This window comes from Chlorocebus sabaeus, chromosome 12, assembly GCF_047675955.1.
Source record: "Chlorocebus sabaeus isolate Y175 chromosome 12, mChlSab1.0.hap1, whole genome shotgun sequence".
NCBI lineage: Eukaryota > Metazoa > Chordata > Mammalia > Primates > Cercopithecidae > Chlorocebus > Chlorocebus sabaeus.
In genome coordinates this window covers 60573648-60645736 of record NC_132915.1, presented here as the reverse complement: position 1 = coordinate 60645736, position 72089 = coordinate 60573648, and the positions used below count along the sequence as shown (strand labels likewise).

General features: G+C 35.4%; 1 long non-coding RNA gene across 1 annotated transcript; it reads right to left on the bottom strand.

Annotated features, from left to right (window-relative positions):
• Window positions 1-25613: 25613 nt before the first annotated feature.
• Window positions 25614-54063, bottom strand: LOC140713077 (uncharacterized). Its single transcript, XR_012094936.1, has 4 exons — window positions 53979-54063; window positions 52553-52633; window positions 42785-42850; window positions 25614-29282 (listed from the first exon to the last, which is right to left on the bottom strand). It is a non-coding gene; the product is annotated as an uncharacterized lncRNA (long non-coding RNA).
• Window positions 54064-72089: the final 18026 nt, after the last annotated feature.

Sequence of the window (72089 nt, the reverse complement as noted above, 5' to 3'; positions counted from 1 at the left end):
GGAAGATTGATGAAACCATTTGAATTCGAGCTTTTCTTTGCCATAGCTTTGTAATTTCAAATACAAGTTTTTCACCTATATGATAATTCATATTTTCTACTTCTTGAGGCAGTTTTGGTTAGTTTCCATTATTTGTGGGTTTATTCATTTTATTTAGGCTATCTAATACACTGGCATAAAAGTGTTCACAGTATCTTACTATCACCTCTTTTTATTTTGTAAGGTCAGTAGTGGTGTCTTCTGTTTCATTCCTGCTTTTAGTAAATGATTTTTCTCTCTTATTTTCTTGATCATTTAGCAAAATTGCCTATTTTGTTGATATTTTCAGTCAACTTCTAAGTTGTTGATATTCTCTACTTCTTACCATTTTCCCCATTTATTCCACTCTTATTTTTATGTTTTCTTCATTCTATTTGCTTTATTTTAGCTTGATTTTTTTCTAGCTTCCTGTGGTAAACAAGTTGTTGATGTGAGATATTTATTTTAAATATAGGCTTTTAGAGCTATAAATTTATCTTAAACCACTACTTTAGGTTTATTCAAAAATTGTAATGATATATTTAGGTTTTCATTAATTTAAAAATATTTTCTAATTGGTTTCTTTCTTGTTTGATTAATTATTGAGGAATCTGTTGTTAAATTTTCACATATTTGTAGATTTCCCAAATTTCTTTCTTTTATTGATTTCTAATACTCGTCCATTATAACTACATAACATACTTCTGTGATTTCAAGTATTTTAACTTACTGAGGTTTGTTCTGGTTTGTTTTGTGGTCTGATACATACTCTGTTCTGGAGAATGATCTGTATATGTTCAAGGAGAATATGTACTGAGCTATTGCTGGGTGGAGTGTTCCATAGATGTCTGTTAGGTCTAGTTGGTTTTTATTGTTTTTCAAGTCTTCTATTTTCTTGTTGATCATATGCCTGGCTCTGTCCATTACTGAAAGTGAGATATTAAAGTTTCTAATATATTTAATGGTCTTGAGTTGAAAAATAAAACAAAATAAATTGTTTCCAATGAGTATTGTTGAATTGTCTTTTTCTCTCTTTGCTTCTGTTAGTTTTTTCTTCATGCATTTTAGGATTTTATTGTTAGTAATATATGTTTGCAATTGTTATGTTTTCATAATATATTTACTCCTTTAGCATTATGAAATGTCCTTTGTTTTTCTCTAATAACAATTTTGACTTCAAGTGTTTACTGTACAATACTACTATAGCCACTCTATCTCTCTTTTTGGAATTGTTTTCATGTTATATATTTGTGTAACATTTTATTTCAACCTCTTTTTTAAAAATCTAAAGTGTCTTTGATAGTTTATGGTTGCACCATTGTTTAATCTATCCTGGAAATATGTTAATTTGTAGTGCTTGATTTATTTACATTTAGTGTAATTACTCATAAATTAATATTTACAGCTGTCATTTGGTATTTATTTGTCACCTGGTATCTATGTGTGTCTTATATTTTTAAATTCAATTTGTCCTTTTATTTCTGAATTATTGTTATTTTTTAATTAAGTAAATATTTTATATAATATTGTAATTCCTTTTTACTTTTTCTTATATTGCTAAGTTGTTTTCCTATTATCACACTGGGGACTAAATATAAAAGCTTAATTTAAAACAATCTAGATCAGATTAATACCAGCTTAATTATAGCATTATACCATATCATTGTATTATACAATATGTAATATGTTGTACAGCATTGTATATTATATTATATAGCTTTATTTTTTCAATTTTGCACCACTGTCATACAAATTATACCTATACACATATAAGCTCATCAACACAGTTTTAAAATTATTGCTTTAAGCAGTTTTCTTTTAAAACTGATAGAAAAGAAAGGGTTACACACAAAAATAATTTATATTATGTTACATATTTACCTATGTTACCTTCACTGGTGCTGTTTATTTGAAAACATGTGAATTACTGTTTGGGGTCCTTTCGTTTCACAATAAATGCCTCCTTTCAGTATTTATTAAAGCAAAGCTCTGCTAGTAAAGAATTTTCTTAGTTTTTGTTTACATAGAAATACATTAATATCTCGTTCCTCTTTGAAGGTTAGTTTTGCTGGATATAAAATTTGGGGTTGATATTTACTTTCAGCACTTTGGATATGTTATCCCATTGCCTTTTGAACTCCATGGTTTCTGACTGAAAATCAGCTGTTAATGTTATTGAGATTATCTTGCACGTGATGAGTTGATTTTCTGTTACATTTTTTGTGATTATTTGTTTGTGTTTGACAGTTTACTACAAAGGTGTCTAGAAATAGATTTCTTTGAACATTTAAAACTGATATATATCTTGAGCATATAAAATTGTAGAAATTGAAAAATTGCAAAAGCCAAACTCTTTTAAAAAAAAAAGTGTTTAGCCAGTGAAACTGCCTGAAACTCTATTCAAGCTGTGCCGTACGTGGGCCTTATTTCCTCTTATTTGATTCTGTCATCTCTTTTATTTCCCCCTTTGAAGCCACATTCTTCATCAATGATTTAATTTGAACTTCATACTATATTTTTCTAAGAAATAATAAGGACATTAATTTAACTGTTTAACATTGTTAATCCACTTCACTCTTTTCTGAAAACAACCAGGAGTATACCTAAATATTCTGAGAAGAATTATCTGTCAAGTTATAGATTATTTCCCTGACAAAAATTTTAAATAGCATTAGCAAGGGCTCTTGTACCATTCTCATTCATTAAGACAAAGATTCATAATCTGATCTGAGCATTATGGTCCCCAGCGCAGATGATGGGACTAAAGGAAAATGCTTACTTCACACTGTTTCAAATCACTTGCAAAGTGCAGTTAAATTCCTTTCTATTTCTTTGAAAATAAGTCATTGAAGAAACTTATTTTGCTGTAATTTGATTGATAACATATAGTGATTTTTTAAAAGTTTAAGGTAGCAGTAGCTTCATCAGAAAACTGTTTTTGCATTATATTTAATTGTTGGTCTTTCATGATAATACTAACAGAGATAGAAATGTAAAGAGTTTACACAAAATTCGAAATACTTATTTTTGGATAAATCAAGATTACTGAGTTAACAGATGTTAACTGGACATGTCAATGTAAACACTTTTTATATTAAAAAAGAGCTATAAAGGATAAAAAGAAAATTACCCATAAAGTGTTTAGTGTTAAATAGCAAGAAGTTTACAACCACACATTCAGTATGATTCCAATTTTGGAAAAAGAAAAATAATTTTATGAACACATATAGATGTGTATGTGTGTATATATAGGTGTATGTGTATTTATATGTATGTGTGTGTATTTAACCACATATATACTTGTGTAATACACACACTATACACAAATGTAACAGCAAACTGATTTCTTCTAGAAAGTAGGATAGTAGGATTGAGGATTAGAGCTTCAGGGATAATTTTGTAGTTTATTTTACATATAAATGCATGGCTTGAATTTATTTTTAAAAAATACTTTATGTTTGTCATTAGGGAGAAAAAGTACATGCAATAAACTTATGTTTTTCATTAACACATAATACCAAAATCCACTTGTGTTATTTACTTGAAAATCTGGTTAGTCAGTGAGTTTCCAGGGGGAATCATCATTATTAAAATAGGATATTAAATTTTATATGTACACTCATATACTATAGGGGGCAATGTAAATATATGCAGATTTCTGGTGAAAGCAAACTGACATTATGCAATCGGCACTTAAAATTGTTTAGCTTTTCACTTATTTTTGAGGAGAATAAATAGTAACCCAGAAGATACAACCAGTTGGCAGGGATGCTAGGTTTCAAATTAAGGGTGAACTAGATATAAAATTAAATATTCAATGCAGTGTTATTTATTATAGTCAAACACTGTGAACAACCTAAATTTGCTGCAGTAGGGAGATGTTCAAATAAACTAGTTAAGTTCCCACAATATATTTTAAGACAGTATTTATTGACATGAGAATATAATCATGACATAACAATTTTGTATTTTAACAGACTTGCAAATAGTATTCACAAAATGTTATCTTCTTTATAAATAGATACTCACATGTGGAAAAATATGGGAAGAAACAAAATACATTCTTCTTAGCTTTTATCCCTGCATGGTAATGAGATTATATGTTTTTAAATTTCTTTTGAAATAGCTATATAGTCTCTAATTACAGAAAATGAGATACGCTTCCTTCATAATTGGAAATAAAAATATTGGAAATAAAAATAATGCTTTTTAAAAGGAAAAATTATATTTCCTATAGGATTTATTTTTGATGCATAAAGATTAATGGGAATTTATTGGCTTTGAATTTTCTGCTTTTTATGAAGTTCTTCAAGAGAAAATAGTATTTATCAAGAAGATAAAGCTGTGGCTGATAATATTTATGTAGAAAAATAATTTTTCTTTACTATTTAGCAGAGAAGACCTTTTCTCATCATCCACAGGAGAGAAGGACAGTAAATCTCAAGTATTTTACAACTATCAGGTCAATGCAGCACATTTTTCTATCAAAGAATGCAGCAAACTGTGAGAATGTATAATCCCTGCAAATGCTTCTATAGAAAAATGCCAATAGCCTCTACCCATAAAATGAGAAAGAAAAATGCATTGTCATGAATGATGAGAAGAGGGAAGCACTACGTCAATAGAATGACATTTTTAGAATTTCAACTGCATAGAAAGAGATGTCAGAATAGACTTGAGGGGGTGGAATTCATAAGAATTTATATTCTTGGATGTCATTTGTATGTTATTACTTTCATTATAATATCTTAATTTGTTTACACTTATTCATACAATCAGAAAAGTTTTAATAATACTAATTAACAATTGCCTTGTGTCAGGCACTGTTCTAAACTTTGGGGATACAAATTTAGTAAAGCGCATGTTGGCTCCAGTTAAATGTACAGTTAAGAGGTTATTTCAACAGTGTCCAAAAAGGATTTGAAGCAATTATAGAAAAAACCCAAGCAATTCTAATGTCAGTTATTGCCTTTGTTACCAGGAAACAATCAGATTTGAAACATCGTAAATTAACCTGTTATCCTGAATCAGACTCTGTTCTTTTTCCTTGGGTCTCTAACATCTTGACATAAGAGGAATAGTTGGCACAAAACAATAAGCAAGATAAACTTAATTTGGTGACTGGTGTATGAAGCAGGTCATTCCCACTTCTTCATGCATCTGATTATTAGCACATCCACCACCTCAATCACAAAAGCTAGAAAGAAGAGTAGGTGGGCATAATGGGGGCCTCGTTGAATCAGCAGTATCCCCTTCTGAGACTTGCCTCAAGGGAGCATAGTAGAATCTCTTATTTAATATTAGTTATTGTTATTGCACCATTTATTGTCCATTTTTACCGATTTATAGAGAAATTACTATGAATTATCAATAAATGTATGAAAAGTCCCTCTAGCTCATAAATATAAAAATATAGCAAAATAAGATTATCATATTAGTAATCATTAAAACATTGCAATCTCCAGTGTAGGTGAAGTGGGAGAATTTACTCTCACATACTATTTGTGGATTTGCAGATTGGCACAACTATTTTGTGGAGCAATGTAACATTGACATCAACATGTTAAGGTGGAAATTCTACTCATTCCGCCATTATCATAGCTCCATGAAAGACTTTATTTCCATGTTCTCTTGTCTCTGATGGTTTTATCATTGCTGTCTGCCTTACTATCTTCTTCCAGTGGCCAAAGTATCGACAAATTCCATACCCATCATTATGGGAGAAAGCAAATCCAATTCCTTTTCCTGTGGTGGTTTCTTTTCTCATACTTGGATGTTCTAGGTTCTGAGTCTTTTAGCAGTACCTATGGGGTTCCTTATTATTACTTCTCTTATATGCCAAAATGATTCACTTTGTTTCTGTTTCCTAGACATATAATACAATGCATTATTTTCTGCTACTCTTTACAGTGGTTTTGTAAGTTTGCTGGCTGAGAGTCTTTTTTCTCCTCTGTAACCTCTGACCATTTCAGTGCGACAGAAATAAAAGGGAACTGTCATATCCATAGATACTCACATGTTTATTTTTATTTTTTGTAATTCCAACTTTTATTTTAGATTCAGAGTACATGTGCAGGTTCGTTAGATGGTTATATTGCATGATGCTGAAGTTCATGGTACAAATAGTCTCCTCACCCAGGTAGTGAGCATGGTACCCAAAAGGTAGTTTTTCAACCATTGTCTCCCCGCTCTCTCCCTTTCTAGTTGTCCCCAGTGTTTACTGTTCCCATCTTTATGGCCATGTGTGCCCAATGTTTAGCTGCTGCTAATGATGGCAGAAGTGAAATTAATACATTTTTCTGAATATGTTCCAATAACTAATCTTGTGAGCTATGAGAATGCTAGGCCTTGGAGCACAGGGCAAAAATTACTCTAGTGGAAGAGCAGGTATTACTTTGACAATGTCTGAGTTGTTTCAAAGATGAAAGTATTATTCATAATTGTGGCGATATTTGTTTTCAAATTTGACATCCTAATAAAAGAGACCCAAAAAAGATAAATTATCAAATACCATGGGCCATATTTTAGCTTATCTTATTTCAATGACAGAATTTATTTCTAGTTAAAATAAAGACAGTTATCTGCTACCAGGGAATTGAGCAGTCCCACTAGTCTCTGGTGGTTCACACAAAAGACAGGACCTGAGTAGAGAAAAATTTATTTCTTAAAAGGGAAAAATGGGAGCTGAAGCCTTTATCATATGGCATATGGTTATGGGACTAGGGATGTTTAGGCTCCTGTATCCACACAAATATTCATGTAATAACTTAAGGCAGATATCTGAAGTACTGTTATGGGGAAGAGAAAACACACACATACACGTGTGTGTGTGTATATATAGTAAGTATACGTATACGTTTACATATATATGCTTGTGTTTTCTATATATAATGTGTAATATACATATACACAAATATTTATATAATAACTTAAAGCAGATATCTGAAGTACTATTATGTGGAAGACAAAACACAAGCATATGTGTGTATGTGTGCATGTATGTGTGTGTATATGTGTATGTATGTGTGTATATATATACACATATACATATACATACATAGCCATATATGTATATATGGAAGAACATTAAGGAAAAGAGCTAATGCATGCTGGGCTGAATACCTAGGTGATGGGTTGATAGATGCAGCAAACCGCCGTGGTACAACTTTACCTATGTAACAAACCTGCACATGTACCCCAGAACTTGAAAAAAAGGCAATAAAATTTAACAAAAGAAAAAAAAAACTCTCTGGAAAAAAACGGCATAGCCGTACATAAACCTAGAAAATATAATGTATATCATCAATGCAACAAGAAAGCACATCCAGGCGTCATCTTCTCCATTTGATACTAATTTGCTCACTGGCTGCAAGGGAGGCTGGAAGAGGAGATTTAGATGAAGGGAACTGGCATTGTCATGGTGGTTTGGACCAATCAACAATTCATCCAAAGTTGGCAATTTCCTGCTTTAAAGAAAAAAATAAAGGCTGTGCTCTGAGATGAAAAAAGAAAGGCAACAGCTTAGGGGTCACCTTAATTAAGGCTGCTCCACATTTTGTTGGTCTGATTTTCTTCCTGCCTCCTGATGTCTTGTGAGATCCCCAACAGAAAAATGTTGTCTTGGTAAAATTTTGGTCACCTGAGCTTAATGTCAAATTCATAATTGATTGTTAAATGAATAAGATGTATTGATGTCAGGATCCTTTCCAAAAACTCTTGAATCACTTCCAGGAAAAGCTTGCAAGCTGCCTGTCTAGAAGGCTTTCCCACATACTATACCCTAAGTCTTTCTCCACGTTGTTCCCTCTGCTTGTAACATGCTTCCTCATCAAGGTCTCATTACCCACCAGACTATCTTGCCAGGTGCCTTTTAGACCCTCCACACCCTGGCCGGTACCACTTCCTTGTTAAGCTGCTCTGGCCAGCCTAGGCAGAAGCTGCACCTGTTCCGTCTTTTGTATGTTTTGCTATGTTACAGGCTTATCCTTTGAGGGACACTAAGCAGTTTGAAGGAAGGGTTAGATTCATGCCTAACATTTAGCATAGTTCCTGCCACAAAGTACTTGTTCAATAATGGTATTTTAAAACCATTTGCTAAGCTTTTTGTGTGGTGCCAGCTTGAAAACTCTGAAGAATACATATATGCACTAGGGAAGAAAAGTTCAAGAGGGTTGTGCTTCTCTCAATAGGAGATAAGAATAACAGGAGTCATTGCTTTTTAAAAATTCATGTTTTTGTGATGACTAGTATAGATATTTCCCCCAAGGTTAGCCCTGGTCTTCATCAACCATTTTTTTTTTTTTCCTAGAAACGATGTTCAAATTTGTGTTGCTAAACTTGTCACTTTTAGTTTGAGTCAAGTTTCATGAAAAGCTTAATTGTCTTTATTTCAGCTTTTTCATGCTTATTTAAACTTACGAAGGGAACTTATATTTTCTCATATTACCAAAGTCTAAACAATTTTTCTAAAGTGGAATGCCTAGGGGCTAGTTGTTACAGCAATTATCAATTATATTTGGCTTAATTTGTTTGCAAAATTAGCTTTTTAAAGTACCATTTAATTCTCTTTCCAGTCTCACTTTTCAAGAAGGTAATTAATGAACTAACTATAATTAAATATGAATGATAAAGCACAAGAAACTTTTATATGAAATTATCATTGAACTTTTGTTATACTGTCTACCAACTGGTGCACAGGTACTCCAGGGCACTGAATGCATTAGAGACTTCAGTGCCTCCGTTTTTACACCCCCCCCCCCACCCCGTTATATCATTGTTTTGTTTCCACACACCTGACTTACTACTGTAATCAAAAGTCCTATCTGAATTAATCCATCAGTTATTATTATAATAATTATTACTTTGATAGTTTATGAGCTATCAGAAACATATTTTAAACTATTTTAGGAGCTGCAGAAAATATATAGTAACTTTGATCTGTCCAATTTCTATGAAGTGAATCTCCTGTGACCCTAAAACTTCACCCCAGTGAAAAGAACATGTCCTGAGATTTTCAGTATCCATTTCATACTCTAGGTAGCAACTGAACCTGCAACTCATACCTCTTATGTCATAAAGGAATATAATTATTTTAAGAAAAACAAAAAGAAGCTTCTCTCCAAAATAATATCGGGCAACCCATTTAAAAGTATCTCTGGATCTTTCTTCTTTAGGATTACAGACATATAAAACAATATTTCCCGTGGAGGTAGCATTCAAAAATGCAATTTGTTATTGTTCTCTTTTTATTGAAAATAATAACTACTACTTTAGAAGAATTGATGAAAAAAGAACACCACAAATAAAGACCAAATCAATAATTTCTAATTCTATTACTGCTAATTTTTATTAGTCTTAAAATGTAAAATATTTATGCATATTTAATATTTGAATATTTAGTAAGTACATATATAAATATAAATACCACATTGTTCATGTTTTACATTTCTCATGGTGTTGTTTCCACATACCTTTTAATGGCCATGGAATATTTCATCATCTGGACAGGCCATAAGCAATTAACCTCTTATTGGACATGAAGGTTTTCAACTTTTTACTATTTTGAAAACATTTCATTAAATATATACTTTTGTCTATATCTCTGATTACTTCCTAAATGTCAAATTTTAGAACTAATATTACTAGATGCATTAGTTTTCTGTCATTTTGTAGAACATATTCACCAATTTAGCAGCTTAAAACAAGATCCCTTTATTAAAAGCTCCCAATTCTGAATGGCTGAAGTCTGAGCATGGCGTGAATTCTCTGTTTGGGTTCTCACAAGGCTGAAATCAAGGTGTCAGCTGGCTGTGTCCTCATATGAAACCTGAAGTTGTCTTCCAAGCTCACATACTTGAATCTTATTTCAGTTTCTTTCAACTGTAGGATTGAGGTCCCTGTTTCCTTGATGGTGTCAGCTGGTGGCTACTTTCCACATTCCTTGTTGCATGACTCTCTCAGTTTTCAAAACTGAGCAATGGAGAATCTTCCTGCATTAGTTTTCCCAGGCTGCTGTAACATACCATGGACTAGGTGGCTTAATTGACCAAAAAATTATTTTTTCACTATTCTCGAGACTAGAAGTCCATGATCAAGGTGCTGTCCGGGTAGGTTTCTGGTGAGGCCTTTTTTCCTGACTTGTAGACAGACAACTTCTTGCTGTATACTCTCATGATCTTTCCTCTATGTGCTCACAAAGAGAGGAGTACCTCTTCTGCTTCTTATAAAGACACCAGACCCCACCTTTATGACCCCATTTAGTCTTTATTATTTCATTATAGAACCTATCTCGAAATACAGTCACATGGGGGTTAGAGTTTCAACATATAAACCTCAGGGGTACACGATTTAGTCCATACCGCTTTCTCATATCAAATTTTCCTCATGCTTCAAATTTCTCTCACCAGGAAAAGTCCAGTCTTTTTAAGGGCTCAACTAATTTAGTCAAACCCACTGAGGATAATCTCCCTGTCTTAATGTTAACTGATTGAAACCTTCACAGCAGAATTATCTAGACTAGTATTTGACTTAATAACTGGAAGAAGATTTGTTTCATGATGGGATGAGAATCTTGGGGGCCATCTTGGAAGTTGGCCCACCACACTGAGTCAAAGGATAAGGTACGTATGGCGCTGGTGTGACATTTTAAAGCCAAAAGTAATACTGGACATTCAATGTCACCTCTGCCACTAACTGTGCAAGTCATGTCACTTCTCAGGACTTTAATTTTCCTATCTGGAAAATGAGTCTAACCAACCCTGTTTCTGACCTGATACATTACCTTTTTAGGAAGAATCATCTTTAGTGCTGCTTGACAGTTTTTCTTTGTTTAACCCTTTGTCTATACCGTCCTTTATTGCTATGCACTGACAGCAGTAGCAATTTCCTCATAATTTAAAAAAGAATAACTGCATGAAAGTGAAAACCAATGGAGCTTAATTCTCCCCTTCTAAGAATTCTGCTCATGGATGTGAGAATTCCCAGGGTACTTTTAGATGGCTTCTTGACTTGTAATGTGCCCCTGTAGCTTCTTTAGATGGTAGGAGCTTACATCTATGAGGCTATATTTCAACACTAGATGACAGGCCTTTTGGTGAGATTTTAGTATTTTCCAGTGTTAGCCTTGTCATTTAATAGGCTCCTTCGAAAGTGCAGAGCACAGCATGGTAGTACAGATCCCCGTGCTGTGAATGTCTGATCTCTTGCCTTCACATTGAATGACTACTACATACCTCTTGGGAAATCCTGATGCTTAGTTTCTCATTCTAATTTCTCAGTGCCACCTCTGCTTTTCTGTTAATGGCTGCCACCTCCTGCAGTGCTCACCACTATATTGCCAACAGCCTCTCTTGAATTGACAAAATACTGACAGTTATTCTGACTGGTCAAAGCAAGAGAAAAGATAATCTGCTTCTATCTTCATTTTTTATCAGCTTGTAGTGATTCCCCATAAAATAAAACTCTTCAGCTTTTCAAACAAATTAGGCTTGCATTATGCATGATGAATTACATTATCTAGTTATATATTTCTGTAAGTTCTGTTAGAAGTACAGGACTTTTACAAAGTATTTCAACGGGCCATGGGATATAGGAATGGGCACTTATGGAAGATAGTTATTTTTGGTATTAATGCAGAGAAAAAATATTCATGCTGCTTAACTGGCTCTATTCCTTGAGATGAGTAATTGACACATCATAATTATAGTTTACAATAATAATTTCCATCTTATCATTTGCATTATAGTAATAGTTTCATTCATGCAGTGCAGCAGGTAACAATAAAAATGATTTATGCTAACTTCTAATGTGCAGTTACTAGGTATTAGGTAATGGACTAAGCATTCACATGTGTTATCTCATTCACTCCTCATAAAAGTACAATTAAGTAGGTATTCTTTACCCTATTTTACAGATGAGGAGACTGAGCAGACAGAGCCTAAGTAACCAGGTCCAGTTCACAGAAACAATAAGTGACAAAGATAGTATATGAACCCATTCTTTCTGAAACCAGAGACAGTGCTCTGTTGGAAGATGTGAAATATTCTAATTTTAATAGATTTTATTATGTTTGCTTTGAAAAATAATGTGGTAGGTTAGATAGAGCAAAGGTTTTGAATCTATACAGAAGGAAATTCAAATTTCATTTCAGTCACTTACTAGTTCTGTCTTCTTTCCAAAGTATTTACTCTTTACTTCTCAGATTCCTTATCTCTCAATGAGAAAATAAAGCATTCCACAGCAGGTGTATTCCTTTCATTCCACATGGCATATGTAATCATTAAGAGTATCTATCTGGATCTCTGTGTTGAGATGGATATTGTTGCCATTTCAGTGGGAAAGTCTTGTGACAGATTAGTAATGTTCACAATGGATACTGAATTGGAGGCTACATATTTGCTAACCCTAGGCTAGTGTATAGTAGAACCTGAGAAATAAAAAATATAGGCCTTTTCTCCTATCATCAGGTTTTTAAATTCCATGAATATATTTAGAATGCAATTAGAGATTTAAGCTTGTCAATTTGTCAAGCATTGAATTAGCTGCTATGTGAACTTTAACATAAAATATAATCACTGGGTCCTATGAGTTTATGTTTAAGTCTGATTTCAGGATAGAAGAAGAGAGAAGAAAGGAAAGTAACAGCTAACTTTGGTTGGGGAATCATATCACAAAAAATGCAAAAATTCCTAATCTGTTATTTTGTTTCAAAGTAAACGTTTAGACCACAAGTCTGGAACTTTCATGGAAATTAATAGACAAAATTTGATGTAATCAGCAGCAAATCTGACAGGTAAGATCTGATTTGCTTTAGCCCCAAATTATTAGCACATGGAAACTTTACTATTCCTCCTTCCATTTGATTTGTCCTATCCCAAACTTTTGGCCCAGTATGCTTGTTCTAGAAAGAACATCAGACAAAACAAAAACAAAACCGAAATACAGATTTGTAGGGGATTTAATTTGTCTCCAGGTTCAGATTGGGTCTGAAATATGCCTCACTGTCTGCAGCTCTCTATGACTGGGAATCTTCTTTGTGCTCTGGTCAGCCTGTGTGCAACTACAAATGTCCTGAGAAAACAGCTGAAAATAATGAACATGCGAGGAGCTATATTTCCAAGCCTTCTCCAGAGGCATCTTCACATCTTTGACATCTCTACCCAGTGCACCCAAGAACAACCCTAGTGTGGCGAAGCAGTTCAGCTGCCTTTCCTCAGATGTCACTTTTTCAGATGATATTACACGTTATGTTCGTAGGGTAAATTGAGCAGGTCACATTCTAGACCTCAAACACATTAGAAGAGCAGAGTAGTATCTTTTCTTCTGATTAGTGTTTTCTCTTTAACAGCTGTTTGGGTTACTTGATAGCCTTGAACATGAATAGTGGGCAGAACCTGGCCAGAGGTAGATAGGAAGATGAGTTATCATTTACCAGCTCTGGGAGGGTCAGAAAATTGTCCACTATTAAAACTATTAGTTTTAGCTCCTCACCTAGGAGCTTGATGAAATAAGTTGGCTATGAAGACAGGGAATGTATGCACTTAGGTGTACATGTTTGAGTGTTTCATACATTCTGTACCTAGCACATTCCACTTTGTGTTTGGTTATCTTTCTTCTCTAAAGCTTAACATATTTTATTATAGTTAAATGTTCAATCAGAGAATAATGATTATGACCCTGACTTTAAGCTACACTAAATATGAAAATGGAGATGCTGGATGACTTAAAGCATTTCAAACGTTGGAAATGATTACATTCATGCTTCAAAAGAATGTTCTATTAATGCATTCATTTTTTCAGAAGAATGCTGAGTATCTTTTAAAGATTCTGTATTTTCATTATCACATCTAAATAATGCCGCATGTTCCTTCAAAGTCTTGAAGAATAAGGTTGTTGACAGAATTCAGTTTCAGGTGATTATAAGATGGACGCGTCAGCTTCTTTGCGGATTATTCTCAGCTTCTTGGGCCTGCTCACATTTCCTGGCTCATGGCCCCCTTCAAAGTCCACAAGAGCAGGTAGAGTCCTTGTCTCACTTGGAATCTCTCTGACTTTCCCTTCTACCACGTATTTTCTAAGCCTTCCCCTTCTTCTACATTTCACTGTCTCTTCAGCCTTCCTTTTGCTTTTGAGAGCATCATCAGAAAATTCATGTTAACTTTCCTATTTAAAGGTCAGTTGATTCATAATCTTAACCTCATCTGCAAAGTTCCTTCAGAGCATTGCCTAGCATAGTCTTTGATTAAATAACCAGGGAATGAGAATATTGTAGGAGCATCAAAATTATGCCTCCCATACTGCCTATATTCTCCAGGAAAATTTTGAAGTTTTGTTTTGAGACAATTGTTTGACCCATATCATACCAAAATAGATGTAAGTGATTTGTAATATTTTTCATTATTGCTTGTCAATGATCAGCAAGCATTTTAGAGGCACTCTTTCGTTTACATAAAACAAGTATGCTAATAAATGGAATTGTCAAAATAACCTCTTTCTAGTTTATCTAGTTCTCAATAATAGTGAGTAATGAATGACAGTGAGTCAGTTTTCAAAGAATTAAAATATAATGAATGAGTAATAAGAATACAATTTCCTGTAAAGTGATGTCAGACTCAACCTGGGTCTTATTATTTTGTTCCTAAAGGTGATAACGAGGAATTTTCTCTGAATTGGAATGAAGAATGTTTAGAGAATGAAGGAGATACATTTTCATTTACTCACTATATAAGATATTTGGCAAATTCGCACAGATAGTCCTGATTTTACATATTTTATGTGACAGCTACTTCCTGAAGGGGCCAGAAGTTAGAAGAGTCATTTTCCAAATCCTGCTGAAAATGTTCTCAAAGTGTTCAAAATATAGTATATTTTGTCTTATGAGTGGTCAAGATTATATCCTTGATGACTCACATCCTGATTTGTCTTTTCTCTTAACTTATTTTTGAGAGTAGGTAGAGAATTAAGGCAGTGACACTGAAGGAAGAATAAGGAGGATACCCAAGATGTGTGTGTGTGCGTGTGTGTGTGTGTACGTGCACACACGTGTGTGTGTGTAATGGAATATTAGAAATAGAGTTTGGGAAATATTTTGGATAAACCACATAATTATAAAACAAAAATTGTTAATTAGAGTTGTATAGTTACTTACTGATAACATTTCAAATAAATGAGTGCTTGAGTTTTCTACATTTACATGTTAATTTACATATAAAATAATCTTACATATTTTGTGAGTTATAAAACCACAATACCAGCTCTTGTGGCAAGAAAACAAAAGACATGGTTAGTTACCATTCAAATGTATTGTTAGCTCTGTAAATTTTTTTTCTTTAAAATTTGATAATAAAATGTATAATGAGAATAAGTTTAATGTGTCCATAAAATATATTACTCTTATCTAAAATTTATAATATTTGCATAGGTATTGAGAAAAGATCTTTCAAATCTACCAGTCTGTAGAAATAATTTAAATAATTGAAACTTAGGTTGTAACTTTCCTTAATTACACAGAAAAAAACCTTTGTGTGTGTATGCATATGCGTTTGTGTGTAGGTGTGTGTCAGAGTGAATCTGATATTTGAAATCAACACTTACATATATTCAACATTTAAAATAAGTTATTGAGTGTCTAAAATGTACTTAGCACATAGGTAGATGATATAATTTTGAAACGGGAAGACATAATTCCTGACCCTTGAGAATTAAAATTTAATTGGGTAAAAACATTGTTTAAAATCAAAGAACCGAGATAAGGACCTGCATGTAAAAACTTATTAAATGGGTATCAGCGTTACTAGTCTAAATTTTAGAAACAAAGTAAAAAATGATGTAATATAACTTTAAAATATTCCCTCCTTCATTTTTATTATGTTGCCTTCAGTTTTTTCTTAAATATAAGAAAATATTTGAAAATTATTTGCAGGTACGTGTTTGTAGAGAGAAAATATACACACAGTAAATCAGTTTGACTTTACAGATGACTTTCTTTTTTTTTTTTTTTTTTTAATTTATTTAATATTATTAAACTTCAAGTTGTAGGGTACATGTGCACAACGTGCAGGTTTGCTACATATGTATACTTGTGCCATGTTGGTGTGCTGCACCCATCAACTCGTCATTTACATAAGGTATAACTCCCAATGCAATCCCTCCCCCCTCCCCCCTCCCCATGATAGGCCCCGGTGTGTGATGTTCCCCTTCCCGAGTCCAAGTGATCTCATTGTTCAGTTCCCGCCTATGAGTGAGAACATGCGGTGTTTGGTTTTCTGTTCTTGTGATAGTTTGCTGAGAATGATGGTTTCCAGCTGCATCCATGTCCCTACAAAGGACACAAACTCATCCTTTTTTATGGCTGCATAGTATTCCATGGTGTATATGTGCCACATTTTCTTAATCCAATCTGTCACTGATGGACATTTGGGTTGATTCCAAGTCTTTGCTATTGTGAATAGTGCTGCAATAAACATACGTGTGCATGTGTCTTTATAGCAGCATAATTTATAATCCTTTGGGTATATACCTAGTAATGGGATGGCTGGGTCATATGGTACATCTAGTTCTAGATCCTTGAGGAATCGCCATACTGTTTTCCATAATGGTTGAACTAGTTTACAATCCCACCAACAGTGTAAAAGTGTTCCTATTTCTCCACATCCTCTCCAGCACCTGTTGTTTCCTGACTTTTGAATGATCGCCATTCTAACTGGTGTGAGATGGTATCTCATTGTGGTTTTGATTTGCATTTCTCTGATGGCCAGTGATGATGAGCATTTTTTCATGTGTCTGTTGGCTGTATGAATGTCTTCTTTTGAGAAATGTCTGTTCATATCCTCTGCCCACTTTTTGATGGGGTTGTTTGTTTTTTTCTTGTAAATTTGTTTGAGTTCTTTGTAGGTTCTGGATATTAGCCCTTTGTCAGATGAGTAGATTGCAAAACTTTTCTCCCATTCTGTAGGTTGCCTGTTCACTCTGATGGTAGTTTCTTTTGCTGTGCAGAAGCTCTTTAGTTTAATGAGATCCCATTTGTCAATTTTGGCTTTTGTTGCCATTGCTTTTGGTGTTTTAGACATGAAGTCTTTGCCCATGCCTATGTCCTGAATGGTACTACCTAGGTTTTCTTCTAGGGTTTTTATGGTATTAGGTCTAACATTTAAGTCTCTAATCCATCTTGAATTAATTTTCGTATAAGGAGTAAGGAAAGGATCCAGTTTCAGCTTTCTACTTATGGCTAGCCAATTTTCCCAGCACCATTTATTAAATAGGGAATCCTTTCCCCATTTCTTGTTTCTCTCAGGTTTGTCAAAGATCAGATGGCTGTAGATGTGTGGTATGATTTCTGAGGACTCTGTTCTGTTCCATTGGTCTATATCTCTGTTTTGGTACCAGTACCATGCTGTTTTGGTTACTGTAGCCTTGTAGTATAGTTTGAAGTCAGGTAGCGTGATGCCTCCAGCTTTGTTCTTTTGACTTAGGATTGTCTTGGAGATGCGGGCTCTTTTTTGGTTCCATATGAACTTTAAAGCAGTTTTTTCCAATTCTGTGAAGAAGCTCATTGGTAGCTTGATGGGGATGGCATTGAATCTATAAATTACCTTGGGCAGTATGGCCATTTTCATGATATTGATTCTTCCTATCCATGAGCTTGGTATGTTCTTCCATTTGTTTGTGTCCTCTTTGATTTCACTGAGCAGTGGTTTGTAGTTCTCCTTGAAGAGGTCCTTTACATCCCTTGTAAGTTGGATTCCTAGGTATTTTATTCTCTTTGAAGCAATTGTGAATGGAAGTTCATTCCTGATTTGGCTCTCTGTTTGACTGTCACTGGTGTATAAGAATGCTTGTGATTTTTGCACATTAATTTTGTATCCTGAGACTTTGCTGAAGTTGCTGATCAGCTTAAGGAGATTTTTGGCTGAGACAATGGGGTTTTCTAAATATACAATCATGTCGTCTGCAAACAGGGACAATTTGACTTCTTCTTTTCCTAACTGAATCCCCTTGATTTCTTTCTCTTGCCTGATTGCCCTAGCCAGAACTTCCAACACTATGTTGAATAGGAGTGGTGAGAGAGGGCATCCCTGTCTTGTGCCAGTTTTCAAAGGGAATTTTTCCAGTTTTTGCCCATTCAGTATGATATTGGCTGTGGGTTTGTCATAAATAGCTCTTATTATTTTGAGGTATGTTCCATCAATACCGAATTTATTGAGCGTTTTTAGCATGAAGGGCTGTTGAATTTTGTCAAAAGCCTTTTCTGCATCTATTGAGATAATGATGTGGTTCTTGTCTTTGGTTCTGTTTATATGCTGGATTATGTTTATTGATTTACGAATGTTGAACCAGCCTTGCATCCCAGGGATGAAGCCCACTTGATCATGGTGGATAAGCTTTTTGATGTGCTGCTGAATCTGGTTTGCCAGTATTTTATTGAGGATTTTTGCATCGATGTTCATCAGGGATATTGGTCTAAAATTCTCTTTTTTTGTTGTGTCTCTGCCAGGCTTTGGTATCAGGATGATGTTGGCCTCATAAAATGAGTTAGGGAGGATTCCCTCTTTTTCTATTGATTGGAATAGTTTCAGAAGGAATGGTACCAGCTCCTCCTTGTACCTCTGGTAGAATTCAGCTGTGAATCCATCTGGTCGTGGACTTTTTTTGGTTGGTAGGCTATTAATTATTGCCTCAATTTCAGAGCCTACTATTGGTCTATTCAGGGATTCAACTTCTTCCTGGTTTAGTCTTGGAAGAGTGTAAGTGTCCAGGAAATTATCCATTTCTTCTAGATTTTCCAGTTTATTTGCGTAGAGGTGTTTATAGTATTCTCTGATGGTAGTTTGTATTTCTGTGGGGTCGGTGGTGATATCCCCTTTATCATTTTTAATTGCGTCGATTTGATTCTTCTCTCTTTTCTTCTTTATTAGTCTTGCTAGTGGTCTGTCAATTTTGTTGATCTTTTCAAAAAACCAACTCCTGGATTGATTGATTTTTTGGAGGGTTTTTTGTGTCTCTATCTCCTTCAGTTCTGCTCTGATCTTAGTTATTTCTTGCCTTCTGCTAGCTTTCGAATGTGTTTGCTCTTGCTTCTCTAGTTCTTTTAATTGCGATGTTAGAGTGTCAATTTTAGATCTTTCCTGCTTTCTCTTGTGGGCATTTAGTGCTATAAATTTCCCTCTACACACTGCTTTAAATGTGTCCCAGAGATTCTGGTATGTTGTATCTTTGTTCTCATTGGTTTCAAAGAACATCTTTATTTCTGCCTTCATTTCGTTATGTACCCAGTAGTCATTCAGGAGCAGGTTGTTCAGTTTCCATGTAGTTGAGCGGTTTTGATTGAGTTTCTTAGTCCTGAGTTCTAATTTGATTGCACTGTGGTCTGAGAGACAGTTTGTTATAATTTCTGTTCTTGTACATTTGCTGAGGAGTGCTTTACTTCCAATTACGTGGTCAATTTTGGAGTAAGTACGATGTGGTGCTGAGAAGAATGTATATTCTGTTGATTTGGGGTGGAGAGTTCTATAGATGTCTATTAGGTCTGCTTGCTGCAGAGATGAGTTCAATTCCTGGATATCCTTGTTAACTTTCTGTCTCGTTGATCTGTCTAATGTTGACAGTGGAGTGTTGAAGTCTCCCATTATTATTGTATGGGAGTCTAAGTCTCTTTGTAAGTCTCTAAGGACTTGCTTTATGAATCTGGGTGCTCCTGTATTGGGTGCATATATATTTAGGATAGTTAGCTCTTCCTGTTGAATTGATCCCTTTACCATTATGTAATGGCCTTCTTTGTCTCTTTTGATCTTTGATGGTTTAAAGTCTGTTTTATCAGAGACTAGTATTGCAACCCCCGCTTTTTTTTGTTCTCCATTTGCTTGGTAAATCTTCCTCCATCCCTTTATTTTGAGCCTATGTATGTCTCTGCATGTGAGATGGGTCTCCTGAATACAGCAGACTGATGGGTCTTGACTCTTTATCCAGTTTGCCAGTCTGTGTCTTTTAATTGGAGCATTTAGTCCATTTACATTTAAGGTTAAGATTGTTATGTGTGAACTTGATCCTGCCATTATGATATTAACTGGTTATTTTGCTCGTTAGTTGATGCAGTTTCTTCCTAGCCTTGATGGTCTTTACATTTTGGCATGTTTTTGCAATGGCTGGTACCGGTTGTTCCTTTCCATGTTTAGTGCTTCCTTCAGGGTCTCTTGTAAGGCAGGCCTAGTGGTGACAAAATCTCTAAGCATTTGCTTATCTGTAAAGGATTTTATTTCTCCTTCACTTATGAAACTTAGTTTGGCTGGATATAAAATTCTGGGTTTAAAATTCTTTTCTTTAAGAATGTTGAATATTGGCCCCCACTCTCTTCTGGCTTGAAGAGTTTCTGCCGAGAGATCTGCTGTTAGTCTGATGGGCTTCCCTTTGTGGGTAACCCGACCTTTCTCTCTGGCTGCCCTTAAGATTTTTTCCTTCATTTCAACTTTGGTGAATCTGGCAATTATGTGTCTTGGAGTTGCTCTTCTCGAGGAGTATCTTTGTGGCGTTCTCTGTATTTCCTGGATTTGAATGTTGGCCTGCCCTACTAGGTTGGGGAAGTTCTCCTGGATGATATCCTGAAGAGTGTTTTCCAACTTGGTTCCATTTTCCCCCTGACTTTCAGGCACCCCAATCAGACGTAGATTTGGTCTTTTTACATAATCCCATACTTCTTGCAGGCTTTGTTCATTTCTTTTTCTTCTTTTTTCTTTTGGTTTCTCTTCTCGCTTCATTTCATTCATTTGATCCTCCATCGCTGACATTTTTTCTTCCAGTTGATCGAGTCGGTTACTGAAGCTTGTGCATTTATCACGTATTTCTCGTGCCATGGTTTTCGTCTCTTTCATTTCGTTTGTGAGCTTCTCTGCATTAATTACTCTAGCCATCAATTCTTCCACTTTTTTTTCAAGATTTTTAGTTTCTTTGCGCTGGGTACGTAATTCCTCCTTTAGCTCTGAGAAATTTGATGGACTGAAGCCTTCTTCTCTCATCTCGTCGAAGTCATTCTCCGTCCAGCTTTGATCCATTGCTGGCGATGAGCTGCGCTCCTTTGCCGGGGGAGATGCGCTCTTATTTTTTGAATTTCCAGCTTTTCTGCCCTGCTTTTTCCCCATCTTTGTGGTTTTATCTGCCTCTGGTCTTTGATGATGGTGACGTACTGATGGGGTTTTGGTGTAGGTGTCCTTCCTGTTTGATAGCTTTCCTTCTAACAGTCAGGATCCTCAGCTGTAGGTTTTAGCTGCAGGAGATTGCTTGAGGTCCACTCCAGACCCTGTTTGCCTGGGTATCAGCAGCAGAGGCTGCAGAAGATAGAATATTTCTGAACAGCGAGTGTACCTGTCTGATTCTTGCTTTGGAATCTTCCTCTCAGGGGTGTACTCCACCCTGTGAGGTGTGGGGTGTCAGACTGCCCCTAGTGGGGGATGTCTCCCAGTTAGGCTACTCAGGGGTCAGGGACCCACTTGAGCAGGGAGTCTGTCCCTTCTCAGATCTCAACCTCTGTGTTGGGAGATCCACTGCTCTCTTCAAAGCTGTCAGACAGAGTCGTTTGCGTCTGCAGAGCTGCTGCGTTTGTTATTATTTACTGTGCCCTGTCCCCAGAGGTGGAGTCTACAGAGACAGGCAGGTTTCCTTGAGCTGCTGTGAGCTCCACCCAGTTTGAGCTTCCCAGCAGCTTTGTTTACCTACCTAAGCCGCAGCAATGGCGGGCGCCCCTCCCCCAGCCTCGCTGCTGCCTTGCCGGTAGATCACAGACTGCTGTGCTAGCAATGAGGGAGGCTCCGTGGGTGTGGGACACTCCCGGCCAGGTGTGGGATATGATCTCCTGGTGTGCCTGTTTGCTTAAAGCGCAGTTTTGGGGTTTGAGTTACCCGATTTTCCAGGTGTTGTGTGTCTCAGTTCCCCTGGCTAGGAAAAGGGATTCCCTTCCCCCTTGCGCTTTCCAGGTGAGGCAATGCCTCGCCCTGCTTCAGCTTTCGCTGGTCGGGCTGCAGCAGCTGACCAGCACCGATCGTCTGGCACTCCCTAGTGAGATGAACCCAGTACCTCAGTTGAAAATGCAGAAATCACCGGTCTTCTGTGTCGCTCGCGCTGGGAGTTGGAGACTGGAGCTGTTCCTATTCGGCCATCTTGCTCCGCCCCCACAGATGACTTTCAATTATTTTAACCAAGGCAATTATTTAATTGACTTTTGAGCAAACGTGAAATGATCATGAAACCCAACAATGGCCATTATGCATTACTGAAAGTTTCATTTGGCATTTGTATATAATAAAGGGAATACAGAAGCCACTGACTCATTACATTTATTTTAAATGTCTTTCCAATTCTGTGTTTTATATGCTTATCCAGTTTCTGTTATGAATGGAACTTCTAATGGAAATAATGTGAATTATTAGTAGAGGCTGAGATTGAATTAGCATCACAGAATCTTCCACTGATGAGATTTTTAAGGAAATAAGAATATGTGATGCTAGCAGCTTAAATAATATCACTGGCAGATTCCACACTGAAATTTCCAAAATGGGTTCAATTTATTTTTACAAACCTTAACATCATCAAGATAAAACAGCCAATGCTTGGAGATGGTTGAAGGGCAGTTGAAAGATCAGAGTAAATATATAAGGATAACTGTTTGTCTTTTCATGAAGTATGGCCTATATTATTTCCCACAGAGTCGCAAGTTACAGAATTGTTAATTCAAGAGTAGCAAAAACCAATAGTTCTACTGAAAATTTTTATCCCCTCCTTTGGATTAACAGTAAGTCTACATTTCCCAGTCTACCTTGCTGTTAGATGAGGCCATATATGTGGCTTCTTACTAATGAATCTTTGTGCTAGTAATTTGAAACTTTCCCTGTTTGGACCATAAAGTACTGTGACACAATCTCCTTCATACTTTGTCTGTGCCACGTAGTTACAGATAGACATGAGGCCAAGGAGATGGTACAACCAGATATGGAAGGAACCTAGATCCCAGGATTACTTCAGGGAGGAAGTCCATTCTACTGAATAAGACACATACAAGATTGTGACATGAGCAAATGTGCAATAACTTTTATTTTGCTAAACCACTCACATTTTAGAAGCTATTTATCATCAACACAATGTTATCAAACAGGTTGATCTGCTCTCAATCCAGAAAAAAAAATCAATTTTTGAAGATTAATATTTACTATTATTTTCATTACTTTCTGAGACTAGGAACACACAATAACACAAGATCAATAATTTCAAAAATATCTGTAAGTAGAGAGAAACTATTTTATATCTTTAAACTTAGTTTTGTCTCTTGTAATGTTCACACTGTTACAAAGTAAAGAATGAATACAAGTCGCTCTGCTGAATTCAAAGTGATGCTTTTCTTCCTTATGTTTTCTGCCCTTGTTTCCAAGCAGAATGATATTTAACATTTTTCTCCCCAGTTAAGATATTTTGAGCAGATCCTCTGTTAAATGCGAGCAGCACAGAGTAATCAAGGCAGCATGGCCATACCCTCATGAGATTTTCAGCCCTAGAGAAGATAGATGTTAAAACAAGTAAGTACTAGTTGCTCTATATGGCTAGTGTGAAAAGAATGGATAGATTTCTAAAATGCACCTGCTTTCATCCCCACAGTAAAATCATAGATTACACAGACCAGAAAGTAATGAGTATTACCTAATCAACTACTCCAATTCATATGTGAAAGAACTGAGGTGTAATGAAGGTATTGGTTACCCTATATTCACTCATATTATCAGTCTTTCATTGAAAAATATATATAAGCATTAAAATCACACTGCCAACTTACATTAATTATAAAACTTTGATACCACTGAACTGAAGCATTGTTTTTTACAAACTCTGTTTATAAACATCAAAAATTGCTCGGTTCCTTAGTGATACCAAAATTATATTAATGACTTGATTAACATATGTTTTGAATTATCAAGTGTCTAGGATTTGACTCTGAGCTATTTAGAATTGATTGAATATTCAGGAAATTTTGTAGTCATTTGTTAATCACCAAAATTTTAGAGTCAGGCCATTATAGATCCAAGTTCTAAAGCTCTGGCACTAATTGATGTTGTTATTTTGGTCAGTGTATCTATCATATGTATGACTCATTTTCATTTGTTATTAATTCATGGGTATGGAAATTATATCCAGTAAGAATGATATAGATTAAAATAAGAGAAAACTTTAAAATTCAACTCAAAGAAGAGCAAGCTTATTTAGCTCTCAGAACAGGAAGTTGAGAGGCGACAGATTGCTGGTATCCGATCAGTCGTATGCTGACATCATGGTCAATATTACCACGACTACCTTCCCACCTCCATGCTTTTTACTTTATTGTCTGTAAATGGCTGTGTTATCTCTTGATATTATTTCTGCCTTCTACCTCATTTATCTTTTCTTTTAAGAGGGGATGCTCTGTTTGTGGAATTCCACATACCATAGTTTGGCCAGAAGTTTTTCACCTGCTTCACTATAGCTCTAAGAACAATGTGAAGTTTAAACACAGTCACCTCAAATGAAATCTCAGTTCTGTTAGTCATAAAAAAAAAAAACACACACACACAGAAATGAACATTAGAAGGACAAATAACAATGTCTGTCAGATCAAGTGAGTTGCCTTATGGGCCAATATGAGAATTAAATTAAATGACGGAAGCAAAGCCCTTACCAGAGTGCCCTGAACAGAGTAAGCCCTCAGTACGGTGAGCTATTATTATCCATTCATTACCATTCAATATGCCAAAATGAAAAATTAGCGTAAATATTCATATAGATAAATGTTTCTGGATATATCTCAGAGTGCATGGTAGGAATATAATTGTACCTCCTCCTGAAATATGACAAATGAAATATAAGCAGAAGTGACATGTGTTATTTCTATGTGGAAACTTTAAAAGTCAACATACAACACACCACGGTCTCATTTCCTTCTTGGCAGAGTGGCAACATTTCAGATGTGGATGGTATGTGAGGCTGTGTCACGAAGAGAAGGTAATATGAAGCTGAAACCTCAGCTGCCCAGCCAAGACAGATCTGGAGCATGAGAGGGAAATAAAACTTGTAGCTTTAAGTCATAGCCCAGCCTATTCTGATTCACACATATATTTCATTAAATTCTTTTACTAAAGAGGACTTGCTCTTACTGTGGCCCTTCATAAGTGAGTTTACAGTCAGAGGTTAATGATCTGCCTAAAGTCACACAACTAGCAAACAGGAGAATCCAGATATGCACCCTGTTTTAATGTTTTTACAGGTAATTCTAGGGAATACTCCTGTTTGGCTTCAGGACACTAAGTGAAATGGAAAAGATAGCTTGTGAATTTTCATTGTTTCTGTTTTTCAAGACTCTCATCAGTCCTGAACTCAGTGTTCCCCTTGCAGATAATTTTATGATAAGAAGGATCTTTAATATCCAGCAGATAAAAATAATGGGAAGTAAGACAGGTTGGGATTTATGGCATTTTAGCTCTTTAACCTATCTCTGTATTTTCTTACCTATGCGTTAGGATCCATACTTCTTAATGTGCTTTTCACAAAACACTTTGAGAATATCGTGTCAATGATTTATAGTACATAAATGATTCTTTTACATTTATACATTTTATTCTAAGTTATGCCCAAGCACTAACCATCAAGTCAAAACAAATTATTATAAGTACAATAAATTATGTTTTAAATCATAGTTATTTTCCTTTAGCATAAAGGAAAATAAACAAAATAGGAAGATCAGCATTTACTTTATAATGGACAGAATGTATTTGACCTTTTTAGGAAGAGCAGGGAAATTTTCAGGGATTGAATGCCATTACTGCCTTGTGAGTTTAATTTTGTCCACTCATCTGAGGCCTGAAAGTTGTATCAATATGCCATGCTCAGGAAACTATGAAGTTAGCTATTGCTAGATCTCAGATTTTGTGTAGAGCAGTTGTTAGTTATGAAATGTGAGAGAAAGGCTGACAACAATCTGAATGTTATATGAGAATGGGTTGAATTTTTTCTATAGGTATTAGAGATGCCTAAATATGTTATTTCCATGGGGTTCCCCTAAACATATTTGTATTTCAGAAACTTTACTCATGCATCAATATATAAGTTGCATGTTGAGAGGGTAAGAATTAGAATCTGCAGGTCCATCTGAAGTCTATTCCAGAATTTTAGATGAGATATACTAAGGAGAGAAGCAGTGGATATGAAGAGGAGGCATAGATTGGAGACATATGTAGGAGATGTAACTGAAATATCTGAGTTATTTTTCACTGGGAATGGAGGGGACAGTGGTGGGGTGACAGAGTGAGTGCAGTGCCATCTACCCCCACAGGAAGTACGAAGGAGCCCTGTGTTTAGGTGAAAGAAGAATGGCATTATGTTTGTCACATGTCGCACTTGACATTGCTATTGGAAATATACAACAGAAAGTTGATGTTCTGGGTAAATAAGTCTGGATCAGAAATGTGCTTAGGAGATTAATTTTTTAAATGTGGCATTTGATTCCTTGATTTTATGTGTGGTCACCAGCGGAATGTATAGAATGAGAAGAGAAAATATGGAGAAAACATGTCTCAAGTAACAGAGAGAAAGAGGAGAGACAATGTGGAAGACTCAGACAAGCTTTGGAAATGCCTTCTAGTAACAGAGATCCACAGTGTAAATGCCTCCCAGGGAGACCTATGTGATGAAAGCTAAAATGGAATCTGTATAAGTGGCAAAGGGAAATCACAAGTGTTGATGGGAAGAAGAGTGTCAGTGCAATGACTGGGCCAGACACCTGGCAGTGTTGGTTGGAGGAGAGAGAAATGAGAGAATAGATAATTATTTCAAGAGAATAGTTTTGAGGGAAAGAACAAAGCAAGTTATTGTTATGTAGTTAGAAAGCTAGGCAGCTTCAAAAAGCATTATTATTATTTTAAATAAGAAAGACTTAAGCTTGGATATATATGAAGGAAAGAAACTGGCAGAGAAATGGTCTGAACCACGTTAGTATCATAGACACAGCAAGGGCGTGAGGACTTAGAAGGAGATGGGAGCTAAAGCCTGGGTGAAAGGATGTTAACAAAAAAAAAAAAAAAAAAAAAAAGGCAGGAAGAGGAGAAGGTAGAATGGGTATTGAAATAGGTAAGTGTGCTAGCGGGACATTTAAGATAGAAACTATTATTACCTTAATTGATTCTACAGATAGAAGCAAAAAAGAAAAACAGTAGTACAAAAACACCAATTCAAAAATGGACTATAAACCTAAATTTAAATATTAAAACTTTAAAAATTCTAGAAGAAAATGTAAGAGAAGAATTTGGACCTTCAGTTAGGCAAAGATTTTTCCAAATGCAATAGCAAATGATCCATAAAATAATAAATTGATAAATTGGCTTAATTAAAATGAAAAATGTCTATTCTATAAAAGTCTCTAGTGAGAGAATAAAAAGACAGACTGAGTGTATTTTCAAGGGATTTATTTGATTAAGGACTTGTGTTCAGAAAATACTTAAAGACTCCAAAACTCAGTAATAAGAAAACAACTCAAAAAAGAATGCAAAAAAGATGCACTTTGGTATATAAGCAACGGAAAGATGACCATCAACACCACTGTCATAATACAATGCAAATTTAAAAAGCACAATGGGATACTGTTATATACCTATTAGAACATTTATATTAAAAAAGATGGACCATACTAGTTTTAGGCAAAGATATGGAACAACTGGAATTCTCAAAGACTGCTGGTGGGAATGTAAAATGGTACAATTTTGGAAAATAGTTCAGCAGTTTCTTAAAGAGCTGAACATACTTCTATCATATGACCCAGCCATTCCAACCTTGTATATTTACCCAAGATCAAAGAAAGCACATGTCTATAAAAGACTTGTAAATAAATGTCCATAGAAGCTTGATTTGTAATAGTTTAACCAGAAAACAACCTAAACGTCCAGTAACAAATAAATGGAAGAACAAATGGTGATATATCCATTCAACCAAGTATTACTCAGTAATAAAAAGGAATGAATTATTGATAACAGTCCAACATGGATGGATCTCAGATAACTGATACTGAATGAAATAAGCCAGACCAAAAGAGTACATTTATATAAAATTCCAGAAAATGCAATCTAATCTGTAGTGACAGAAGACTAGTCAGTGACTGCATGGTATGATAGTTTGCTAGGGCTGTTCTAAGAAAGTACCACAGACTGATGGTTTAAACAATAGATATTTTCTCTCAGTTTCAGAGGCTAGAAGTCTGAAATCAGGTGTTGGTGGGTTAATTTCATTCTGAGATTTATTTCATTGGCTTGCAGATGGCTGCCTTCTCTGTTTGTACCTCATGTGGTCTTCTCTATGTGTAAATATACCCTAGTATCTCTTTGTGTGTCTTAATTTTCTTTTCTCATAGGAACAACAGTGAGATCAGATTAGGGCTCATCCTAACAGCCTCTTTGTAGTTTAATCTCCTCTTTGAAGGCCTGTCTCCAAACACAGTCATGTTTTGAGGTGCTAGGGATTAGGACTTCAACACATAAAATGGGAAGGAAGAGGATGGGCAGTGCACAGTTTAGCCCATACCACCTAGTGATGGCAGGTAGGAAGAGGGATTACACAGGGACAGAAGAAAATTTGGGGGGCTGATGGAGATGTTAATTGTCTTGGTTGTAGATGATAAGTTCCTAGGGGCATAGATATGCCAAAAATATTCAGATTGTACATATTAAATGCATGCGGTTTTTTAATGTGTAAATTATATCTCAATAGAGCTGTCAAAACATGTTAGAAGACCTGTGGATTGAGTTCTTAGGAAATCCCTGCAACAGGACAACTATAAATCTTATCAATACCATTTTAGAATAGCAGGATATATTTCAAGCCACACTCCAGATAACAGCTGTTTTTCAGTAACTTTTGTGGACAAATGTTGCTAGAAAATATAAATATATTTAGTAGAAAATATAAAAATCCTCTTCTGTAATTAGAAATCTCATAATCTGATTGTGAAGACATTGCATGATGTATGTGAAAGAGAAATGAGCTGTTTTGTTATAATTGGTTCAAAATACTTATTTTTTGTCCAATCAGTAAAACCAATCCCTAGAGCAATTTTCAGAAGAGACAAATTCCTAGGACAGGGCTCTGGCACCCACGGCTCCTGAGGTATAAGGACCAAACATGCAGGAAACCTCATTTAAATTCGAATTAAATTCCCAAAACATACGACTTCCTGAAGCAACTCACCCAGTCCAATCTGGGGACATGTCACATTTTCACTGCAATGGAAGACAAAAGGCAAGAATCAGTGAAAATAGACTTACCAAAATGTTCCAAATGAGGCTGAAATATTACTAAATGGTACTATAGCAAATTTTCTGAATGTCATTACTATGGGTTGACATGGTCCCAACTCAACAGATCACACAATTAAAAAGTATTGCTTAGTAATCTGTTGGGCGATTGTTTGTGGGGTCAACAGCAAAACAGAAGACTATTACTGAGAAACCTGATATTTTTTTCTTGACAATTTTGGTACAAAAATAAATGAAAGATAAGGGAGGGGCAGGAAGCACCCAATGCTAGATAATACATTTGTTTATCAGATTATTTAAGAAAGGGCACAGGGTTTGTTTTCCATTCTTTTCTCCATGTTAATTTAGTCTACCATTCTTCTCCATGTTAGTTAGTAGATGCTGTGTGTAGCTGACACTAGATGGTATTGTGCTCCTTCAATTCAACTTGCTTCCTGAGTAAGAAGCAATCTCTGTGTGTAATTGTGCCACACATGTATTCAACATGAGATCAGCACCTCCTAGAAAAAAATAGTACTTTGTTTATTAAATATGATTTAAGAAAATGTAAGAGTAGCCTCTTTTCTAGTTTTAAACATAAATGAATATTTTTGTGATGCTCCTGGCATGTGGCCTCAAATATTAATATTTGTATTTTCTAATGAAATGCTATTCAGAACATAAGAAAGAACAAATTTAATAGAGAAAATTAGAAAAAGAATTGTGCTATTGATACTATATTTAAAATGCTGCAGCAGCAGGTTAGTCTTTTTTTGAAAAGCTATATACCATGGAAAGACCAATTGCCTGTTTATAGTTTTTTCTTTTTAAACTTCAATGGCCTTTTCAAATCACAATTTTACTTTCCATAACGAATATCTAGCATTTAAGTGTAATGCTAAAATTTGAATACAAGACTGGCTGAATAGTTTTATTACTGGCAAGAATATTATTAATGATAAATTTTGCAACCATTTTATACCAGGAAATTAGTAGCACCAAAAGGATTAATCTCTAGCTTGGATATTTGGTACACGTGTTCCCTTGATCTGAAAAACTTGTCTCTTTCATTTCCACCTCAGAAAACGCCCTTATTGTGACTTTCTCAATAAACCCATCCAGACCTTCTGGTTTAAGTGAATCTCATTTGCTCCCATTGTACAAAATACATTTCTCACAGCACTTAGGGTAGCTTGCTATGTGATAATTATATTCATAAACATGCATCTCCTCTATAAACATACAAACATTTTAGAATTAGGGGGGATTGCTCATTTTGACTCATGTTCCTAATGTGGGGTAAAGAGTAATTTACTTATAAATATTTGTAAATTGCCTTTTTAAATTAAAAAGATACACAGAAATCTTGAATCAACCTCATATTTACTATATATGATTAACTTGACAGTATAAAAATTACTCTTCATTCTATATTCACAGGAAAGCATTTCTTCATGATGAGGGATCTGAGGTTTATTTCTACACCCTTCAATATATTCAAATTGTAACCTCTCAGAGGTCAGGATTATTTTGACTCTGTTTGAAAATCCTATATATTTTCATATTAAAATGTTTTATTTCATTTTGAACAGGTCTCTTTCAAAAGCAATTTTAAATGCCCATTTTCCAAGCGTTGCTAAGACAACTTATAAGAGATACAGTTAGGGAGCTAATTAAGTTTCAGGTATAAATTAGTTCAGGCAGCTAATGTCTGAAAGGAAAAGGGAGAGCAGGTCTACCTTTTCTAAAAGTACATAGTAGAGACAATTGCCCTTTTTGATAAAATGTTTTAGGGGAATCAGTTTCAGGAGGATGAGATCAATTCCACAGCCAGCTGCTATGATAACCAAAGTATTGAAATGTTAGGACAACTAGATGTTTTGAGTTAAGATTCCAGGAATACCTAATATTAATGTAAATTAAACACAAGTCACCAAAGTTTGCTGTAAAGGACCAGAGAGTAAATATTTTCGGATTTGTAGGCCATATGGTTTTGGTTACACTACTCAAATATGTCACTATTGCAAAATAGCCATAGATGATAAATAATTTAATAAGGTGTCCAGATCGGGCCCTTGGGCCATAGTTCGGTGACCTTGTTTAATAAAGTACAAATGAAGGGAAAATTGGAAATACTAGGAATACCAAAAGTCATTACAGTGACTATAGAGAACCACATTGTGAGAGTAAGAGCAGAGGTAGCCAAAAACTTGACTGTAAGTCAAGAAGTACTAAAGTGTCACAAATTGTGGGTAAGCAGCAAAGAAAAGTAATGAAGGAGTACAAAGTCCAATTCTTGAGTAATTAGTTGAACCTAATTTAAGCATAGTTGTAGAATAATATGGAAGAAAATTTTGTATCTTAGATTGCAAAGGGTTGGACACTGGTGATCTCTTGTAGACGTGACAGCTGTAAAAAGGACTCAGTGTATTGACCTGTGGACTGGGGAGGAACTGAGAACAGTTGCTTAAAGGTTAAAATAATTGTTGTGGCTTTTTGTTCCTTTTTTGTGACTTTCCTTAATGACATAGAAAGCTGAAAAGAATACAATAAAAAATAAAATAAAATAATCTTAGTCCCTCTGAGATGGTAATTTTGTTTTTAATCATGTAAGTGGTTATTTTATTCTTGGAAGATAAAGGTTTGAGTATAGAGCTGATAAGATAAAGTAAATATTAATTTTATATAAGTTCAGCATAATCTGTCTATTTTTAATTAAATGTTTATGTTTGAGAAAATTCAGCATTTTAGTCTTGAAAGTTTAATTTGAAATGTGTAATTGATATTAAACTAATGGGCCGGGCATGGTAGTTCACGCCTGTAATCTCAGCACTTTGGGAGACCAAGGTTGGTGGATCACTGGAGGTCAGGAGTTTGAGACCAGCCTGGCCAACATGGTGAAACCCCGTCTCTACTAAAAATTCAGAAATTAGCCGGGGATGGTGGTGCATGCCTATAATCCCAGCTATTTGTGAGGCTGAGGCAGGAGAATTGCTTGAACCCAGGAGGCAGAGATTGCAGTAAGCCAAGATTGTGCCACTGCACTCCAGCCTGGGTGACAGAGCGAGACTCTGTCTTAAAAAAACTATGATTTTAAATTAGACAATATGAGGAAAACCTGACTAAATGTATTCATTGTTTACATTTTCAAAATAAGTTGATTTACCATAAGTTTAATTTATTAGATTTATGTGATTTGATTAAGGGTTAATAAATATTTTGCTTCTTTGGGTTATATTCTGTCAAGCTTTCAAACTGCTTAAAAATAAAATAAAATATTTTAAATATAAAGTCAAAGTTTAAAATATTTAAGAAACAATCCAATGTTGTGAATGGAGTTAGACATTTAAGTAAATTTAGACTTTTTAGTTTGAGACAATCCAAATATTTTCTACAGAATAAGTAAAATCTTATTTTTAGATAGAAATAGGTAAATTTTAAATAATATAATAAGATTTGTAGATTGAAATATTAAGAAAAATAAGGTTTAGACAGTTCGTGACAAAAAAAAATTACTACTAATTTTAAAACAGAGGAAGTCTGCAGAGCTGCCATCTTTCCTAAAAACTTACATTGGCATCTAAGCACCGTAGAAAATTGGAATCCATGTATAGAATACATGTGGTGATGATGATGAAACTGATGAGCACTAACACTATTGAATCCTTACTTAGTGCTAAACATATAAGAAATAGAACCTCATTTAATTTTCCCAAAATTATTATGAGGTAGGTATTGCCATTATCTTTTCTATTTAGACAAGAAACAGGCTCAGGGTGTCTAAGTATTATGGCGAAAGTCACACAACTAGAAGGCGGAAACATTAGAGGGAATAAAGTGAAACCTTACAGAAAGAGCAAATGCCTACAACCTTTCACATTCTTTCTATAAAACTGTCTAGGAAATATTTAAGAAGTGGAATGTGGACTGTGCTTTCAAAAATGAGAGTAAAAGAAACTTTCTTTCCAAACATTCTAAAAGAGAATGGGATTTATAAACCTGAGTTTCACAAGCACTTAAAAAATTCTTTTGGTAATTGTTGGTTGTCAGAAGGAAAGTATCAGTTTAGATGCAGAAAAACACCTCTAATTTCCTGTAGAATATTCATATTTTTCTGATAATACTTTATAAATAGATTTGAAGTGAATTTTCATACATACACACATAATTCCACATACACTTAGAAGGCATATGTGTATGTATACGGTGTTATGCATGGTGTGTATTATGTGGTATATATGGGTGTACAAACACAATATTGGGAAAACAGTGTAAAATATCTCACAGTGGTTTTGCAGAACTGGTTAAAGGTCTATATTTAGTAGCTATGCAGTAACACTATTTATGTTGGCTTAATGCCACTGATGCTGTCCTGTTATTCCTTTTGGCATTAATAAAATTCATGTTGGGATATACAAATTAACTGTAGGCAGTTTACCCCAAATACTTTCTGATAAGAAACTAATAATCCAGAATGAGTGAACAATTTGTACTGAATATAAATAAGTACCCTACTTCCTCAGAAACTCAATACTCATGAGAATTATATATGCAAAATTATTTTTAAAGGGAGATTCAAATATGGCATCATATTGAAAAATCATGGCAATCCCTTTCTCTCCTCATCTCACCTTCAATACTACATACATAAACACAAACATGCAACTCACAATCCATATGCATATAAATATAAAAATTATAGCTAAATATGTGAGTATGTCATAGTATATTTGTCTTCAACACAGATTTGTAAACCAAACACAAAGGAAACATCACTGTATAGTTTCAGGAATAAAGATGATATATAGCAATTGTTTAGCTCCTCTGAGCTAGAGTAAGAATTTTCAAGTCCTCAGTCAGCAAGTATTTATTGAGTGTTCAGAGTTCCCTTACAAATGTGTGAAATAGAATAGTTAAATAATGTCACCTACCCCAATCCTATCACAATATCATGAGAAAAAGTTCTAAAAAGTACATGCCTATGTTACATGGATTTTTACTGGGAGTTACTTTTTCTTTCCAAAGACGAGTTATAATTAAAACCTCTCGAAAGTGAGCACACATTATTCATAGTAAGAATAATTCCTGTTAAATAATCTAAAATTTTTGATTATTTTTCTTCAAATAAAGTGAGAATATGTGGAATTAATAGCAAATATTAAAGAACAATCTAGAAAGCATAAATAAACTCTCCATGTGTGCAAATCTATCAAGAGTATTTTAAGGTGTGAATAGTTTAGCAATAAGGTTTTTATGCTGGCTTTTCATCATAGAGCACTACTACATATTATTGTAAGTAAACATGACCATAATGAAATAGATAGCATTTCCCCAAAACTAGTTTTTAAATAAAGGTTTCGTGTCTCACAATATATTTTTAAGATGAAGATAAAAAACTGTAAATATCTCTGTAGCATAGCATAGAGCATTTGTACCAAGAGAAAAAATTAAAATGGCAATTTTATATATACTGTATGTATGCTCAAATTTGTTGAGGAGGAAACTGGCTAATGAAAGGTTAAATATATACCAGTAAATAAATACAGAATATAGCAGAGAGCTGTAAGCTGAATGTAGGTCTTCAAATTTGAACCCATTGCCCTCTCTACTACCTACCAAAAGATATGTTTATTATAAATAACCACTTAATAGTCTGAAATTAATGTACATTTACAGCTCATTACATATATCAATTTAAGCATGAACAAGTCACACTAAAGAATTGAACAGGTCTTAGGTCTGTGACTTTCAGGTGTCAATCTTGCCCAATATCTTCATTTTAAATATGTAAAATCCTATAATAGGCAAGATATTTATTTTCAATCATAGCCGTGATCAATTATCTATTGATAGAAAATTTGTAATGGACATTGATTTATAGGTACATTAAAACAACATAATTACCATATAAGCATTTTTTTTTTTTTTTTTTTTTTTTTTGTGGGGGCGGGAGCTGGGAATGTGGCACAGGTAACTAAAATGACCCTATGGCATTTACAATTTCTGCTGTACCTCTTTATACAACCTCTAGCCATAAATACTTCTATGTCAAATCCCTCAAAGCCTACCCATTGCATTATGACTCATTGTAACTAAGCTCCAAATGCTTTCACAGGCAGTCAGTGCTTCAGTGATTGACTCATCCTTCCCTACTGTAACCACATCTTGTACAATTTGCCCGAGTATTGACTTGCTTCCACCGTGGGAGACTGCTTTCAGTACTGCCATGGCACTGTGATCATTACCACTTCAGAACTTTAGCATTCTTTTTCATCTTTATCTGGAATTTCCTCATTCCACAAATACACTGAGGGAAAAACATATATTATAAATCCTCAATACATATTGAAGTATTGAAATTTCAGTTCCTGAAACACAATTTAAATAAAATCTGAACAAAAAGAGTGATCATAATTTTAAACAATTTAAGGATTATTGCAACAGACTTTACTGAGATTTTTTCAAGTCTAGAAGCAGGTGCAGGGGCCAGATTAAGACATTTTGAATAATGATTGCAAGTTACAAAGCCGAGATACGAAGTACTGACTCTTCTTTAAAGAAAAACTAGGCTATTCAAGGATGGAAAAGGGCTGGGCATGGTGGTGGTTGGTGCCTGTGATCCCAGCAGTCTGGGAGGCCAAGATGGAGTGATTGCTTGAATGCAGCAGTTCAGGACCAGCGCACACGCTCGCGCTCTCTCTCTCTCTCTCTCTCTCTCTCTCTCTTTCTCTTTTGAAACAGAGTCTCACTCTGTCAGCCAGGCTGGAGTGCAGTGGTGCAATCTCTGCTCACTGCAACTTCCGCCTCCCGGGTTCAAGTGATTCTCCTGCCTCAGCCTCCCGAGGAGCTGGGATTACATGCACGCACCACTACACCCAGCTAATTTTTGTATTTTTAGTAGAGATGGGGCTTCACCATGTTGGCCAGGCAGCAGCTCTGTTTTACAGATTAAAAAAAAAAAAAAAAAAATTAGCCAGATTGGTACCAACTACCTGTAGTCCCAGCTACTTGGGAGACTGAGGTGGGAGGATTGCTTGGGCCTGGGAGGTCAAGGCTGCAGTGAGCCATGATTGCACCACTGTATTACTGCCTGGAGACCCTGTCTCCAGAAAATATAAAGTTTTTTTTTTTTTTTTTGGTAAGTTATGGAGAGAGGTGCGGGTTGGAACCTTTAAAGAGAATGAAGACCTCCCTTTTAGCTTAGAAGAGACTTGGACATGATTTAGGTTCTTGTTGTTACTATAGAAAAGTGACTAAAATTATAAACAATTGTATTTATTAATACTTATTATTTTGAAGAAGCGATCCTTTATTTAACCATATATGAGGAAATAAAACTTTGGCTTTCTCAGTGCTCATGCAAAACCCTAGCCTCATGAGACTCTTCACATAATGTGAGTATCAGATGTACAGACTTTGGTAATTGCTCTGATCTGAAAGAATAGTAAAACTCTTCTTATCTCCTAGAAAGGGCCAATGGTTACAATCTAGACAAGGTCCCTTGGTAAAGGCCTGTCAAAAAGGATGTAGCCTAGAATTTGGAGGCATCTCTAGGTCATATAAGCTGGAGACATAAGGCTATCTGAATCACAGTAAGATATTTTATTGATATATTGAAGAGCTAGTATAAGGAGTCCCTTTCAGGGGAGCAGAACTCCTTCTTCATAAGGAGAGAAAGACAATTTTTCCTATTGACTTACCCATGTATGGGGTGTCAATACCAATGGTATTCACGTAAGATACTTGCTCTGGCTCTCATAGCGTCATCCTAAGGGTAAGAACTAGAGCAATGGGCAAGGGGGGTTACACAGTTATTATTTACTGTGAGTCATTTAATAAGAAATCTGTCTCCAACCCAGAACACTTCATATGCAAATACAGGACAAAATTAATGAAGATAAATATTAAAGAACCCAGCAATATGACCCACTACACAAAATCATTCTTTCCCATCAGGCTTAATTATCTAATAAATGTAGAGCTGAATATTCATTCAGATTTGCTCTCTATTATGATTTGTTCATAAAAATCCATATAGGTAGGAGGAAAAAATAACTGATTTTATTTTTAGTTTTATCTTTTGAGATTGCACTGTGTGATGCTGATATTTTGTAGGAGTACTTTTACCATTGTTACTTTTCATGACATTATTCACCAGCTAGTTGTACAATTGCCTTAAATATTTGGAAAAGAAAATGTGTACTCTTGCATTCTGTGGCAAAAGGAAAGTTGATATACATAGGCTGGTAGTAAACAGATGTGGCAATATATTACCAATTGGTGAATCCAGGTGAAAGATATGTTTAATTTCGTAGTGCATTTTTGCAACTTTTTGTGTGTTTAATTTTAGAATATTAGTTAAATAGACAATCCTTGTTTGATTTTTTTAAAAAAATTATTCAATAAATCTCACTTAAATTTCTACTATATTTCAGAATTCATGATAGGTACTGGCCATACAGCTGTGAACAAAACAAATAAACCCTCCTCTGTAGAACCAGAAAATAATAAAGTAACAAATACGTATGCTACATAACAGTACCTTAGAAAGCTTTGGAATAAGAAAATAAGATAAAGTGGTGGGGAAAAGCATCTCTCATTTACATTTGCAGAAGCTGCTGAAGGAAGTGAGAGAATGTGCAATATGACTTTCTGGGAAACCAAGTTCTAGGCAGTGGGAACAGCTTCTAGAAAAGCCCTGAGGCCTTTAGCTGTCAGATAAGAAAAATGCATTGTTTGGATTAGTTTCTCGTTTTCCTCTTATTTACAAGATTATTCCCCTATCTTGACTTCTCTTTCTTGAGGCTCTCTGCAATAGATTCAGGGCTGCAGCTGTCCTTGAAATAATCAATGTAGGCAAGAGAATGCAAGGCAGAGACTAACGTAGGACTGGGTCATATGCTCCATCTCTCAAGATAGGGGTGAAGAGAATTAAACAATATCCAGGAACTGACAGCCCTTCCAAGAGTGGCTGATGCCCCAGTAGGAAGTTGGGGTAGAGCTTCCAAAAATGGGTAACAGATTCTTGAAAGTCAAAACTAACAACTGTCCACTACAGCTCGCCTTTAGAACTGCTAGTTTCCCTCAAAATATGGGACTGTAGAGGAACCTGAGAACTGAGGTATATTCTACTCAGAAAAAAAATTTCAAAATATCTTTCACATAAGAAACTTGTTGGTATCAGTACAAGTTTTTCCTATTCTACTTAGGGTTTAATAAATAATGACCCAAGAAGACTTTACAAATAATGGCAGGAAAACCAGGAATCTGCTAGTGTAAATGCGATATTACACACAATTTGTACTCATGATTGCTATGGAGCCAACTATCCAGAAAACTCATGAAAGCAAGCAGCTTGGTTATACACACACACACACACACACACACACACACATACACACATGCATACATAGTACATGCTTTATAGTCGAGAAACTTTCCTACTGTACATTTTACTCTACAAAGCTTCTGTTTCTCCTTCTCTCTCTCCTTTTCTCATTCATCAAGGGGAGGAGCTCTGCTAAGCTATTTTCCTATAGTTCTGACCTCAAATAATTTAGAAAATTTGTTCAGAATGAATAAGATTGGTAAGTTATTCTGAAATCCTTTTTTTGGTTGTTGTTCTAGAGAGAGTCCCACTCTGTCACCTCAGGCTGGAGGGCAGCGGTGCAATTATAGCCCACTTCAGCCTCAAACCTCTGGGCTCTAGTGATTCTCCTGCCTCAGCCTCCTGAGTAGCTGGGGCTACAGGTGCACACCACCATGTCCAGGTCATGTTTTATTTTTTGCACAGACAATGCCTGGCTATGTTGCCCAAGCTGCTCTTGAACTCCTAGTCTCAAGGCAATCCTCTCACCTCAGCCTCCCCAAACGATGGAATTACAGATACGAGCCACTGTGTCAAGACTGCTGTTGTTTTTAAAAATATAACGCTTTGTAGGAAGCGACTCTCTTTTCCTCTTTTCCTTACTTTCTCCATTAAATAGGAGTTTTATTCAGTCATCTAAGAAATGTGAGGGGAGAGAGCTGAATTTTTCAATCCATACTTACTTTTCTTTACAGAAAATGTGATCTGTGATAAATCCAGTTATGTAACTGGGTAAGAATGGGAAACACAGTTCTGAAGGGGAGAAGTCAGCCTGTCCCCATACCCCTCATCTTCTTTCTTATTCCTTTATATGGCTTGCCACAGTTCATAAACAATCTTTCTCTCTGCTCCTGCTGCTTCTGTGATATTAGGAGATAAGTTAATCCAGCTCTGCCATTGCCCAGTGTGTGACCAGGGATTAGTGCGTGAGACAGTTGAGGGGACAGAAAATAAATAGAAAATTTATGTAACAAGCCTAAGATGTGTATTCCAGCTGTGATTTGCCAACAATTAAGCTTATATGTTTGTTGTCATGAAGTTTCTATGTTCATTTTTGGTGAGTTCAGAACTTAGAAAACATTGTAATGAATCATTTCTACAAAGCAAACAACTTTGTGTGCATTTTATAATTCTGTTTTTAGTGATGCCTATTGCTTAAGAGAGTATAGTACATAGTATTATTGCAAGTAGTAGTAGTAGCAGCAGAAATAGATGTCATTGATTAAAGCTTTGTATGTCCCACATATTGTGACTAGTACTTGTCAAGCTAAAAGAAGAAATTGAGGCAAAATTCATATAAATAGAAAGTTTATTTGGGCAAATTTGAGGACTGTAACCTTGGGAGCATGGATGCAAGTTAAGTATTTAAAGGAGAAAGGAAGAGGCAGTTCCTAAGTTGTGTACCAATAATTTTTACTAATATTAAAATAACATAACCTATTGATTGGTTATACATTGTTCCCTGTATCACAAATTCCAGGAACATGAAGATAATGGGTGTGGCAGCTAGTCAAGAAACTACAGAGAAGAAAAGAACAAAATGCATTTAAACTATTGCCCGGGGCATGGCTGCCAGGGTGGGAGAACAGAAGGGTGGAGGTTTATGTGACGGAAGTTTTCTCATACTGTAATCTCTCTGGACCTGATAAATTTTGCTTACCTCACATAGCTCAGACTGCTCTACTTTTCTTGTCTCATACTTTATAAGCTTTTTGTTTTCCTTAAATACAAGAAAAAATTCACATGTTGAAGCCCTAACCCTCCAATGTGATGGGCCCTTTGGGAGGTAATGAGCTTTAGATAAAGTCATGAGAGTCGGCCCACATTATGGCAAGTACCCTTATAGAAAGACTTGCCACAGAGATTGCTCTCTCTGTCTTTCTCAACCATATGAGAATACAGGGAGAAGGTGGCCATATGCAAGCCGCAAAGACAGCCCTCACTAGGATACCACTGTGCTGGCACCCTAAACTCAGACTTCCAACCTCCAGAAATGTGAGAAAATAAACTTCAACAGTGGATGGTATTTTGCTGTGGCAGTTTGAGCAGATTAATTAATTCAGGATGTTTGAGTAGTGGCCTTTCCAGGGTCTGTCACTTTAATGTATTAAGTAGTTTAGTGTAATGTTCAAATTCTAAATAAATAAGGTATTGAAATGCAAAGGTTCATTTTTATATAATTTAATAATTAGTGCTTTCCATTAATAATTTTAAAATAATAGGTATAGATGCCATTATTAAATACACCTTGGATTAATTTATCTATAGTAATTTGAAGTGTTAAAAGTCAACGTTTAAGATAGTAAAATGATTTTTATTGTTTCACCTTTTTGCTCTCATGTACTTCGAGATTATATTTAATGTGATCCATTCTACAAGTTAAAAGTTTTTCTTCCAAATCCTACTTTAATATTCAGCAAATACCTTTTATAAAGTCATAAGATTATTCCTAGTATATGTACTAATTTACGAACATTTATTTTTGGCTAAAACTTTGAAATTATCTTAATGCTGATATTCCCAATCAAATGAAACATTTATTTGAAAACAAAAACTTACTTTATTGCAGCTCTGGTTATTAGTACTTCTGTAGTTTGTTGCTGTTTTCACATAAATAGAATCCCATTTATCAAATATTATTTTAAGTATAAGTAATTTAAAAATGACATCAAATTGTTACACTAGATTGGACAATCTTGACTTACTTTGTAAGTAAAAGAATCACTTTACTTCGTTGAACTTTTAAAAAAAATGAATGAATTACTGCAATATTGCCTTACAATTTAAAAAAGTTTATTTTCTAGGCATTTTAAAAACACTTCTACAGAATTATATATTCATTTAAATTTGGCATGCCATTCTTTCTCTTAGCATTTATAATAATGCTATTATTCATAGTTTTGTTAAACATTGCTTATTCAAGTTGAATCATTTTCTCTTTTTACTTTCTTATTTTTTTAATCACTCTCTTTTAGATGTGTCTCATCCATTTCAAGAATAGAGTTTTGCTTTGTTAACCCATTTGAAGTTATTTTTAATAACTGCATTTATGCCGTTTAAATTTATTGATATGAAAATAAGTTTAGTCTTCTATTACGTTATTTTTTCCATTTAAAATTTTTGCTTTGGATTTCTCTCTGTGCTCACCACAGCTTCAAGCTTCTGAGATTGTACTCTTCATATTTAAAGTCAGTTATTCTGGTATTTAAGAAGTTTATGAACAATGATATACTTTAGTGCTTACCTTTATAATTATATATTCATAAAATATCTGTAATTCCTCTATTTCACGCAGGCTATATATTTTACTATGCTTCCTTCTATGTTCCCACTGCCCTACCACTTTTTAATTATATGAGATTTATCTTTGGTTATCAAATATCTTTCTAATGTACAGTTATTGGGGCAGATTGATTTCCAGTTGCCCCAATTCTTTACTTCTCCCTGTATCTAGGCCCCTGACTATATAACTTTGCAGTTCCCTTTGAGGCAGAGTTCATTTCCCTGCCTCTTAATTCTTAATTTGTCCATGTGACATATTTGTGAGCACAACTGCAATGCTCTGTAGGAATTTCAACAGATAATAAGAATGATTTATGGAGTTTGGAAAAAATAAATCATTAAATATCAGGCCCGATTTCAAATCACATAATCTCATTTTCCATTAATATACAAACAGTTTTATTCTCTAACTATTTTCAGTCCACTAGAAGTTATGTCTTAAATACTTAGTAATAAAAAGAAGTATAACATGTGCTCATTTCCTTCAAATAATTTATAATCTCATATGTAAGAACCAGAAATATGAATACAGTATAGAGTACAGAAAGAGAAATGTGTTCACCTTTTTGTTTCAGCTGCATGGTCATTACTGGTGCTGAGAATTTTATATAACTAGTGTTTTTAAAAATTATCTTTATAGATAATGAAACTGAGACTAAGACACATTAGATAATCTGCCACATTGTGCAATACTTACATAGTGGAGTAGGAATTTAAACCTATAATATCTAAATGAAAAAACAAAAGTGTATTACTGTTCTCCAGAGAAACAGAAGCACTGTATGTATGTGTATATATACACACCTTCAAACCCAAAGGTCATCTGCTGCAATACTGCCTCTTGCTTGGGAGGAGTCCAGTCTTTTGTTTTATTCAGGCCTTCAATTGATTACATGAGGTCTACCTACATTATGGAGAGCAATCTGCTATACTCAAATCCCACTGATTTCAGTGTTAATCTCATTCAAAAATACCCTCACATAAATGTCTAGAATGTTTGACCACATCACTGGGCACCATGCCCAGCCAAGTTGACACATAAAATTAGCCATCACAATATGCCTGCTTTCCACTACACATTACTGACTCCTTAGGACACACATGATTATGTAATATGATATTTCATGTTACCAGGGACTGTAAAGTGCAACAACATTATGGGTTGATGCATTTAGTGAAGGAGTTATTGATTTGTGCAATGCTCAAGTTTTTAAGTGGAAAAATAAAAATTCGCATCTTATCTGTCTGAGAGTAAATCTCATTCACTTAGCCAAAAGGATACATTTTTCTCTCAATGTGACACTTCCTGAAGTTCACTTCTGTACTTAGTAAAGTGAAATTTGCCCCATCCTTGTAAATAGCAAAGAAATATTCAGTCTACTAGAATGCAAACTATTTTGTCTGACCCTTTGTTACCGAGGCAGAGTTTTGAGGACATGTGGAAATGGGAAGTTGAGACACTTGGAAACTTGCAATTCTTGGTGAGCCCTCTGACATCAGGCCTGGATACGGATGCAAATGATGTCAGAAATGTTGTAAAGTATAAAAATATCCCACATTTCTGTCCTCCAAATAGCACAGGCTTCTAATAATTAATAATTAAAGTCATAATTCCTCTCCCACCCCACACTAAGAATAATCGAATGGCAGACAGCATTATAAAATTTTATTGCCAGAGTACTATTGAAAATCTAGTGAATATATTCTCAGGATTTGCAGCTTTTACACAGTGCTTTCAAAAGATACCCTAGACCTAAGATTTTTGGTTGATAAAGTAATTATCTATATTTTTATAATTTGCAAAACACACATCTGCAGAAAGTATATTCCAATGTATATTAAAAGTCCCTTGTGAGGAGAGAAGCTAAGGAAGCCTTGTATTTTAAACAATTTTGTATATGATCACGTGTAACTACTGAAGTTGCCGTATAATATAGGAAACAATTTTAAAATGAAAGTAGGATATTAACACATTAAAACATAGTATAGAGAAATATAGTAATTACTGATAAAAGGAATGATGAATCATAGAAATTAGACCAGAATTGGTTTTACTCATGATCTATTCATATGTACATTTCAAAGCAATATATATTATATATTAAATGTAATAGATGCTTTTATGAATATTTTTTATTTTCTGTACAGAAGTATAAGTGGAATAAATTAATTCTGTAAATGCCACAACTATTTTTAGTTATGAAATAATGCTCTATAATTTATGTAGCCAAGAGCATGATTTCTTATTACCTAGCACATTAATTCAAAGTTGTGGGGTGAAATTCCATTAAGGTGAGAGAAAGTCATATTCATCTATTCAAGTTGCAGTATGACTAATTCACTTCGTTCTGTTGTCTAAAATAAAAATACACTAATTGTGCAAAAAATAGTGTGTGTTGAGTTACAGCTGTGTGTTGTTTGGCCTAAATGAAGCTTTGTGTGATCAAGAATCTTTATGCAGTACCTGCCTACTCATTTGTAAACTTCAAGAAATCTAAACATCTCTAACACTACATTTAACATTTATGAAGAAAATCTATCATGCTCACTGGATATATATACACATGTATGACTTTTTATCACAACCTGGCCTTTGATGTGTGGCAATCTCTGTATCTGTCTTTTAATTACCTCTCTTACCTTTTTCACATTAGATATTCCAAACTTTGATGCTTAAATACAATTTACCCACTCATCATTCATTCTTAGAAATGTAAATGCTTTATAAAAGCAATGCCATTTCTCACCTTACACATTTTAGAAAACAATAATTGAGGCCATAGGCTTCAAACAGTTTTTCCTCTCCTTTATGATGACAAGCCAATAGACTATTTCTCCATGCGGATAGTATGAATGGACTGTAGTAATAGTATCCCTTTCCATTGGCACTACTCTCCGACTCTTCAGGCCACCCTCTAGTCCTCTGCAAAATCCTTATCCAAAGAGTCACTCACATGTGTTCTCAGAACTGCTCAGTCAGGTTCCATATGGCATCTGTCAGACATTGCCTTTGTTACCTATGCTAGGAAATGTCTGCCCATCAGGCAGCTCTGCTCTCCTGGGCACCAGTGCCACAGCCACTTGTGTACTGTTGCGTTGGCCAAGTGTCAACATGATGGCTGGGTGCTTCTGTTCCTTTCATTGAGTGCCACCATGCTGCCAAGCCCTGCTGACATCACATGCCAGGCACAACAGCGGACCATCTGGCACTGTGGCTTCTGCCATCTCTTTCCAGGAGCTGCTAGAAAAGAGGGCACAGAATTTAAACCTATGAAGTGGCCCGTGATAACATGGGGGAGAATAAACCCTACTTCTTCACTTAATATTATGCTCTGACAGAGGGGACTTAAGTATCCTCCTGTGTTTTCTGAGATTTTCCTGAAATTTGTTCATTATCTTACTCAAAGTCCTGTTTTTACATAGGACCTAGATATGAATTCATGAGAACTTAGAGATGATCATATTTGAGTGACGAAACTTACAAAAACGATTTAATCCATGAAGTGTCATGTTAAAAGAATGAATAAATTCATTAATTGCTTGTTTTGCCTCAGACTTCCTCAGGCAGACCCCAAGATAAGGATTTGCAAGCAAATGCTTTATTAAGTGTTCCCAGGAGAAAACAGTAAGGGAGCGCAAAAAGCAGAACCAGGAAAAGGAAGAGGTCAAACAAGGGTGTGATTTTGGGTAAAATCCTGGCTCCAGTCTGATGCCATGGGGAGCTCTGTTGTGCAAACTATGCCTCAGAGTTTCTTCTATGAGGAGGTGGGATTTCTATTTTTTAATGTTTATTTTTTAAAATGGCAAAAATTATTTATTTATCACATACAACATAATGTTTTACTATATGTAGACATTGTGGAGTGGCTAAATCAAGCAATTCACATATCCATTACCTCACACTTCCCATCAGTCATTGGCTATGACTTCCCTGAAGTGGGGAAAATCAAACATCAAGCACTTTCCACTGTCTGAGCAGGCAACAGTGGCTCAAGTAGCCTGGGCCATTTGTTTGAAGGCAGTCACAGATGCTAGCTATTAGAAGCAAAAGCATATACATGCCAAGGGAGGGATATGCAGAAAAAGTTGAACGGGTCCCAGGAGATCTTGGCAGGGTACTGATAGGGTCCACTGCACTCATTTACTAGTGGTGGCTTGCTTCGTTTCTCAATATGAGAATAAAACAATCCTGAAGCCAGCAGAGCCAAAATAAGCCACAATGCTTTTAGAATTATATGTTCATTTTAGTTTAAGGCGACTTTAAAAAAAAAAAAAAACTAAACTAAACTTCACCAAAAGGATTTTCTCATATTTATTTCATAGAATCATATATTTTTGAAACCAAAGGGAACTTAGTGACTATGCACCACCAACTTGAGTTCTACCCTGTCCCACAGCCTCACAACTGTCTAGAAGAGTGTCACCTTCCAGATGTTGAACTTGTTAATAGAGCATCTATAACAGCTGTCTTTCTGTTACCACTTTTATATTATTTTCACTAAGTTATTTAGCTTGCAAAATATTTCAAAATATAGAAAGAACAAAAAATAACAGGTACCCATGTTCTCATCAATCATTTAAATAGATATTATTTGGCCAAAAATTGGCTGAGGATCTTTTTCCTGATACAAAACAGAACATGTTATAAATTCACATAAAGTGTCATCCTTCACCTTCACCAGTACTTTCAGTAATAACTTCTCCTACAAAATGAATCACTCTTTGAAAAGGGCATGTTATTATTCTTTAGCTTTTTTTTTTTTTGTAATGTTGCTACATTTGTTTGTAGAAAAATATGTGAATATTATCACACTTTAACTTTTTAAAAAGATTTATTATTTCGATACTCATAAATCTAATTTATTCATCTGAGCAGCCTTAGAATGTTTTATTACATTTCCTGAGTGAAGGACATGGTAAGGTTGTGTTCCTGTTTTAGTATTAATAAAAACAGTGCCAATGAGATTTTATGCCTATTTTATATTTAAGCAGTTTTTTTTTTTCTATAGGAAATGTGGTATTGCTAGGTTGTAGTATACATGCATTGTCAACTTTTTTTTTTTTTTTTGAGACAGAGTTTCACTCTTGTTGCCCAGGCTGGAGTACAATGGCACAATCTTGGCTCACTGCAACCTCTGCCTCCTAGGCTCAAGTGATTCTCCTTCCTCAGCCTCCTGAGTAGCTGGGATTACAGGCGTGCACCACCACGCCTGGCTATTTTTTGTATTTTTGGTAGAGACGGGTTTCACCATGTTGACCAGGCTGGTCTTGAACTCCTGATCTTAGATGATCTGCCCGCCTCAGCCTCCCAAAGTGCTAGGATTACAGGCATGAGCCACTGTGCCGGTCACATCTTTGACTTTTTAAGTTTTAATCTTTAGAAATATATTTTAAACGAATTTCTTGTTTACAAAAATAATTTATAAATTATCTTAAAAAGTCATAATATTTATTTTAAAATAATTTATTACTTAATGTACCTGAAACATCATCTTTAAGATAATGGGAAATTATGATTTGGGTTAAGTGTGTTTATTTATTTGATTGCTTTTTATTTAACTGAATCGAAATTTCATTTGCTATGAGTTATTATGATGTCATTAAGGATATGGATGCCTAATATTAAAATTAAGTTAGCTGTGGACTTGGAAAGTGCAAAAACCTTTCAAATCTGCTCCAATTTTTCACTCATAGGGTATCTCCTAAATCAGATTGGTTTTTTTTGTGACTAGCCATATGTAGGTTCTATTTTCTTTTCCTTTCCCACTAAATAAATTTTGGACATGTGTTAAGTCTATCTCTAGAAACATGTTCATATACAGCCCTCCAACTCTCACATCTAAGCCTAAAAGTGCTGTGCTTGGAAATTGATAGAAAGGTATGCTTTTAGCTCTATCTCAAATTTATTTCTTATACATATCTGTCTTTTAAAGCACAAACTATGCATATGAGTAAATGCTGACAATGCCAAAAGCTATCCAATACAACATAAAAGAGTTAAGGTTTCTAGTTCTCTTGATATTTTCTCCAAGGCTTTCCTCTTTGAGTATAGATGGGTATGGTGTTGTGTTGAAAGGAGTATGATATTAGTGAAAAGGGATTTGCTTTGCTATCTAAATTTAAAACTAGTTCTATTTTATAAACCATCCTCTTCTGAATCAGGTTTGCACTGGAATGCTGTCTGAATTCCAGGGCAAGGAAGTCTTCATGTAGCCAGTAAAATCTCAAAATATTCTGTCACCTTGTGGTCTTTGTCTTAACCTTAATTATCTTAGAATTTTAGAGTCCATGATGACATTAGGGAGTGAGTATTGAGATGAAACACGAAAGGATTATAGGTTAAAAAAATTTCATTGAAGGATTAAAAATAAAAGCCAATTCATGTAATATTCGGGGTACTTTCATATAAAAATTTATTAAATGATAAACCCCAATTCTAGATGGTTAGTAGATAATTATTATTCCCATTTTACAGATGAGAAGGCCTGAGGCTCATAGAAAATAGGTCGTTTGTCTAAGACTAAGAGCTTGGTTGGAGGTTTTATGATTCATGCTAGTACTTATTGCTCAATATAGTCAGATGGCATTTAAGTTTTGAGAATTATATTACAACAAACCTTGAGGACATCAGTTCAAAATATTAATACGATCTTCAGTTTTCTCTCCAACCACTTAGAGTACATCAGCAGCCTTGATGATTCCAATCAAGGTAGGTGATTCCAATGGAGCTCTTCAATTTCAGCATATTTCTTGTCTTCTGACCTACCTAAGCAAATTGTGTTGCTGGCACAGGAATTAAAAGCAGCCACATTGTAGTCTCTCTAGAAACAAAGTAGTATAGGATTTAAGAGCATAAACTAGGCTCACGATTCAGTTGCCTGGGTTCAAATCTGAACTCTGTGATTTATTGTTATTATTTATCATATGACTATGGAACAAGTATTTAACTTCAATTTCCTCTTCTGTAAAGTGGAGATAATAATAGCACCCACCTCACAGAGTTGTTGTGATGAAGACTTGAATCATAGCGTACCAGAGAAGCATGCCTGCCGTACAGTATGTGTTATATACTTGTGTGATGTTCTTGTTATTATTATAGTAAGGGAATACTGTAATTAGAAAGTACATGTTCAGGCATAGGTTCTCTAAGAGGTTGTCTGGACCATCCAGTCTGTGCACCAGGATCCTGTCTATAAAATGGCTGCCAAGCCTTCCCCAAAAGCTTCTTCATTGACTCAGCAATAAGAGTCAAAGTAAAGTGTTGTTCAGTGACCCAATCTTGTTTTTATTATTCTTTCATTTATCATTATATCTTCAGTGACTTCTGCCTCCCTAGTTTAGCTATTGTTTATATGCTGATAACTTTAAAACGATGTCTTCAGTTTTGACTTCCCTGATGGGAGGGGGATCAATGTGAGCTTTTCCATCAAAGCCAAGCTGAGTACAACAAATGTTGGGATGCCCTTAAAAATATAACTTAAGAAATAATTATCCTGATTTGTCTTTGTATTTTTCACAGTGGAATGCAGGGTACTTCTAATGTTAAGAACTTAGAAGGCACTAAATACATATTAAATAAATGAAATTAATTTTGTAAATTCTTAAAGAAGCAGCTGCTCCCTGTGCCTGTCTAAATTATTAAACATAAATTTCTTAATATAAAGTTTAAACTTTGAGAAAAATATCTCTTCATAAATTGAAAAACTTTCATCATTGTTTATAAAATGCAGCCACAGAGTTCTGTGCTTCCCTGAAGAACACACCATGTGTTCCCAACAACTTCTCAGAAGTAAAATTCATTAACCAGCTGTTCTTTGGTTTATGTAAATTACTTTTCCTGGAAGAACTCAAAACTGTAACCAATCAATCACTCAAAAGATCAGTGAGTGCAGTTAAGTTGATAATGCTCCCAATAAAGTCAACATTCCATATATCTGTTTCTGTTACTGATCTGTGATCCTGGAAACAATTTCATGTTTATTGTGCCTCATTCTTTCTAATTTTAAAATAAGGTCATAATTGATATTTCAAAAATTACATAAGATCTGCTAAGTAAAAGATAAATTACATTGATAATTAAATAAATTATATAATTTAAGGTGGTTTGGCCATAAATTACAACCTCATGGGATTCCAAGTAATCAAAACATTATTCAAGAGACAAACATATCTTAGGGGAGTTTTTGTTTATTTATTTATTTTTTTTTTTGAGACGGAGTCTCACTCTGTCACCCAGACTGGAGTGCAGTGTCCGGATCTCAGCTCACTGCAAGCTCCGCCTCCCAGGTTTATGCCATTCTCCTGCCTTAGCCTCCGGAGTAGCTGGGACTACAGGCGCCCGCCACCTCGCCCGGCTAGTTTTTTGTATTTTTTAGTAGAGACGGGGTTTCACCATGTTAGCCAGGATGGTCTCGATCTCCTGACCTTGTGATCCGCCCATCTCGGCCTCCCAAAGTGCTGGGATTACAGGCTTGAGCCACCGTGCCCGGCCATTAGGGGAGTTTTTGAACTTCTCCCCCAACCCCATAATTTCATAACAATAAGTCCATGAAATAGGTATTATTATCTCTGTTTTAGAAATCAAGAAACTGAAAACTAGAGTGGAGAAGAATGATTAGAGCAAAAAGAGAGTGTGCGGGTAGTGGTGCCAGTAGAAAAAGGGGAGAAATAAAATGGTTTCAGGGAAATTGGAGGAGTAAAGAACTTCTTGAAAGAAGGAGTGGTTAATAAAGTCAAATATTAAAGAAAAATTATGTAAGATGAGATAGAGAATTAGTTCTGACTTATGTTAATTAGAGGATTCTGGTAAATTTGGTAACACTCACTTTAGTGGGAAGGCAGAGGAGGAGACCAGAGTGCTAGAAGCAGAGGAATAGTGGGAGGCGAGGAAGCTGATCAGCAAATATGCTCCACTGGGGAAACGAGGCAAAGGTGAGACATGAGACTGAACAATTGCGTGAGGGAGGCAGCTTCTCAAGAAAGTTTTATTATGTTTCTCATTATTTTTCTTTTTTGTTAGTTTTACTATTGACATTGCTCTGGGACTTTTATGTGATTACAAGCAGGAACCAGAGAGGGGGAGAACCCCCCCCAAAAAAATAGTAAATAGGTTTGATGATGGAGAAGGTCCCTAAGGTGGCAGGAAATTATTGAATCCCAAGCCCAGGTGAGAGACTTCAATTTCAATCAGGAGTAGCAAGCAAAGCATAAAATGTCAGGGGCAGATAGAGATGAACATAAACAAAATAGATTTGTGATAGACTGGGAAGTTGAGTTCTCTTAAGGACAAAACAGAAGGCCCAGTCCCCTGGGACTGTATTTCCCAGGGGCTCAGTGTCTGACGTGTCTGATCATACCTTCATTAAACTTAAACAAATGAGGATAATAGGGACTCTACAACTGGATATTTTAGATAATCAGAAAAAATTCTGAACCAGTTAAGTGCAGACATGCCAAGCAAGTCATGGAGAAAAGGGTTAACTTAACAGGCCTAGGTTGCTGAAACACTGTGCATTCAAAAAAAAAACCCTGTCTTTAGGACTGGCTACTGGGAGATAACCTCTGAACCCTTAGAAAATAAAATATTCCCTGCTAAGAATGTTTTTGTATGCCTGAAAAGTGTGACTAGATATGTTTATCTTAATAATATGATTTATGGTGAATACATATTTTTATTCTGGGTGCTGGGATCTGAGTAGCTGAGGTCGGTTCACATGAGAACTACTTACATGCATGTAGACCTCAAGGCTTAGGTGAGCTTCCCTGAACCGGCATCATTTTGGCCATGGTTGCCACACATCCCTTCTGGGAGAATTGTATGTCCCTGTGTGTCTCTGCTGGAGGAACACCTGAAGTTTGCTTCTTCCTTCTTCTGGACTTCACCCCATGCACATGTTCCGTTTGATGATTTTAATTTTTGTTCTGCCATTGTAATAAAAAGCAGGTACTAAGAGTATAATAGCTATCCTGAGTCCTGTGAGTTCTAGCAAATCCTAGAGCATGAAGGTGGCTTCAGGGACACACAACCCACATAATAAATGTTAATTATAAATAAATCAACACAATTTACTTATTTTATTTATTTATTTTTTTTGAGGCAGAGTCTCGCTCTGTCACCCAGGCTGGAGTGCAGTGGCGCGATCTTGGCTCACTGCAAGCTCCACCCCCCAGGTTCATGCCATTCTCCTGCCTCAGCCTCCGGAGGTAGCTGGAACTAAAGGTGCCCGCCATCACGCCCAGCTAATTTTTTTTGTATTTTTAGTAGAGACGGGGTTTCACCATGTTAGCCAAGATGGTCTCGATCTCCTGACCTCACGATCCACCCGCCTTGGCCTCCCAAAGTGTTGGGATTACAGGCGTGGGCCACCGCGCCTGGCCCATAATTTACTATTTTTTAAAAGGTGTTTGTTTTTCATGGCTTAGTGAATTGTTTATTTATTATTTATTGATGAAGTGCCCACTAAGGTCCAGGCACTGTACTAGGTAGAGAACATAGGTTATGAGCCTATGTCTCCACTCATGGAGCTTGGGAGAAGCACAGAGGTAACAAATTAAGAAAAAAATAACATCAAGTGTGATAAGTGCCAAATAGCAAATATAAACTCACCAACATACAGACTGAGACAGGAACACTTTGGATGGCATGGTCTTCATGGAGAGAGAACTTGCGGAAAGAACATGCAAAGATCTGGATGGAAGATCAGCAGATTTAAAGGCCTTGAGGGTAAGAATCAGGTTAACATATTTTTTTGAATAGAGAAAAGACAAATTGACTAGAGAATAAATTAACAAGAGGGTGATTTGTAAGAATTGAAATCAGAGCTTGGAAAATATTACACATATATATAGTTGGACTACATATATATTTTTCCATATATAAAAAATAATACTAAAAAATATATATGTAGTCATTTATATATATGAAAATATATGTAGTCATCAATATATAAACATATGTAGTCCAACTATGTATATAAACATATATGTAGTCATTTATATGTAATTGGACTACATATGTTTATATGTATATATAGTTGGACTAATACATGTTTTTTTAAGTACCCCTTATTAACGTGAACAATCTCTCTCACTTTAGTATATGGAAATCTTTTACTTTATCATTATGCTCATTGGTATTTTACTGTGGTGTTTTGGTTCAATTTAGTAACTATTAATCATTGCTACCATGTTGACCAGAATGCTTTTCTTTGTATTTGAACTAAATAACACATGGAGAGCACAATGCATTTGAACATAGTTTTTAATCTTCATATTTTCTACTGTAAATAAGATTATTTGAATTTGTAGCATAGTTTTCCATAGAATTATAATTTTTCAAAATCTCTGTGGTAAACACTTCCTATTTGATTTAAGACAATTAATGGATATATAAATAGGATATAAGAAATCATCTAAAAGCTTTTCACATTGAGTTACTGTCTTGTATAAATACTTCTTGATATAGACACCCATTAATGATATTCCTCTTTCCTCGAGCACCTGTTCCTGGTAAAAACAAGGGCTATATTGATTTGCCGCAATTTATCTTCTCCCAGGATTTTTGTCTTGACAGTGTGAGAAGATTAATTGGAATTAATGGCATTTGCACAGCTAATTAAAGTCACTCTTCCTAAAGTCAAATCAATTCCTTTAATCAGAAGAGTGACAAAGCTTTGCTTACTTGTTATAGTCTGCATGTAAATGTTCCCTGGATAAATCAGAATCTCTGCAAACATTAGGCACTGAATACAGTAACTACTTGGGTTGGCCGGGAATTTCTGTCACACTTAGTAATTTACAAAATGTCATATATGCCGCTTATGCATATACTATACATGTTTTAAATTAAGTGCAATAAAACAAAATTTACATGTACTGTGTATGTAAATATATAGTTTATCTTTAAAGATACCTGCATGTGTAAATCCTCAGGATAATTCTTAGGTAAATGTATTAGCCCATTTTCACACTGCTGATAAAAGCATACCCCAAACTGGATAATTTATAAAGAATAAGAGGTTTAATGGACTCACAGTTCCACATGGCTGAGGAGGCCTCACAATCATGGCGGAAGGCAAAGAGCAGCAAAGTCACCTCTTACATGGTGGCAGGTAGGAGGGCTTGCGTAGGGGAACTCCCTTTTATAAAACCACCGGATCTCGTGAGACCTTTTCTCTATCACGAGAACAGCATGGGAAAGACCTGCCCCCATAATTCAGTTCCCTCCCACTGAGTCTCTCCCACAACACGTGGGAATTATGGGAGCTACAGTTCAAGATGAGATTTGGGTGAGGACACCTCCAAACCTATCAGTAAAGATCACATAATGCAAGAGGAAGCACAGAATTAGTAATTATTGGTCCATTCAGGCATCAAATCTGTATTTAGTTGATACTGTCTGATTTTATCACATTCTGCCAATTCCTTTCTCCACGTTGGCTATATATTTAGAGAGTAGTTGTCCATTAAAGACTGAATAATTTAGCCAAAATGAATACATATTTCTGAGGGAAAATTTAGGCAGATACATCAAAATTTTGTCTCTGTTGCCGTTCACTGCCAATACAACAATGCCGTAGCATTAAATACAGGAGTGGAGCAATGAGAAAGAGGACCTGTGCATTTCCTTCTTCATTATGTTAGAAATATATATATTCTAGACAAGAAGGGAGAATAGAGAACACATAAAAAATAAAGCAGGGTAGTATTTGAGATGAGCTAAAGACAGTTTGTAATATAAGTGACAGTAATATTTGCTCTGTGATAGTGTAAACATCAAACACTTATCAAATGTCCCTGGCTATGTTTTTGTTTTGTATACCTCTTGGGCACAGCTTAACAGTCTCTTGGTCTGTCCACTTAGCCCAGTCATGGCTGTAATGTTTTCAGTGGGCTTCAGCGTTTTTTAGTACTAAGCAACTGGCCTCAAATATTTATGGAGTGTTTTTTTCTTTCAGAACTGTCTCTCATTCTGACAATGAACACATGCATTCATGTATGCACAAACTCAAAATGCAGGGAACTAATGCCCCCTCAGCAACCCAAACAATGAGGGATAGGAAATGATAGATTAATCTGTAACATATTCTATAGGCTCCCAAGAAGGGGGACTAATTAGATGAAACACTTTAGTCACAGATACAGCCGGTTTAAGAAAACCTCTGTGAAGTGGCTTACTTGCCTTTCTTGCCTTCATCTTTCGATCTTTTAGTTCTTCACTCTTGCTCTCTGGGACCACTTTTCTATTAACCCAATTAACCTGTATCTTTACGCATCTTTTTTTTTTTTTTTCTTTTGAGACGAAGTCTTGCTCTGTTGCTAAGGCTGGAGTGCAACGGTGCAACCCCGGCTCACTGTAACCTCCACCTCCTGGGTTCAAGTGATTGTTGTGCCTCAGCCTCTTGAGTATGTGGGATTACACATACTCACCACCACACCCAGCTGTTTTTTTGGGGTTTTTTTTTGTATTTTTAGTAGTGATGGGGTTTCACCATGTTGGACAGGCTGGTCTTGAACTCAAGTGATACACCTTCCTTGGCCTACCGAAGTTCTGGGATTACAGTTGTGGACACCCAGCCCACAGCCCTTATTTTATACTCTATGCTCAGGGAATACGGGCTGTGATAGTTGTGATATATGCATGTGATGCTGTAATACTTCAATAAACATAAAATATCTGTAAAAAATAGTGTGAAATAAAAGTGTAAGAACTGATCAAGAAAATAATCCAAGATTTTAAAACCACACAGAACCACTGCTATAGTTTGAAATTTGTCCCCCAAATTTTGTGTGTTGAAAATTTATTACCCAAATTCACATGTTGATGGTATGTAGAGGTGGGGCCTTTGAGAGGTAATTAAAATTAGATAAAGTCATCAGAGTGGGGCCCCATGATGGTACTGGTGGCTTGTAGGAAGAAGAAGAAAGACCTGAGCACATACACTCTTGTTCTGTCTTGCCAGATAATGTCCTCTGTCATGTTATAATGCAGCAAGAAGGCTCTTATCAGATGCCAATGCCATGCTCTTGGACTTCTCAGTCACCAGAACCATGAACTAAATAAAGTTTCATTGTTTGTAAATGTTCCTAGTATTTTATCATAGCAAAATAAAATGAACTAAGACAACTGCTTTTTTTTTTTTTTTTTTTGAAGTGAGGAGGGGAGGGGTCATCCCAACATATGGCATATAAAAATAAATCGATTGGCCTTTGAGAATTTACTATTTTTCATGCATTAATTTGGAACAATTCAAACAACTGATGGTGACAGTACCCTTGGTACATACTTTTGATTGATTAACGATGATGAGAGATGCATTTATCGACTTGGAATCAGGTGATCTCCAGTTACTGAAGCATCACTAATATGTAGATAATATCATTTTTAAATATGTCTTATGGCATTTCTGAGATTGAAGTTAATTTAATTTCATTACAAAGTGACCTATACATGGAGTAAATATATACAAACTTATAGCTAAGTGTCTAATATGTAGAAGACATACCTAACAAATGCTTAAGTAAATATTTAAGCCTGTATATTATCAAGTATTCATACTAACTATATCCCACTGTGTTGTTATCCCACCTGCCTAAGCCAAGTAATTTGTACTCCAACAATCCAGTTAAGTTCACAGTTTTGCTCTGATTTTACCTCTTCTAACTATTTGAAATGAGCAACCAGAGATTTAGAGATTTATTTTCTTCTCATATAAATAATGAGAAGTCTATTGGTTATTAAATTAAAGCCCTTACTTTCTAAACTAGGATTAAGAGAAAAAGTTGCTATTCTTTCTCCCCAAAGAGACAAATCTAAAAAATAAAATCTAAAATAACAACCAATATCAGAATTTTCTAGAAATTAGCACAGAAACATCAATCCTCCTCTCAGGTTATACTTTGAATTTAAGTATTGCAGATAATTTTTGTAGGTTTGAGCTGTGAGAAGAACATGTCAATGCCAATTGAGGAAAAAAAAAGTTAAAAATAACAATAAAACTAAATGAAAAAATCCTCTTGATATACTATATTGATTAAAACTATCAATGAAAGAGTAACGACTAGAAATTTTTTGAGGGATTAATACAGGTGAAGTAGAGTGCCTAGTAAGGTAGAACTTTAAGTTGTGTCTAACTACTTCCATATATATGAGCTCCTAAATAATTTGTCAAGGCTTCCCAGGGCTGACTTCTATAGATAATAGAAATTTTCAGACAGTGGGAGGGAACATAAGAGTGTCTTTTCTTAGTGATGTAAATAAGTCTCCTCTAAAACTCATGTTGAAAAGTAATTGCCATTGTAACAGTATTAAGAGGTGGACCCCTTGAGAGGTGATTATGACATGAGGGCTCTGCCTGCTCTTATGAAAGGGCAAGTTCAACTTTCTTTTGCCCTTCTACTGTCTGCCCTGTGATGATGCTGCAAGAGAGCCCTTGTAAGATACTGGCACCTTGATCTTGGACATTCCAGCCTCCTGAACTGTGTAAAGATAAAATTCTACTCTATAAATTATCCAGTCTTGGAGATTCTGTTAGAGTAGCACAAATGGGCTGACAAAGGACCTCCTATTTTTTTCCACTGGAAGTCAATAAAGGCTTTCTTCTTAATAACTTACATTTAATACTTAGCTTTGAACATGACATATATCATTTTGCGTAAGGATACCAGGGTACTTCTGTTAGAAAATTGGTTGAGAAAACATATCCCTTCTGTATCCAGCTATAAAGATAGCAAATCTTATTAGGATAAGCATGTGTGATATGCATCAAGACCCATGATTGGGAAGTAAAAATAAAACTTTTCCAAAACAATTTTCCATGACTCACCGTGATTTGAGTTCTAGGACCACATTAATAATGAAGGAAAGGAGAAAAATGTTCAGGTGTCATTCAGAGGTAGATGGTAAAACCTGTTGCAGTATAATTGAATCCTAGAATGTGATTGTGTGAGTGAGTTTAAGGTTATTACCTTATAAGGGTAATGAAGTTAGGAGTATATCCATTTTAACTAAATAAAGCTGAGAATATGTTTGTTCTTCCTTAAAAATCATTATGATCAGGGGAGGAATCTGTACTCACACAAGTGGCAGCATTGAGGGAAGAGAGTTTGTTTAGTCACATTTTCATCCATAGCCCCCTCCTAACTAGAAAGAATGTTTTCCCAAGGGAGATAGCAAGTTTCCACAGAAATTGCTTCTTCACTGCGGAGTCTGAGAGTGCAGAGTGATGGAGGTAATAGAGTTGGGTGTGGGTAATGTAACATAACCTTACAAAGGGTCTTGGACTCCTTTGGTTAAGGACCTTGAATTGAACATTATACTGAAAGTGATATCAATTTTTTTTAACAACCTTCTGAAACCTAAGCAAGAGGGTTTGAATATAATTATGCCCTCCCTCAACGCTGCATTGCTAGCTACTAGACACAGTTGCCACTGGATAAGCAATTAGTCGCTGGGAAAAACTGGTTCCTCCACCTGGAATGACTGGCATGAAAATTCTCAACTGGCTTTAGCACAGCATGATAGGAAAGAGTGAGACAGGTATTTCTTCCCCATCCTTTAGTATGAGTCAGCTCGAGCCAGCTTGTATATTTGTGACGAGGGTGAGGATTGTAGTAAGAGTGAGGATTGTAGCAAGAGAGTGAGGATTAGACCAAAATTGTGGCTAGTCTAGGCATGCTAATATGGTCTCTGAATTTTGTGATATCACCAAACACATTATTCGCCTTCAGATTATATTGTTACCTACTCCAGTTGCATATATAAGGCACCTAGAAGAGGCCTGGAACATAGTTGTTGCTTACCAGTTGTTAGTTGCTGTTGAGGGCTGATCACCATTATTTGATAAATAGAAGTTCTCCTCTGGTTGCCTAGAAATGAGCTGAGAGTCGCCAATTCCTCTTTCTCCCACATTTGGTAGAGAAAGCCCATGAGCTGAGCTCCTGCAAGATCACCAGGAATTGGGCAACTCTTGTTTTTCATCATTGCTCTGGGCATCTGACATTTCTAAACCCAGAATATTTGATGCTGAAACACAGAATGTTGATATTGGCTTACAAGGCTACCCCAACATGTATTTTATACAGAGAGAACTCAGGAGGATATTTTGTCCTAGAAATTGTTGTGTAGTCACCTATATGTTGTCGAATCATGTCACTTCTCAGAAGAGGATTGAGGACTCATACAGCATGAATACCTTGTATCTATTGATTCCAACTTGTAGCTGGGAAGTTTTGCTAATATTTTAAGTAAGCCCTTTGGTGAATAGTTACCACTTTCTTTATTATAGGGCATATCATATGTCTAAACGGTAATTATTTCAGGTGTAATAATGATTATCACTATTCATATATTTTGTTAGCAGTTTTACCTGAATATTGCTAAAGTCTAAGTGGCACAGAGGCTGGACACTTAGATCTTGGCAAGTTTGCTTATAAACCAAGATATTATTTCAAAAAGCACTGGAACAGAAAAAAAAATTATGCTCTCATGAATTTAAAAAAATGACTGAGGGCTGACAAAGGGGAAATGGAGAAGTTATCTCTGTTCCCAGATTCAAAGGTAATAACCAAAAGGGGAGCCAAACTTAAAAAAATGTCTTAAGCCACAGTGCAGAAAGCCACATGGCATTATGAGTGTAATTCAGCAAATGTGGAATGAATGCCTGGGCACATGGATAATATTAAAGTATCAATCAGATGCCTCACACTGCCTGACTATGAAATATATTCGAACGTTGTCATAACCAAAACAGCATGATATTGGTAAAAAAACAGACACATAGATCAATGCAACAGAATAGGGAATCCAGAAATAAATCCATGTACTAACAGCAAACTGATTTTGTAAAAAGACACCAAGGATGTACACTGGAGAAAGAACACCCTATTCAATAAATTGTTCTGGGTAAATTGGATCTCCATATGCAGAAGAATGAAAATGTGCACCTGTGTCTCTCACCATTATAAGAATCAACTCAAGATGATTAAAGACTTAAACATAAGACCCAAAACTATAATACTACTTAAAGAAAATACAGGGGAAACATTTCAGGATATTGGTCTAGGCAAGACTTTACGGCTATGACCTCAAAAACAGGCAACAAAAACAAAAATAGACAAAATAAAACTACAGTAAACTAAAAATCTTCTGCACAGCAAATAAAACAATAAAGAGACAACTTGCTGATTGGGAGAAAATATCTGCAAACTATTCATCTGACAAGAGACTAATATCCAGAATATACAAGAACCTGCAACTACTCAACAGCTTATCATCACTTGTCATTAGAGAAATGTAAATCAAAACCACAATGACATACCATTTCACACCAGTTAGAATGGTAATCATTAAAAAGTCAGGAAATAACAGATGCTAGAGAGGATGTGGAGAAATAAGAATGCTTTTACACTGTTGGGAGTGTAAATTAGTTCAACCATTGTGGAAGACAGTGTGGTGATTCTTCAAGGATCTAGAACTAGAAATACCATTTGACTGAGCAATCTCATTACTGGGTATATACTTAAAGGTTTATATATCATTCTACTATAAAGACACATGCACATATATGTTTATTGTGGCACTATTCACAGTAGCAAAGACTTGGAACCAACCCAAATGTCCATCAATGATAGATTGGAAAAATAAAGTGTGACATATATACACCGTGGAGTACTATGGCCATAGAAAAGGATGAGTTCACGCCCTTTTCAGGGACATAGATGAAGCTGGAAACCATCATTCTCGGCAAACTAACACAAGAACAGAAAACAAACACTGCATATTCTCATAAGTGGGAGTTGAACAATGAGAACACATGGATACAGGGAGGGTAACATAACACACCAGGGCCTATTTGGGTTTGGGGGGCTAGGGCAGGGATAGTAGGTGGCGGGTTGATGGGTGCAGCAAACCACTATGGCACATGTATAACTATGTAACCAAACTGCACATTCTGCACGTGTACCACAGAACTTAAAGTATAATTAAAAAAAAAAAAAGAGAAAACAAATAATCCTGACCACAAAAGAGTCGGATGTGGTGGCTCACGTCTAAAATCCCAGCAATTTGGGAGGCTGAGGCAGGCGGATCACTTGAGGTCAGGAGTTCGAGACCAGCCTGGCCAACATGGTGAAACCTCATCTCTACTAAAAATACAAAAACTAGCCAGGTGAGTTGGCATGTGTCTGTAATCCCAGCTACTTGGGAGGCTGAGGCAGGAGAATTGCTTGAACTGGGAGGCGGAGGTTGCAGTGAGCTAAAATCATGCCACAGCACTCCAGCCTGAGCAACAGAGTGAGACCCCATCTCAAAACAAAAAAAAAAAAAAAAAAAAAAAAAAGAAAAACAAAAAGAAAATGGGCAAAGGGCATGAATAGACATTTTTCAGAAAAAGGCATGAAAATGGCCAACGGACATATGAAAATATTTTTGGCATCACTAATCATCAGGCAAATGTGAATCAAAACCACAATAAGATATCCTCACACACAGTTAGCATGGCTATTGTTAAAAAGACAAAAAATAACAGATGCTGATGAGGATGTGGAGCTTCTACACTATTGGTGGCAATGTAAATTGTATAGACATCATGAAAAACATGGTGATTTTTCCGAAAACTAAAAATAGAACCACCATACATTCCAGTAATCCCACTGCTAGATATTTATCCAAAGGAAAAGAATTCAGTATATCAAAAGGATACCTGCACCCTCATGTTTACTGTAGCACTATTCACAATAGCAAATATATGGAATCAACTTGTGTCCATCAACAGATGAATGAATACAGAAAATGTGGTATGTATACATAATGGAATACTACTTGACCATAAAAAAGAATGAAATCATGTCATTTATAGCAACATGAATGGAACTGAAGGTCATTAAGTTAAGTGAAATAAGCCAGGCACAGAAAGACAAATATCACATGTACTTAGATATATGAGCTAAAAAAGTTGATCTCATGGAAGTAGAGAGTAGAATGATGGATACCAGAGGCTGAAAATGCTGCATAGGTGGGGGCGGGAGGATGAAGAGAGGTTAATGAATAGGTACAAACATACAGATAGGTAGAAGAAATAAGTTCTTATGTTTGATAATAGAGTAGGGTGAGTATAGTTAACAACAATGTATTATGTATTTCAAAATAGCTAGAAAAGAGGACTTGAAATGTTCTCAAAACATAGAAATGATAAATACTTGAGGTGATGGATACCCTAAATAACATGACTGATCATTACACATTCTATACATGTGAGAAAATATCGCATGTACTCCAGAAATGTGTACAAATATTATGTATCAATAAAATAAATTAACTTCCAATCAGCAACTGGATTATTAAAATGAATTATTAATGACTTTTACCTTCAAATAATTCACATTTTGAAAAAGAGAAAAGACATGGTGTATTGCATTTTATTTATTTTTGATATTCATATTTCTATAATGGAGATATGACTTCCAGCATTAGAAACAGTCTTCAAAACTTTCAACTACCATATCTTTTATGACAATTATTATGATGATTATTACTTTTGATACAAAGTCTCACACTATCACCCCAGCTGAAATGCAGTGGCATAATCATGGTTCCTTGCAGCATTAACCTCCTGGGTTAACCCTCCTGCCTCAGTCTCCCAAGTAGCTGGGACTACACATATGTGCCACTCATGCTAAACTAATTATTTCATTTTAATTTTCGTAGAGATGGAATCTGTCATGGGTTGCCCAGGCTGGTCTCAAACTTCAGGTGATTTTCCTGTGTTGGCATCCCAAAGTGCTGGGATTATAGGCATGAGCCACTATGCCTGGAGCAATTTTTAAAAACTAGATATGTGGATAAAAAATGAATTTAACATGCTCTTTTTCTAAGTCCAGTAGTCAAATAAAACACATTTGATCCCAATGAGAATTACTGTATTTTTCCTTTTAGTAATGGACACCCAAAATTACAGAATTCATAAGGACACAGTTTGAAGAATTATCACAAAGCAAATATACACATATAATGATTTTCAGATTTTAACAGTAGCCCAAAAGCTGTCTCTGTGTCTCTGCCAAATCTCTACCTCCTACATATTATTTAAAAGAAACCACTATCTTAACTACCTAGAATAGAGATTAATTTAGCTCGATTTTTTTTAATTATGTATATAGACTCATGTGACATATATTCTATTATAACTGGGTTTGTTACTAAAATTCTGTTTGTGATTCATCCATATTTTTGCATATATATAGAGTTTAATTTTATTGCTCATGGCATATTATTATATGAAAATACCACAATTAATTTATATATTCTATGGTTGACAGACCTAATGTTTCTAGTAGGTTTTGATGGTGATAAAATATCATAAATATTTGTATGTATGTTATACATTTTTTTGAAGGCAGCTATGCTCACCACTGTACCACCAACACTGTACTGTTACATATTTTTTGTTATGCATATGCATGAAAATTGGTTTTGTCTGAAATTTAGTCTGTAGGACACTGAGTTTGATAGTGGATAATGCCGAAGACCTTTCCAAATATTTGTACCAATTTACATGTCCCCTAGCAATGTAAGAGAATTCCCATTGCCTATTTGTTTGTCAGTCATTGTCTTAGACTGCTCTGGCTGCTATGACAAAGTACCATAAACTGGGTGACTTATATGCAGCAATAGTTTATTCCCCCACTTCTGGAGGCTGGGAAATCCAGAATAAGGTGTCAGCAATTCACTGTCTGGTGAAGGCCTGCTTACTGGTTTATGGATATCTGTCATCTGTATCCTAACATGGCAGAAAAGGGGCAGATGCACTTTCTGGGGGCTCTTTTAGAAGGACGCTAATCTCATTCATGACCACTCTGTCCTCATGACCTACAAACCTCCCAAAGACCCCACTTCCTTATATCATTACCTTTGGGGTTCAAATTTTAACATATAAATTTGGGAGGTACACAAACATTCAGAACATAGTAGTCATTTAATTTATCATATTCTCTTTTAGCTATAACATCATTTCATTATAATTTTTCCTTTGCATTTTCTTCATTACTAATGAACATGTGCAAATCATTATATATTTGTTGAAGCTATAGACAGTTTCTTTGGTAATATGCGTTGCATGTTCCTGACACTCTGCCATGTTTTTTTGCCTTTTACTTGTCGATTTGTAGTTCTTTATATGTTTTGGATATGAGATCATTTTCATTTATCTGTGTGGAAAATAGTCTTTTTTCCATTCTAGATAGTTTGTGTTGTCCTCCCTTAGTTATGAAATTTGAGCAGTAGAAGATTGTATTGTATTGTTAATGTGTTCAATTTCATATTTTTAATTAATTTATTTATTTTTAATGCTGTTTAGGAAATATTCCCTTACCCCAAAGACTGGCAAAATGCCATTAGGATCTGTGTATGCTATCCAAATGTTACAAGATGGGACATGTCAAAGAAGGTTTGAGAGAGAGTTCAAAAAGGGAGACTGGCAAGAAAAAGACAGCTAGAATACAAATTGGGGACTTGAATCTTCAGACATTTGATTAGAAGAGCATTTCAGGAAATGGAGATCTGTCAAAGTCCTAATTAAAGCAAGAGAGCACAAGTTCACAGACTCAGAAAATCAGACAGCAACATGTTAATATCATGGAGCTACATCATTGAGGACCTGATTTATAAGGGAAAAAGGAAGGAATTTGTTGGTTGTATTAGGCCACTGTGTTATGTTTAAATGGGCAGAGCCAGGGGCTTGGAGGTCTATACTTATCAGTTACCAAACTTCAACTAACGAGAATTCTGAAAACCCAATGAATTGGATATTTGAACTGATAATGCCTGAATAATTTTTTACATTGAATAATAATCTTTCAGTGAAATGAAACTGGATGGAGCGCATTCATGTGAAATGAGGGAGAAGAGAAATTGAGAAATGAAAATCAGGAGACAACTTGCAGAACAAATAGGAAAGACAAAGCTAGAAAGGCCTAGTTAGACACCCCAGCCATTCCTTTATACTTCTGAGAGAGGCAGCATCCTAACACTAGTTTGGGGAGGATCATTTACCATTGATGAAATAACATTACAATGCTATTGATACACTCAAAACATCAAAGTCAAAATAAATGGCTAAAACATACAGCTAATCATATTATATATATTTCCATGATCTACCTGTAAAACTCTACCTGCCTAAAATAACATTATTGACCTGCTGCCTCATTTATTCTCATAAGCAGGGTAAATTTGTCACTATGTATTTCAGTTAATTTCTATCTGATTTTGTTAAGAATCCTTCATTCTTCCCTCACATCATAAACCAGAAATTGCCTGTATTTGTGTACAACTGATAACCAAATACTTTTGCATTTCTAGTATAATTCTACATGACAGTGGAGGAGTTTTCTCCAGTTTCTCTCTTAGTAATCTGAGGATGTAGATAGGAATTTATTATAACCACAATGGTAGAACATCTATAATTATTCCTTTACATGGAAGAATGCTTGAGAAACAAACAAAGCCTTCTAAAGTCCCCTACTCACAGATATCTCCTTCTTGTTGTTCATATAAATTCATTCATTCTAATGATGTAGTTTTTGTACCACCCATTTGCATTTTGCATTTCCCTTTGCTACATTATGGGAAATTATAATCCCTACAATGGATGCAGAGGTAGATTCAGAAAGGGCAACCCTATCAGCAACCAACAGAGAGCCTAAATGCTCTACCACTTTCTGTTATGCAGGAAGATAGTTTCTCTCCTCCTTTTAATACAGTGAGACTAAAAGTATCTGGCTCAATGCTTGACACAATCTCAACATTAATATGACCTTTTTTTTTCTTTATTGAGGAGTTTGTAGGTAATTGGGAGCCATTAAAATATGTTAAAGTTGTTCATACAGATTAAGTCATTTTCACCATACTCAACTAAATCAGAATCAAGAGGTCAGGGGGAAAAGAACCTGGGGCACATAAAACTGCTCCAAGAATATAATTTCCTGCAAGCCAGATTGCTGAGACTGCCCTCTGTAACCCTAAGACTACTTTTACCTAATAGCTGCTGAAATGACCTGCTGGTAGACTCTTAAGACTACGACTAGCTTTTACCTACTGCCATCACACACAAATCGGTTTGCCAAACCCTCAAAACTTTACTAATGCCAATGAACTTTTTTTCAAAACAATACACAATAGTTCTCTCTTTTTATGAAACCCAACTTTCTCTTTATTCTTTGACATACTGAGGACCACTTAGTGTGTGTGTATGCCCCATATTGCATTCTGTGATTTACAAATAAAATGTTACATTTTAGAGATTGGTCTCTACATTTTATTTTGGCTCTCTCACAGATTAGCAACAAGGAAGTAATTAAAGTTACTATGTTAGGCCACGTTTAGTAACTTATGTTGGAGTCAGGGAGCATTAAAGCAAACAAGGAAGCAGGTAATAGGGCAAACTACTTGGGTTAGGTGGTAGCTATGGCCACGCCAAAAATAAATTGAAAAGAGACCTGAAATACCAAAATTAAAATACTTAATTGAGACCACTGAGGAAAGCAAAGCCAATTCTTCTTACTTGCCAGTATCTTAACCCAGAAATCCAATATTGGCATCTTTATATTGGTCAAAAGTGCCATTATGAAATAGCTTATAATCACATCTATGATGTTTTTCTTATTTTCATCATTTTTATATACTATAAAGTATTTTATTACCAGAAAAGCGGCACTATATTTCCTTGGTAGTCTTGTTGTCAAGAAGGCTTCCTTTAATAACTCATCCTAAACTTGCTTTCCCTTAATCACCTTGTTTGATTTTCCACTATATGCTTTTCTCCTTCAACAAGAGTGGTTCTTGACATTCTCCCAATGAAAATATTAGTCAACTGGGACTCTGCCTTCAACCAGTTTCTCTCACCATCCCCCCTAAAATAATCGAGCATAGGAGAGTTCTCTCAGCAGAGTCACCCATTCATAATCGCGTAATCATGGATTCCCTGAGTTGTTTCAGCTGAAACAAGTACTTCACTGTTATTAAGCATTTAACATTTCATATCGCTCTTCGTAGCTCTTACGTTTCGATATAAATTCATATTTAATTTGTTTGCCAGTAATACTCCCAGGAGTTATTCAGTAATAATGTTTCCTGTCTTCTCTGTTCATTGAATATCTATTAGTATTTATGCATCCCTAGAGACATTAGTTTGCATCCTTCTCAGCAGAATTATGTTTTGTTATGTTGGGCTCAGAGTTCTGAGACCTTTGCCTCGATTTCAGTTGAGTTTCTCTCAAAGTTTTTCTTAAACCATTTTAGATTTGATATTGTTTGAAAATATAATATGCGTTTTGTATATTCCTTCCTATGGCTCATGCTAGTGCTGTGACATAAAACCAAAGGGAACACAACCTGGCTTTCTCCAGAGGTCTCTCAGATATATGGTTTTTTACTCCTCATCACCTTTTGCTTTAAATAAATAGGTTTCTGCTTTAATACTATGTGAACAAATACGTAACAAAAAGTAGCAGATGGAAAGATTAAAGTAATTAATGCTTTGGGGTGACAATAATAGCTCATATGATGGTATTCATAGCATAGATTCACTGAGGTCATAACATATGCCCTGATACGGTACAAGTGCTTTATATGTATTGCTTCAGTTAAGGCACACAGTACTTCCATAAGTTAGTGATTCTTCTTATCCCTGTTTTTGCAGACAGTAAATTGAATTCCTGAGAGATTCAGTGAAATCTGAAAGGTTATACAACCAATAAGTAGAAGATCACAAATCTGTTTTTTAAATGAATATATCTTTGTTCCTTCATTATGCTGTATAGTATTATTGCATGTTTTGTAAAAATTCAAATGTACCCCAAACTGAAAATTATTCCTCATCCTCCCATATTGGAAAAAAGAAGAAGAAGAAATATATAATATCCTAGTATTGGCATTGTTTTCATAGTCTTTGGACTCTAAAGACTAAAAAATATGATAATAAAAGCAAATGTTGGTCCCAGTGTATACTCCTTTTCCAGGTTTTGCATTTGTCTCTTAATTCACTCTTCTCTTCTTCTAATCTCTTGTCTCTATCTTGACAGTTTCTAAAATCACATTATCCCAGATTTAAGTTTAAAAAGCTATTTACAATTAATATATTACAGTCATCTACTGAATGATGCCACTAAATATGAACAAAGTTTTATGAATAAGAAAATATTTAATGATTCATTTATTACAATATAACAATAACAGCAGAATACTTTCTTCCTTATACTGTTAAATATGAATGTAAATTCTTAATGAGAAATTTATTCTAATACAACATTTGTGAAACTCAATAAACTGTACATTTATCTCCCTTTTCAAATCACTCGGTTCTATGGTGAGAATAAAGGCAACTCTTCAAGTAGGTCTTTCACCTACTGAGTGGTTGCCAAGGTGTTGGGATTCAGATATTATAGCAAATATGAAAGCCATGTTTTTTCTCTTGTAGTTTGCGATATGTATCTTAGTTTCTGCTAAATATTACAGAATATAGTTTACAATAGTGTATCTTATGGGTCTTTCTCTATATTTGGAAAAATAAAACCCAACATTTTGGCATTTATTAGGACAACAGCTTGCAAGAAATCAGCACCCGTTCTCCAAGAAGAGAAATAACACAGATTATGATCATGAACTAGAATTAGATTATGTTAACATCTGGGCAAATGCCAGCCTCTGATTATCAACATCAAATGCCTTTCAGTTTCCTTGTGATCACTCTCATTTTTAACCAATTTAAAACTCAATTTTGTGATTTACCAAAGTAGACAAGCATGAAATGGATTTTTCATAGTAAAGAGAAATTCTCAGTGAATAACAATGCTAAGAGTTGGTATCGCTTCTCCAGATTTGTTTTAACTTCTTCACTATATAGGCCCTGTCTTGTGACAGAGATAGATATATCTGCTTTTCTGGGCTCAGTTACGTGCTTCCTCAGCCCCTGGAAGTTAGGCCAGTGAAAAAAAATGGGTATATGTTCAACTCTGAATAAAAATCATCTTCACACAATTCTACTTTATTTTCTCTTCTCTAGAGACCCTGGAAGACATAATAGATGGCAGGTCATAAGTTGGAAATGGCCCAAGTCCCTCTTCTGTCTCCTCCCAACACACTCACACACACACACAAGTGCACACACGCACACACAAACATTAGATTGTAATGTGCGGGAGCAATAATGTTTCTAACTTAAGTTATTGAGATTTCAGGTGCTAGAGCAGTAAGTTTGCCTGGATAATAGAGTTAGAGTTATTTCAGGTGCACAATGGCTAACAGCACAGAATTTGTGTAAGATGTATCTGAATCTGTACACTGGCCTTCCTTTTTCTGATTGTATGGCAGTTTATTTAACCTTGTTGTGTTTCAAAGTTTTCATCTCTAAAATGAAGATAATAATAACTACCTCATAGATTTGTTGTAAGTATTGAATAATTACACATATGTAGCACTTAGGAAATAGTAATTTTTGTAAGTGTTAGCTGTTAAACCCTTTATTTAGATATTTCAGTTCATTTATTGTGCTTCATTCTAAAAAATACAAAATTGAACTCAACTCTGATATATCTTTTCTCCCAAACACCTGCTCTTATAATGTTTTACAAAAAGCTTTAAGTAGTGAAAATCGTCCTTTGAAAATGGTAGAACTGAAGTCTCCATTTGGTAACTGAGGGCTTGACTTTGCCTCAGACTCTTAAAGTTTACAGAGAATATTTTTCTGATATTTTTCTGATATCTTCTGATTACTACAGAAGAGCTTTAGATATTTCCCCTGCCCCTACCCCATTCTAGATAGCTGTTACTTTGTGTATCTGGGACTATGTCTCAGATCTCCTCAGATATAGGAGAATTTTTAGACTTTTAACTAATGGGGAAGACCATATTTCACTGTTCAATGCCTGGTGTCTTTACTCTCAGTCCAGCTTGTGGAACTCTGTTAAAAGTTGTTCAAAGAATCTGTAGTATCTTTACAACAAAGCCTGTAAGATGGGATACCTATTATCAATCAACTATCCACTATACATTACTCCTATGTCTTTTTATTTGAACTTTTATTTTAGGTTCCAGGGTGCAAGTTTGTTATATAGGTAAACTCATGTCCTGAGGGTTTCTTATACAGATTATTTTGTCACCCAGGTATTAAACAGAGTACCCATTAGTTATTTCTCCTGATACTCTTCTTTCTCCCATCCTATACCCTTGTCTAGGCCCCACTGTCTATTGTTCCCCTCTATGTGTCCATGTGTTCTCATAATTTAGCTCCCACTTATAAGTGAGAACTTGCGGTATTTGGTTTTCTATTCCTGTGTTAGTTTGCTAAGGATAGTGACCTCCAGCCTCATCCATGTTCCTGCAAAGGACATGATCTTATTCTTTTTGTGGCTTCATAGTATTCTATGGTGTATGTGTACCACGTTTTCTTTGTCTAGTCTACCACTGATGGGCACTTAGGTTGATTGGATGTCTTTGCTATTGTAAATAGTGCTGCAATGAACATATGCATGCATGTGGCTTTATGATAGAATGATTTCTGTTCCTTTGGGTATATACCCAGTAATGGGATTGCTGGGTTGAATGGTAGTCCTGTTTTTAGGTCTTTGAGGAGTTACCACACTGTCTTCCACAATGTTTGAACTAATTTACACTCCCACTAACAGTCTGTAAGTGTTCCATTTTTTCTGTAGCCTCACCAGCATATGTTATTTTTGACTTTTTCATAATAGCCATTCTGAATAGTGTGAGGTGGTAGCTCATTGTAGTTTTGATTTACGTTTCTCTAATGATCAGTGATGTTGAGCAGTTTTTCATATGTTTCTTGGCCACATGTATGTCTTCTTTTGAAAAGTCTCTGCTCATGTCCTTTGCCAATTTTTTTAATGTTTTTTTTTTCTTTCTTGTAAAAAGGTTTAAGTTTCTTAAGATGCTAAATATTAGGTCTTTGTCAGATGCACAGTTTGCAAAATTTTTCTTCCATTCTGTAGGTTGTCTGTTTATTCTGCTGATAGTTTCTCTTGCTGTGCAGAAGCTCTTTAGTTTAATTAGATCTCATTTGTCAATTTTTGCTTTTGTTGCAATTGATTTTACTGTTTTCATCATGAAATCTTTGCCTCTGTCTGTGTCGTGAATCATATTGTCTGGGTTGTCTTCCAGGGGTCTTACAGTTTTGGGTTTTACATTTAAGTCTTCAATCCCTCTTGTGATTATTTTTGTATATGGTTTAAGGAGTCCAGTTTCAACCTTCTGCGTATGGCTAGCCAGTTATCTCAGCACCATTTATTGAATAGGGAGTCCTTTACCTTGCTTGCTTTTGTCAACTTTGTTGAAGATCAGATGGTTGTAGGTGTACAGTCTTACCCTTGGGCCTTTATTCTCTTCCATTGGTCTATGTGTCTGTTTTTGTGTGAATGTCATGCTGTTTTGGTTGTTGTAGCACTGTTCCATTGGTCTATGTGTCTGTTTCTGTATGAATGTCATGTTGTTTTGGTTGTCGTAGCACTGCAGTATAGTTTGAGCCTCTATTTTGTTCCACTGGTCTGTGTGTCTGCTTTTGTATGAGTGTCATGCTGTTTTGGTTGTTTTAGCACTGCAGTATAGTTTGAAGTTGAGTAATGTGATGCTACCAACTTTGTTCCTTTTGCTTAAGATTGCCTTGGCTCTTCAGACTGTTTTTTGGTTTCATAAATTTTAAAATAATTTTTCTAGTTCTTTGAAGAATGTGAATGGTAGTTTAATGGGAATAACATTGAAACTATAAATTTCTTTGGGAAGTATGGCCATTTTCACGATATCGATTATTCCTATCAATGAGTATGGAATGTTTTTCCGTTTGTTTGTGTCCTATCTCTTTTCTAGCTTATTCTCCATTTCACTAAGCTCCAGGAATACCATTACTAGAATAATCACATTCAATCTTCTTGGAGCCCACACAATCACTGAAAGTATGGAAAGGAATTTCTCTAACGGAAATTTCTCTAATTTCTATTATGTCACAGAAAACAATTATAAGACTTTTTAAAATTTCAATAGTTTTGGGGGAATAGGTGTTTTTTGCTTACAAGGATAAATTCTTTAGTGGTGATTTATGAGATCTTGGTGCACCCATCGCTTGAGCAGTGTATGCTGT